The sequence below is a fragment of the Bufo bufo genome, chromosome 1, assembly GCF_905171765.1.
Source record: "Bufo bufo chromosome 1, aBufBuf1.1, whole genome shotgun sequence".
Taxonomy (NCBI): domain Eukaryota; kingdom Metazoa; phylum Chordata; class Amphibia; order Anura; family Bufonidae; genus Bufo; species Bufo bufo.
Window position 1 is genome coordinate 459472359 of NC_053389.1, and position 72089 is coordinate 459544447.

At 45.5% G+C, this 72089-nt stretch overlaps 1 protein-coding gene across 2 annotated transcripts; it reads right to left on the bottom strand.

Annotated features, from left to right (window-relative positions):
- Nucleotides 1–16501: 16501 nt before the first annotated feature.
- Nucleotides 16502–53424, bottom strand: RASSF9 (Ras association domain family member 9). 2 transcript variants are annotated; one of them, XM_040408580.1, is made up of 3 exons: nucleotides 53295–53424; nucleotides 20661–20800; nucleotides 16502–19573 (listed from the first exon to the last, which is right to left on the bottom strand). In XM_040408580.1, exon 3 carries the CDS (start codon nucleotides 19381–19383, stop codon nucleotides 18412–18414), a length of 972 nt encoding a protein of 323 aa, XP_040264514.1. In that variant the 5' UTR covers nucleotides 19384–19573; nucleotides 20661–20800; nucleotides 53295–53424; the 3' UTR covers nucleotides 16502–18411. The 2 variants fall into 2 exon arrangements, with proteins under 2 accessions (XP_040264514.1, XP_040264504.1); XM_040408570.1 differs by lacking the exon at nucleotides 20661–20800.
- Between the last annotated feature and the right edge of the window lie 18665 nt (nucleotides 53425–72089).

Below are 72089 nucleotides of genomic sequence, written 5' to 3' on the forward strand. Positions count from 1 at the left end.
CTGTTGTGTTACATAATAGTGTTGGGCGCGAATATTCAAATAGCGAATATTAATCGCAAATATTGGCACTTCGAGAATTCGAAAATATTTAGAATATAGTGATATATATTCGTAATTTTGAATATTCTAGATTTTTTTTCATCAGTAACCTCCCTTCTTGCTTGTGGGCCAATGAGAAGTCTGCAATGTCTTTGTCTGATCTTAGCAACATCCCTAGCAACCAATAGGAAAGTTGCCCACCCCTTACTATATAAGAACCTCCCTAGCAGCCCTTGTATGCAGTATTTTGCAGATCTGAGAGAAACAGCAGTGTTATTGCTGTGCTCTCGGCTTTCCTGTGTCATTACATTAGATAGTTTGTTGGTTAGTTAGTTAGTTAGCTTATATATATAATACAGATAGTTAGTGAGAGATAGTCAGTGTAGGTTAGATAGTGTAGCTGATATGTTCTGCTGTCTTCTGTTCTTCTGTGATGTCACAAGTTCACAACAATACTTAGTGCACCAATCACTAATAAGTAATCAGACCTGTTAAAATGTGAAGTTGCATGTATTGCGCCCAAAAATTTGCATCATTAGTGCCGATTTCGCAATCGCAAATATATCTGCATATAAAGCTATTGTAATGTTCTGCCGTGCCAACCATTTTCTCCAGTCTCAGGAAACTTCTAGCAGCTTGAAAAATCTAGCCATTGTGACCCACACCTGTATTTCGTGCGCATTATGCAAATATTACATTGCCGATTTTTCGAAATCAAGAAAATAATCTCTAATTTGTGAATATATGACGAATATTCTACCAAATATTCGCGAAATATTGCAAATTCTAATATTGCCCCGCCGCTCATCACTATTACATAAGACTGCAGGTGACATCTACTACATTATCTGTACTGAGAGAGTTATCACTGTGTTATGTGTGATGTTGCATAGAACTGCAAGTGACATCAACTACATTATCTGTACTGAGAGAGTTATCACTGTGTTATCTGTGGTGTTACATAGGACTGCAGGTAACATCTACTACATTATCTGTACTCAGAGAGTTATCACTGTGTTATATGAGGTGTTACATAGGACTGCAGGTGACATCTACTACATTATCTGTGCACGGAGAGTTATCACTGTTATCTGTGGTGTTACATAGGACTGCAGGTGACATCTTCTACATTATCTGTACTCAGAGAGTTATCACAGTGTTATCTGTGTTGTTACATAGGACTGCAGGTGACATCTACTACATTATCTGTACTCAAAGAGTTATCACTGTGTTATCTGTGGTGTTACATAGGACTGCAGGTAACATCTACTACATTATCTGTACTCAGAGAGTTATCACAGTGTTATCTGTGATGTTACATAGGACTGCAGGTAACATCTACTACATTATTTGTACTGAGAGAGTTATCACAGTGTTATCTGTGGTGTTACATATGACTGCAGATGACATCTACTTTATTATCTGTACTGAGAGAGTTATCACTGTGTTATCTGTAATGTTACATAGGACTACAGGTGACATCTACTACATTATCTGTACTTAGTGAGTTATCACTGTGTTATCTGTGATGTTACATAGGACTACAGGTGACATCTACTACATTATCTGTAAAAAAGGGGGCATGTCCACACGTTGGGTGGGGTCGCAATACATAGCTTGCCCTGGGTGCTGGCAACCCACGCTACACCACTGTAGGTGGGGTACCATTTTCCACATAATAATTGGATTGATTATGACACAGAATAAATCCATTACTATATTATAGGTTAGAATATAGCCCTAGAATGGGTAATAGGACAAAACAAAATGATGAGGGAAAATCATAAAATATCTATTATGTTATAAATAAATAATGGTAAATCACAAACATGTACTCTTATGATCATAGGAGCATCATGATTAACCCTGATATTAAATAAATTCATCAAAGTGGTTATCGTATCATAGTTTAACCCTGTAATGGGTAAAATGATATAACTAAACAATCAAGGAAAGTTACAAAGTATCTAGACATGCGCAGATTCAACAAGCTACTAGTATGACGACTAAGTCCCTGGGCATGCTCAATAAACAGGAACGGAGCGATAATGCTATAAGTCCTCAGGCATGAGATGGGCATAGTCTAAGTCCAAAGACATGCGCATAGCAAAACTACAGATGGGAGGTACAGAGGGGTAATTATGTCATCAGAGAGGGGAGGAGTATTGGGGAAGCGCTCCAATAGATGATTCTGTAGCAAACCATGTACTAATTAGCAGTAGATATGCCCAACAAGATAGGGCGCGTACCATATGATGTAAGTATCAGAGGCATTAAAAGATCCCTCCTGCCCATCTCAAACAATCACTGCCTGTTCCCCTAAGGATGCCAGTGTAACTGGCAAAACATGTTGGGGGGCAGAGTTTAAGAGATTTTAAGGGCAGAGGTGCCATGTTCTAAAGACTATAAGCAGTGTTCTAAACTCAATAGTAGCTAGGGACAGAGATAGAAAAAAAGGAGGGCCGGAAGCAGCGTTCAGTGACCAGCCTGCCACGGCCCATTGCTACAACAATAGCGCTGTGAAAACAACAGTGCTATTATACTTAACTAATAAGGGAAAAAGAATGTGACACAGCTGAGAGTTTTAAATCGTTTTTTTATTTGATCTAAAAATAAATTTTAGATATTATCTATTAAAAGTTACGTCTTAGTAATGACAAGCAAGAGGCATACGTAAAAATAAGGCAATTATTAGTCTAAATTACTATATTGTAAATAATGATACCATGGAGAAAGTCTCATCCCAAAAGAGATTCAATTGATCACAACTCCACCAGATATGTGATAAAGTACCCCTCTACATCAAACGGAACAAACACATTTCTGGAACTGAGAGATAGAACAAGTGCAATTTAGTAGGGGTTCTGTCCGAAAGTACATAGCTTGACAGACAGCTAATCCTTTCCCAGCAATGAATTGACAATGGAGTAACGTACAACTTCGTCTTTATTGCAAGGTATACGGTAAAACTGAGAAACAGAAAAATAATGCACTTACTAATGTAGTCTGACATATGACAATACACATGCAAACCACGTGAAACATACCAGAAATGCTACTGTAAGCTTAGATATAGAGGATGGATCAGGACACTACCAGACCGTGCGGATACCTCTGTAATGGTGGCAGTGCATGAGGGAAATGGCTGCTATGTGCAGGGCTGATGATGTCACTAGAGTTCATAGGCTACAAGTTATGGAAGCTGAAGTGGGTCAAACTTCTAGTGTGAAGAGCTGCAGTGTATGTAAACGGCCACTAGATGGTGCAGTTACACAATGAACAGAGAATTAAACATTATAAAGCATACTAACTGTGCATAAATTAACAATAGCAAACTGCTGAAGGCATGACACTATCCGCCTGGTATCTTAAGGATACAGCAATTAAGTCACCTCTGGAGAGAGCAACAAAATCAGTTCAGTAACGGGTCTGAGGAAGACTTTAGGCTTATGTTGCCTGCAGACTTTAACTTGCACCTTTCTGACATTCCCATCTTCACTTGGGATCACTTTAGTTATCAGTCCCAAAGGCCAGTCATTTCTTCTTGACTGAGAGTCTTTGACAAGAACAACATTACCAACCTCTAAGTTAGGTTTGCTGGTTTGCCATTTATTCCCGACATGTGGTGTAGAGATGTATTGTTTCCTCCATTTATTTCAGAAGGCATCTGCTAAGGTTTGCACAAGTAGAGATGCAATATGATTGTTTGGGAGTATTATGGGATTACATTCATTACTCTTAAGTTTTGCATTCAAAATATGTCCCCCAACTCTCAACAGTCCATTAGCATCTATAAAGGGGTCAAGTCTCTTGAATGAACTGTCTTTAGGAACACTCTTTTGAGCATATGCTCTTGAGCAATTCTTGAGCATAAACCTCTTGTTGGATACAACGGATGATAACGTCTCTGGCCTGTGTGAGCTCGCCCACTGTATGGGCCTTATGACAGTAATGCCAACCTTTGCAGTGTTCTGACCCTGTAGGTATGGCTGTTAGAAACTCTTGTGGTAAGTACAGAAACGCGAGGACAAATCTCTGCATCAATATTTGGTTCTAGCAGCTCAAATGTGTCTTTCTCAAGAGTGTCAAGTACAGGTTTGTAGAGCAATGGTGGCCCTGTGAGCCACGTAGTATCTTTAAGGTGGGCTGCTGGAACAGCTCTTGTAGCATGGTCTTCTGGGTTGAGGTCAGTTGGTGCATATTGCCACTGGGTAGGCCGTGCCGACCTCCTGATTCTTTGAACTCTATTATGAACATAGACATACAATCTCCTAGTCTCATTGTAAATGTAGCCCAATACTACTTTGCTGTCTGTATGAAATACTGTACTATCAAGTTTTTTTATCTATTTCTGACACGATAAAGTCTGCTAGTTCTACTGCCAGAACAGCAGCACAAAGTTCCAGTCTTGGTATGGTAAGCTCAGGACTTGGTGCCAGCTTTGCCTTGGCCATTGCAAAGCCAATTTGGACTGCGACTGCAGCGATTGCTTTTACTGAAGCATCACAAAAAATGCACAGCTGTCTGGACTGAACCTCTGCACTAGAGAAGTGGGCATATGGCCTATATATATGTAAGTTAGATAATGCCGTTAGAGAGTCTCTCCATGTTATCCATAGTGCCTCTTTCTCTGAGGGAAGTGGTGAATCCCAATCACATTAATCTGTGGTTAACTTTCTGAGTAGAGTCTTACCCTGGATGATCACGGGGGCTGCAAATCCAAGTGGATCATACAGACTGTTAATAGTTGATAAGACTCCTCGTCGTGTGAAAGGTTTTTGTTCTTGGTCGACCTGAAAGGTAAAAGTGTCAGACTTGAGGTCCCAGCTGAGCCTTAGGCTGCGCTGCATGGGTATTGGGTCTGTCGCCAAGTCTAGATCTTTCAAATCACTGGCATGATCTTGAGTAGGAAAGGCCTCCATAACAACCTTGCTGTTTGAATCTTATGCAGTTTGAGGTTTGAAAAGGAAAGCATACTTTGAGTCCTTTTGAGTAGACTGATTGCAGCCTCTGGGGAGGGAAGCAACTTTAAAGGGACTCTGTCACCACTTTCTAACCCCCCCTTTTAAAAGTATTGTTATCTCCATGGCGCCCCTGTGATTACAAAGGTGTTGTTAGAAGATAAATTCGCCGTCTCCTTTTGATAAAAAGAGCTTTTATCTAACCTGTCAATCTTCTTGATAAGGTGCCCAGGGCGTTTCTGTTGGTCTCAAGCTGCCGCCCGCCGCCGCTGTTGGTGCCCAGCTCCTCCCCTGATGCTTTCAGCGCCGCCTGAATGTAATGAAATACGCCTCCGGCTCTCGCTCAGTGCCCCCTCCTCCTTTTCAAAGATCCCGCGCGTGCGCACAGGCCTGTGCCTGATGCGCCCGTGCGGACATTTACAATCAGCCTCATTGAGCGAAGTGCGCGCATGCGCACTTCGCTCAATGAGGCTGATTGTAAATGTCCGCACGGGCGCATCAGGCACAGGCCTGTGCGCACGCGCGGGATCTTTGAAAAGGAGGAGGGGGCACTGAGCGAGAGCCGGAGGCGTATTTCATTACATTCAGGCGGCGCTGAAAGCATCAGGGGAGGAGCTGGGCACCAACAGCGGCAGCGGCGGGCGGCAGCTTGAGACCAACAGAAACGCCCTGGGCACCTTATCAAGAAGATTGACAGGTTAGATAAAAGCTCTTTTTATCAAAAGGAGACGGCGAATTTATCTTCTAACAACACCTTTGTAATCACAGGGGCGCCATGGAGATAACAATACTTTTAAAAGGGGGGGTTAGAAAGTGGTGACAGAGTCCCTTTAAGCCATCATCTACATAAAAGTCTCTTTCAACAAACTTCTTAACGTCCTCCCCATAGTCTTTTTCACCTTCTTGGGCAGAAAGTCTGAGTCCATAAATAGCGACTGCAGGAGATGGGCTGTTGCCGAAAACATGCACCTTCATGCGATATTCTATAATGTCTTGGGTAGGGTCATTGTCCTTGAACCAAAAGAATCTTAAAGGGAACCTGTCACCAGGATTTTGTGTATAGAGCTGATGACATGGGTTGCTAGATGGCCGCTAGCCCATCCGCAATATCCAGTCCCCATAGCTCTTTGTGTTTTTATTGTGTAAAAAAAACGATTTGATACATATGCAAATTAACCTGAGATGAGTCCTGTGCCTGACTCATCTCAGGGACAGGACTCATCTCAGGTTAATTTGCATATGTATCAAATCGTTTTTTTTACACAATAAAAGCACAGAGAGCTATGGGGACTGGGTATTGCGGATGTGCTAGCGGCCATCTAGCATCCCATGTCCTCCGCTCTATACACAAAATCCCGGTGACAGGTTCAATTTAAGAAGTTCCTGTGCTCTTCTTTAACTAGGAAACAATAGAACATTTGTTGTATGTCGGCAACTACAGCAATGGATTCTTTACGGAATCTGAGAAGTGTGTTGTTGAGGTCTGGTCCTGTCAAAAGAACATCATTGAGAGAGACTCCCCCATATTATGAACTGGAGTCAAATACTACTCGGATTTGTTCTGGCTTCTTAGGGTGGTAAACGCCAAATATTGGTAGGTACCAGCATTCTTCCTTTTCCTTTAGGGGTGGAGCTACTTCTGCATGACTGTTCTCCAATATCTTGTTCATGAATAAGAAAAAATGAGTGAACAGAAGCATTTAAAGGCCTGATCCCTGTTGTTGGGAAGTTGGCGTCTCTGTGTTTCGAAAGGCAGTGGTGCCACCCAGGTGTTAATTTTATCCTTGAGGAATCCTTGCTCCATTATGTTTAAGAAGGCCTCATCTTCAATAGAGGGATCTATCTTGTGGTCTTCCTCTGTCCTCTGGAACACTGTGCACCCCAAGTGGTCTTGGTCTCCACCACAAGAATGATTCTCGATTTCTGTAAAGTCAGGCTATAGCACACTTGCCGGCTTCTCTCATACAAGGAATCTGTTAGGACAATGCTGAAAGAGGGATGGATGTCCATTCTCTAAGGTATTCGTGTAAAGACAATTCACTGTGGTTGGCGGTGAACATTTCCTAGGCAAACATCACCTATAATGACCCACCCCAGGTCAAGCTTCTGAGCATTTGGAGAACTGTGAGGACCTTCCCGCGACAGGTGGCAGGAGATCGGTGAGACTGGCAACACGTGGTTGATCTGACAGGTTTATCCTGTGGATCAATAGGCGTCTGTGTTGTTTCTGGTATGGCCACACCCCTTGCTTAAGGTGTTGCTAATGTGGTCATTTAACCTTCCTTATTTATAGCTGATTCTCCTACAATACTGTGCGGTTTATAGCTTCAGTTTTAGTTTTGGATTGTTGGTGTGTGGATCTCGGCGGAGTTCCTGGTGCTTCCATTGCTCCTTTGAAGTTAAGTCTTTCCTTTCCCTTTTATATTTTGTTTGGGTTCTGTGTGTTGCATTTCACTATTGTTTGTATAAGGCCTGAAGGAGACTCCTGTTTGTCCTTCCTTTTAGAGGAACAGGTATTTTCATCCCTGCCATTAGTACCAGGGTCCTATAGGGCTAGATAGGACTCTAGGTATTCTTGTGTATGAACACACGGACATCTGGGGTCTGTTCATACTGGTAGTCAGTCAGGATTTTGGCTAGGGTTTTACTAGGAGGTGTCCATCTTCCTTCCCTAGTTCTCAGGCCTAATTACCTGTTCCCCCCTTCCCTCTTGCTCGGTGTGGTGTTTCCCTCCGACACTGAAGCGTGACATTATAAACCAAAACCGTCATTTTTTGCTATTGTGCAGCCATGGATCCTATTGCTGCACTGGCAGGTCAGCTGCAAGGGCTGTCTTTGGAGGTAATTGACCTTCGCACAACCGTCTTGCAGATGCATAGACCAGAGGCTGCTGGTCCTAGTGGTGGTGGTGGTTATCTAAAGTTGCCCTCCCAGACAGATTCTCTGTATTTTAGGCTATGTCCACACTCATCTGGGGATGAGAAACAGCTAGTCGGTGTAGTTATTTCCTTGCTTAAGGGGGATGCGCAGTCATGGGCTTTTTCTCTGCCAACCGGATCTCAGTCTCTCCGGTCAGTAGATTAATTTTTCAAAGCTTTGGGTCTTATCTATGATGATCCGGATCGGACCTCTCTAGCCGAAACCAAGCTGAACGGCCTTAGTTAGAATAATCGTTCAACTGAGATTTATTGCTCTAAGTTTAGGAGGTGGGCTATGGATACAGAGTGGAACGATCCTGCCCTTCGTAGTCAGCTTTGTCAGGGGTTATCGGAGCGGCTGAAGGACGCCTTGGCATTTTATGAAACCCCAGTGTCTCTGCAGGCTGCTATGTCTCTGGCTATATGCATGGATATAGACACCTGAGAAAGAGATCTAGGGGCCCCCACTCTCAGGACGCACTATTATATGATGTATCGTCCTCCTCTAATACTTTGGGTGAAGCTAAGCCTGGGTTTATGTCTGGGGACGAACCCATGAAATTAGGGGGAGCTACTCATGGATCCGCTTTTAAGCATGCTAGTAATAGGAAGGGAGTGTGCTTTTTCTGCCGACAAAAGGGACATTTTTTCAGCGTATGTCCATGTATTCAACGGCAAAAACAAAAAAGAGGGACATTTAATTCCCATCTAACTCTTGGAGGGGTGAGAGGAGAGTCAGAAAATGCGCCTTTGTCTTTTACTGGTAGTACCCGATTTCTCTTGGCTGCTGAGGTGACGATAGAGTCAAAAACTGTGGGGATTGAGGTGTTTATCGACAGCGGGGCCGTGTTGAATCTGATTGATGCTCAGTTTATACGTATGCACGGGTTGTCACCAAGTGCATTAGAAAAAAACATTTCTGTTTTTGCTATTCTGCATTAGTGTTGATCGAGCACCAAAGTGCTTGGGTGCTCGAGTAGAACACTTTGGGGCGAGGGCCTGCTGCTGATCTGACCATATAAAACATTATGGGTCGAGGGCCTGCCTGCTGGTGACCCTTTAAAACATTATGGGTGAGGGTCTGCTGCTGAGCTGACCCTCTAAAACATTAGGAGCGAGGGCAGTCTAATAAGCATGTTGATATGAGGGAGGAGAAGGACGAGAAAAGGAAGATTGAACCATATACCCTTTTTTGAGGTGGAAGGGGTGCATGGGAATACAGTATATCCAATACACCTTAAAAGCCACATTTAAAGTGCTTTTATGCTCAGCTGTTTTCCTCTAGTGGAGTAGAGAAGGCAGGGGCAATCCAGGCCTTGCTCATTTTGATAAGAGTCAACCTGTTGGCATTTTCAGTTGACAAGCGGATGCGCTTATCAGTTATTATGCCCCCAGCAGCACTAAATACCCGCTCTGACAAAACACTGGCATCAGGGCAGGCCAGCACCTCTGAGGCATAGAGCACCAGTTCATGCCACGTGTCCAGTTTGGACACCCAATAGTTGTAAGGCACATAGGGATCACTGAGGACGCTGACACGGTGTGCTATGTACTCCTTCACCATCTTCAAAAACTTTTTTCTCCTTGTGACACTAGGCCATACATCAAGTTGAGGGTGCTGGCAGGGTGTCATAAAACTGTCCCAGGCCTTGGAGAGGGTTGCCCTGCCTTTGTTGGAACTGCTGTGTGTTCCCCTCGTCTCCCCTCCTCGGTTGCCCAAAGAACTACGTACTCTGCTGCCAGCGTTGTCAGCTGGAAATTTTTGGAGCAATTTTTCCACAAGGACCTCCTGGTATCGCACCATTTTGCTAGTCCTCTCCACCACAGGAATGAGAGATGAGAAGTTCTCTTTGTATCAGGGGTCGAGAAGGGTGAACAACCAGTAATCAGTGTTGGCCAAAATGTGTATAATGCGAGTGTCACGGAAAAGGCGCATAACATAAAGTCAGCCATGTGTGCCAGTGTCCCAACAGACAAGACTTTGCTGTTTTCATCAGAAGGATGACTCTCAATCTCCTCATCCTCTTCCTCCTCTTCGGTCCACGCTGAACAGATGGAATAAACCTGCTATGGGTACTACCTTCTGTAGCAGAGGAAATCATATCCTGCTCCTCCTCATCTTCATCCAATGAGTGCTGAGAAGACGAACTGAGGGTGGTCTGGCTATCACCCTGTGTACTGTCCTCCCCCATTTCCACCTCTTCCACATTCAAAGCGTCCTCCTTCATTGTGAGCAGCGAGCGTTTCAGTAGACACAGAAGTGGGATGGTTACGCTGATAATAGCGGCATCGCCGCTCACCATCTGTGTCGATTACTCAAAATTGCATAAAACCTCACAGAAGTCAGACATCCATGCACACTTGTCGCTTGTGAAGAGTGGAAGTTGAGTGGAAAGACGACGAGCATGTTGCAGCTGGTATTCCACTACTGCCCTCTGCTGCTCACAAAGCTTGGCCAACATGTGGTCAGTGAGCTAGCAATTGCAAGCGCTGCTGCAGCTGTAGATGACTTTTGGAAATGGGCACACACGTGGCGCACCTTCACCAGTAGCTCAGGCAAATTGGGCTAGGTTTTGAGAAACCGCTGAACCACTAGCTTGTACATGTGGGCTAGGCATGCTATGTGTGCGAGCTTGCCGAGCTCCAAATCCGCCACCAAGTTAAAGCAATTATCAGACACAACCATGCCTGGTTGTAGGTTCAGTGGTGAGAGCCACAGCTCAGTCTGGTCCCTTATACCCTGCTACAGCTCTGCGGCGGTGTGCTGTTTGTCACCTAAGCAAATTAGTTTCAGAACGGCCTGTTGCCGCTTCCCCACCGCAGTGCTACACTGTTTCCAGCTAAAGACTGATGTCTCACAAGATGAGAATTCAGATGTGGAAGTGGAGGAGGAGAAGGGGAGTTGCAGCCACTAATGAAGGTGGTGGCGGAAACCCTGATACAAGTAGGACCCGCAATCCTTGGCATCGGTAGCACCTGTGCCATCCCAGTGTATGACTCGCTCCTGGCCTCCACAACATTTACACAGTGTGCCATCAGGGAAATGTAGCATCCCTGGCCAAAAGCACTTGTCCATGTGTCAGTCGTTAAGTGGACCTTCCCAATAACTGCATTGGTCAGGGCACGGGTGATGTTACGGGACTCATGCTGGTGTAAGGCAGGGATGGCACACAAAAAAAAATAGTGGCGGCTGGTGACTAAGTAACGAGGGGCCGCAGCTGCCATCAGGCTGCGAAAAGCCTCAGTGTCTGCAAACCTAAATGGCAACATTTCCAGGGCCAGCAATTTGGAAAGGTGCTCATTTAGTGCTCTGGATCGGTGGCTGGGTATTTGCGCTTTCGTTCAAAGGCCTGGGGAATGGAAATCTGTACGCTGAGCTGGAACACAGAAGTGGATGTGCAGGCGAAGGTACAGGTGCAGGGCGGGAGGCATACGTGCCGACGTCTTGGACAGGGGATTGGCCAGCACGTAACCCCCAGGTGAAGAGGAGGCAATGGTGTGACCCGCAGACACTTATTGTGGACCCAGGTGTTTGGTTCACCTATTAGGGTGCTTTGATGCCATGTGGCAGATCATGCTGGTGGTGGTGAGGTTGCTAGTGTTCATGCCCCTGCTCATTTTAGTACGGCACAGGGTGCAAAAGATAATTCTTTTATCGTCTGCACTTTCCTCAAAAAAGCGCTAGACTGCGGAACACCTACCCCTTGGAAACTGAGATTTCCGCAAGGGGGTCCTCCAGGGAACAGTTGCGGGCCTGTTTGGTGTGGCCCGCCTTCGCCATTTTGAAACCCCACTGCCTCTTCCAGCCTGTTGCGGTGCTGCAGATCCCTCTATTTCTGTACTGCTGTCCTCGCTCAGCTTTACACCTTCCCAGGTTGGGTCAGTGATTTCATCGTCCACCACCTCCTCTTCCACTTCCTCCCTCTGGTCATCCTCCTGACTTGTTGACCTAACAAGAACCTCACTTATTGACAACTGTGTCTCATCCTCATCATCAACCTCTTGAGATACTAATTGCAGTTGACTTATTGGCAACTGTGTCTCATCATCATCATCCACCTCGTGAAACACTAATTGCCATTCCCCACCGTCATCTATTGACTGTGGATGCTCCAGAGTTTGGGAATCAGTGAACAAGATCTCCTCATGTCCCTCTTCAAGCATGCTTGGCGAGAGGGCCAAATCAAGGAATGGCAATGAAAAGAGCTTCTCAGAATATCCAAGTGTGGGATCACTTGTTTGCCAAGACTCTTCATGGTGGGAGGAAGGAGGATCAGGGTGAGGATTCTGTTGACTAGACTCATGATTACTGAGACTGGACTTTGTGGAAGACAGGGTGGTGCTTAACCGACTGGAAGCATTATATGCTGCAATCCAAACGACCACCTGGTCGCATTGGTGTGACTTCGAGAGTGGTGTCCTGCGCCACCCTGCAAACTGGGACATGAAGCTAGGTATCGTGGATGAGTGTGTTTCTTGTGCTCTGGCAGCAGGCTCAGTTTCACTGCGCCGGGCCACGGCCTCTGCGTGCACCATCTGGAGCATGGCCACTTCCCCGTCCCTTACTGCTCACCTTGAGCATATTAAATGGTATATATGCTTGCAAGTATGTCACTCGTACAGTAGCACAGGTTTTGTAAGTGTATGCGCAAATAAATTAAACAGAATTTGACTGGGCAAACGTTATACAGGAGATGAAGCGCAGGTAATGTCGCTGCCACCAGTAGCGAAAAAATACACTGAATGTCACTAATATTTAGGATGTGATAATGTTATACAGGAGATGTAGCGCAGGTAAAAGTCGCTGTCACCAGCGGCGAAAAAAATTACACTGAATGTCACTGATATTTCAGATGCGCTTACGTTATACTGGAGATGTAGCGCAGGTAATGTCGCTGTCACCAGCGGCGGAAAAATTTAACTGAATGTCACTGCTATTTAGGATGTGCAAACGTTATAAAGGAGATGTAGCGCTGGTAATGTCGCTGTCACCAGCGGCAATTTTTTTTTACTGAATGTCACAGATATTTAAGATGGGCAAACGTTATACAGGAGATGTAGCGCAGGTAATGTCGCTGTCACCAGCGGCGAAAAAATTAGACTGAATGTCACTGACATTTAGGATGTGCAAACGTTATACAGGAGATGTAGCACTGGTAATGTCGCTGTCACCAGCGGCGACATTTTTTTACTGAATGTCACTGATATTTAGGATGGGCAAGCATTATACAGGAGATGTAGCGCAGGTAATGTCGCTGTCACCAGCGGCGAAAAAATTTGACTGAATGTCAATGACATTTAGGATGGGCAAACGTTACACAGGAGATGTAGCGCAGGAAATGTCGCTGCCACCAGCAGCAAAAAAATTACACTGAATGTCACTGATATTTAGGATGCACTAAAGCTATACAAGAGATGTAGCGCAGGTAATGTCTCTGTCACCAGTGGCCAAACAATTGCATGAAATTTAGCGCAGGTTGCACTAATGATGGCAGCCAAATAAAACAATAGTCCTTAAAAGGACTTTTGGGTGTCTAATAGGGTTGAGCGAACCCAAACTGTAAAGTTCAGGTTTTTGGACCCTGGACCCGAACCCAAACTTTTCAGGAAAAGTTCGGGTTCGGTGTTCGGCGAGTTAATGGCACTTTTTGAAAGGCTGCAGAGCAGCCAATCAACAAGCGTTTAACTCGTGTGCCCTTATAAGCCATCAAAGCCATGCCTACTAATGGCATGGCTGTGAGTGGCCAGTGCAGCATGTGACCCAGCCTCTATATAAGCTGGAGTCACGTAGCGCTGCATGTCACTCTGCTCTGATTAGTGTAGGGATAGGATGCTGCTGCTGTGAGGGAGAGAATAGGAAAGAATCTTTAATCAGAAGTGCTTGTTAACTCAGCGATCTACATAGATTTTGTTTTTTGGGTGCAGTGCACAATCTTTTTACCCTGCCCTAAGCCCAGTGACAAAGAAAAATAACTTTTATCCATCTGTTAGTTAGGTGGGCGTCTGCGGCTATTTTATGCAAGTTCACTGCACCAGCACAGCATATGTGCTGCTGGATCCCCATTACAAGGACAACGTACTGTCCTTAATTCCATCAGTGGAGTGTGATCATAACATGCGCGAGTACAAGCGCACGCTAGTAGACGTGCTGCTGGTGGCATTCTGACCTGACAACGGGGGAACAGTAGAATCACAAGGCAAAGGCGGAGGAGGACGTCACCAACGCAGCTGGGGCACCACCTGCACCTCAGAAGGCAGGGTTAGCATGGTCGAAATGTGGAAAAGCTTTATCAGCACACCACAACAACCAGCACCACCAGCTGATATGGAACGTCTTAGCAGGAGGCAGCATTTCACCAACATGGTGGAGCAGTATGTGTGCACACGCCTACACGTACTGAATGAAGGGTCTGCCCCATTCAACTTCTGGGTCTGCAAATTGGGCACATGTCCTGAGCTTGCCCTTTATGCCTTGGAGGTTCTGGCCTGCCTTGCAGCCAGTGTATTGTCTGAACATGTGTTTAGCAGGTAAAGGGGCGTTATCACAGACAAGCGCAGCCGCCTGTCCACAGCCAATGTGGACAAGCTCACATTCATTAAGATGAACCAGGTATGGATCCCACAGCACTTGTCCGTACCTTGTGCAGAATAGACATGTATACCGGCCTTACCCAGCCATTGCTCATTGTTGTATTTTTTATATTTCCCAATCTTTTGGGGTGTAATAAAAAAAATATAATAAAAAGATTTAAACCAAAAATCTGTGTTGGCTACCTCATCCTCCTCCACCGCCGCTTCCACCTACACCACCTCCTCAACCTCCTGCTCCATATGAACCTCCACCTCATAAATCAAGATTATTTTTTTTATTTATACGTATTTTATTTTATGTTATTTCACTAATTTGTCTGTTACATTTTCAGGTGAAATTCACCAATTTTTGGCTGTAATATAACCCTGCTCTACATAGTGGACAAGGAAATACATTTGACTAATTCGTCTGTTACATTCTTGGGTGACATTTTACAATTTTTGCTGTGAATAAACCTCTGCTCTGCATAGCTGACAGGGACCGAAATTTTTAAAAATCCTCTTTTCCATTGGTGGGTGACATTAACCCATTTTTGGCAATGAAAAACCCCTGCTCTGCATAGGTGACAGGGAATTAAATTTAAAATAATTGTCTTTAATTGACGCACGCCCCCTTCTTTCATTTGATGCTTCAACTTTAACAACTTGTCCCACATTTCCGTTCGATCACATTGGAGCCATTGACCTCCTTTGCATGTGGTATCTCTTTCTCAGGCTCCCTCTCCGGCGTGGAACCCTGATTCGCCGTTAACCGTGATCAACATGGTAGGCGCAGAAAAGAACATTGAAAGTTGATAGAGAAGATATCCAAATGGATCGTGGAAGTCACGGGGATGTGCGATCAGGCAGAAGTTATCTAGAGTCAACAAAGCAGCAGCAGGGCCTCTCCTGTCTAACGTTTAAAAATCCAAAATACCCCAGTGACATTCCCTATAATTTTTTATTAATCATTCCAATAACAGGTCATCTTAAGAGTCCTGTATTGTTTTTTATCATCACTACCTCCCTGGGAGTGGGTAATTGCCTTTACTTTAAAGTTTCGGCTTCAATAATTTGTCCCACATTTCCGCTCGATCACATTTAATTTCATACATTGACATCCCTTGAATGTGGTCTCCCTTTCTCACACTCCCTCTCCGGTGTGGAACCCTGATTCGCCGCTAACTTTGATCAACATCGAAAGTTGATAGAGCAGATATCTAATTGGATCGTGGACATCACGGGGACGTGCGACATGGTGGAGCAGTATGTGTGCACTCACCTACACGTACTGACTGATGGGTCTGCCCCCTTCAACTTCTGGGTCTCCAAATTGGGCACATGGCCTGAACTTGCCCTTTACGCCTTGGAGGTGCTGACCTGCCCTGCAGCCAGTGTATTGTCTGAACGTTTGGTTATCACAGCTGAAGGGGGTTATCACAGGTTATATTTCCCAATGTTTTGGGGTGTACCCTAATTTAAACAAACAAAAAAAAAAAAGCAGTGTAGGCTACCTCCTCCTCCTCCACCGCCGCTTCTACCTACACCGCCACATCCACCGTCTCCTCAATCTCCTACTTCATATGGACCTCGTCCTCCAAGTTCAAGATTATTTATTTTTATTTTTACGTATTTTATGTTATTTTAAGTCATTTCCATATCCACATTTGTTTTTAGAGCACTTGCCATGCTCTTAACCACATTTTGCTGCCTTTTGCAGCCCTCTAGCCCTTTCCATGACTTTTTTAGAGCCATTTTAGTGCTCCAAAGTTCGGGTCCCCATTTACTTCAATGGGGTTCGGGGTCAAGTTCAGGTCCCGAACTTGAACTTTTTTGTGAAGTTCGGCTGAACCTGTAAAACCCGAACATCCAGGTGTCCGCTTAACTCTAGACACTATATGTAAATCATCTGGAGTATAGCAGCATAAAAACAGGCATGAAATATTTATCAAATGCAGAAATAAAAGTTTACTTTTGTATACAGTGAGACACATATATTGAACAGAGGAGGTGTAAATGGAATTCATGCTTTAATAAATTTGTCTTAAAAAGAATGTGTCAACAGAAAATGGCTAATTTTTTAAATCACATTTTTATGTTAAACATATATAGGGGGTCATTTATCAAACTGGTGTAAAGTAGAACTGGCTTTTTTGCCCATGGCAAGCAATCAGATTCTACCTTTCATTTTGGACAATAAAAGGAGGAATCTTATTGGTTGCAATGGGCAACTAAGAAAGTTCTACTTTACACCAGTTTGATAAATGATTCCCATATTTTTTTTAGAACTTTTGTCCTGTCTATTGTTTCTATGGCCTATGTAGTTGCTCTCAAAAGACAGGAAGTCTTAAAGGGAATCATTCACATTGTTTTCACTTGTAAAACTACCAGCAATGGCCATCAGAATGTTGTACAAGCATACTAAACATACCTTTATATCATTTGTCTGTTTAGCGAATGTCTAAGAATTGCACTTTTAAACAGTTCCTAAGTGCCCAACTGGCCAAAGCCAGTTGCCCTTCCTTCCTCCTCCCAAGACTTCCTTCCCTTCTCCTCTGTAGCTGCATCTCCTTGATGTCAGGGAAGAGGAGGAGGAACACTTGGGAGGAGAACAAAGGAAGGAAGGGCGGTGGGCTTCGGCACTCTGAAATCCAAGCCCAATTGGTGAGCACTTGACAACTGTTTTGCTAAACATACAAATTACATAAGGGTATGTTTAACATGCTTGTCCAATGTGCTAGCCATTGCTGGCAGTTATGCTAGTGAAAACTATGTGACAGACTTCCTTTAACATATTTTAGGCCTAGTGACCAGTGTGAAAATTTCAGTATTTTGCACATTTCACGAACTTGCATGTAGGGTACATGAAACGATAATGTTAAGATCTTTTCATCTTGACCTATATTTGATTCCATCCTATTTTGTTGAACCAAAATGTTGAGAGGGACAGTTGAGACTGTGTCTAAAGTGTCATAAACTGTTAAAGGGGTTTTCTGCTTTCTCTATATCGTTCTTGGGATAGAGTTGAGAATGATGGACCACCAGGCGCAAAGGACCACATTAACTGTCGTGTGATCAATTGATTATTTTTATTGAGAAAAACAATGCTTTTCTGAGATATAATTCTCCTTCTTCAGGGATAGGTCATCAATATCAGATCGATCGGATCCAACTCTTGGCAGCCCTGCTGATCAGCTGTACAAAGAACAAATAATGCTCATAGTTGGACCCCAACGATCTGATATTATAACAGAGGTCCAATTTTCAGATACATTTTACAACGTTTATTTAGATATAATAAATATATGTAAAAGGTTTTGCAACCTTGTACGTAAATGCATTGCATTACTTATTTGTATGGCTCCTGAGTTGCAGATTGTAGTATTGCTCAATATTATAGTCCAGTCTGCTTCTGCTGGTTGTCTGTGTCCAAAAACAACTGAATTGTGAAGCTGACTGGACTATAATGATGCAGTGAGACGGTATGTTTAGACATGGCAGAAGATTCTGGCCACAAGTATGGTCACAAATCTATATACTGTATGTGGATTTGCAGATTTCATGCTGTACATCAATTATCTAAAAACTATACAAACCTAATGCTTCTCAAAGCTGTGAGTTTGCAACAATTGTATCCAGTCTAATATATATATATATATATATATATATATATATATATATATATATATACTATTTGTTAGACTCCTCACGGTAGCAAATCTCTTTTTAGAAATGACACCCATTATTATTAAAATGTAAAAATGCCTTCCAATGGCATTCAGCTTTGGAAATATAATGCTGCAATTTCTTAGTTACTATTATGCTGGTAGGTATTGTAGTATTTTAGAGTGAAGGCTGTAACCATAGTTCATTCCAATTTATTGTTCAACTGAAAAAGCAGGAACAGCAAATGTCTGAAAATCTCATTGAACAGACTCTGAATCTTGGCTATGTGTGGAGCTAATGCCTGTATCTGAATCTGTTTCATTTTGTATATCCATGCTAGACAACACATGAGTGATTTCACACAATTCTTTACCACCGTCTGCCTCTAAAGACATGTATTGCTGAGGTGCGTAGCATAAAAAGCTGCTTGAGTTGCTACCACATCCAGATTTTAGCTCATCCTTTAGGATTTCATATTCTTTTTTCTGTTGAAGCAGTATTGAATCGTGATACTGGATTTCTTTCTGAATATAGTTGTACAGACTGTTTAATTGTAATCCCACTTGAAGGCTCTCATCTATCTCTTGTTTAACGCATTTCTCCATGTCAGTGTACCCTTCTTCGACAAAGTTTTCATCTTCCTGGCACAAAGAAGACATCTCCATTTTAATTTCATCTGACAGCTTCCTAATAAGCATATGTTGATAATTCAACTTCTCCTGGATGTCCATTCCATTTTCCAGATTATGCATTTCTGGAAACCTGTCAGCTGAATCTGCTATTATACAGCTCACATTTTCTCCATGACACCCCATTTGACAAGAATCATGCTCCTCTAGTTGGCTATCCACTTGTTTCATTCTGTCCATCTGCTGTTTAATAATGTTTTTTTGACACATTACTACATGGATCATTTGCTCTATATTGTTTTCTTTGGGGCAGGTCATATCTTTTTTTACTTTTTGTAATTTTCTGAATGCTTTTCTTACAATTTTCTTTCTCACACCTAGCGGCAATTCCTGCACATGAAATGCTGCATTGTGCTGATTTCTGCACTTGTCGAGGTCTACGATTTTTTTCGAAGTCCACCATGTTGAGAATGGATATAATGTACATGTTTTAAACAGAAAAAAGCTCACATTAATGTGTTCTGCCCCCCATGAATTTAAAAGTTTTAATATTTTTAATGAAGGAGGCAAAATACGATTGAAGCTCTTCCAGCGTTCCATAATGCTATACTCTTTGTGACTACCAAATACCACATTATGGTTTTGAGCTGAAACTTGGTATTCTTCAAGAAGTGCCTCCACCACATCTTCACTGGTTGTGTGCTTTGTTAATCCACAGACAATTTTTTCTTCTTGGGCGACCCAAACAACAATCTGCCTCTCTTCATCATTGATTTCTTCTCTTGATGCACTAAAAAAAAAGAAGTTAAAGCTAAATTTTAAAATACAACAAAGGGTAACTTAGCACATAATAATTATTCTACAATGAATTATATTTGAGAACAGTGTTATAAGGTTGCTATAAATAAGACTAGTAGACAGGGGTGTAGCTATAGGGGGTGCAGATGTAGCAGTCTCTACAGGGCTCAGGGGGCCTAAAGACCCTTGTGCCACATAAGAAGACACTGAGTTATAGAAAGTGCATGCTAGGAGGGCACGGTTTTAGATTTTGCACTTCAGAATGTTGAAGTTAGTCCTCTGGCTGGAGGGAAGGGATTGAGTCAAGAATTCGGTATGGGGGAGTGTTGTTTCAATTTCTTTCTCAGGCTGCAGGAAGGCTATGAGCTTCCCTTCCCCTGGGCACAAAGCTCTGAGGGAAGGGGGGCCCACGCTCAACTCTTGCACCAGGGCCCATGAACCTTTATCTAGCAGAATTATTACTTAATAATAAGAAATATTGTCACAGTAAAGCAAAGTACTGATCTGACCATAGTTTAAATAGTGAATATCATCTTGGATCTCAGATTTCTCTTAATTGGGTTGTGCAGCTCTAGTATATTGATGACATCCTCAGGATTAGTTAATCAATACCATATTGGCAGGGGTCTGACTCCCACCACCCCTGTTAATCAGCACTTTAAAGAGGATGTGGTACTTGTGTGAGGGCTGCATCCTCTTCACTGTTTAATTGCATGCTGTTTAATTGTATTGGCAATGTAGTGTACAAACATGCATCCTATTCAAGTGAATGAGACGAGCAGTTGTAATTACACAGTATTTCATCTGCAAGTCAGGTGGCGTGCTGTAAAATAGTCAAGAGGCCGTGGTACCTTGCACAAGGGCCGCAGCCTCTTCAAACAGACTCAGAGACCTGCCAATCTGATATTGATAACTTATCTTGAGGTTAGACCAGAAAAACCCATTAGAAGTATATAAAAATATTATAACATGGAGGTACCTCTGAAAAATATATTGTTTTCCCTACCTCGAAGAAGCTAGGTAAAGCATTGGGTAAAGCATGTATCATTCAATAGTCTGAGATTTGTTTCCTGCATTACCTGTCCAAGTATTAGTCATCTTAAAGAGGCCCTGTCAGCTCTCTTGATATGTTTGGCTTGGTACATAACTGTACTCCACGTGAAATAACAATTCTCCTTCTTTTAGAACTCTGTATTGTGTTGCTCCTTTGCTATTCCTCCTGGAAATGTATTAATAAATTAACAAATTAGTGTAACCAGTTGATAGTACATTCCTGACTTTGTGTAGGGATACACTCCTTTTACAAGAGAATGGTTATAGGTGTCAATTTATTAAAAACTTTATAGGAGGAATAACAGAAGAACGACTCAATACATAATTATAACAACACTGCCGATGCACAGAGAAGTGGTTGGCTTAGATAATGAACTGAACGGGGTGCCAACCACAGTCATGATATCCCTGACACAGAGAGGAGGAAGAAGCTGACTGTGTTTAAACGCTAGAAGCACAGAACTTCTAGGACCATGAAATGACGATGCAGATAGTTTTGAAAAGAATATGTGTATAAGTTTGTTTATTTGAAATTTCAAAAACAATAAATCATTTTTTCTACTGTCAAACTCTTTATAAATATTTTACAGAAAATGGTTTTGCAAGGGGAATTAGATTATATTCAGCAGACTAATCTTCCTCAATTACTTACCCGTCGGTGTAATATATCAACTAAACAAACTCTTTTTCAGGTCCATACGCAATAGGATAGGAGGTGCTATTTATCTTAAAATGAATACCATCCATTGTTTCGTTTGCATAGGTCCCGATGAAGTCATGCAGTACATTTCCTTTAATAACATGTAACACCCTGCTGCTTTTAATTGGATGAAGGGTGTTAAACATATCTAGCATACATAAATTTAATTGTGCTGAAATTAATGAGAAATCATTTTGCTAAGAATAGTAAAAAGCATACGTTCTTTATGTTACTGTGAATCTGTTTAAGGAGCAGCACAACATTTCTAAAGCCAAAAGTTGTAATTTATAATTATCTATTTTCGAGACATTGCAATTATCCTTAAATAAAGGTTAGAATATAACCTGCACATTAAATGCTGTTACAGTACATACTCATGAGCTTAGCAGTATTTTCTTGCACAGGTTACTGGGCAACATAGCCAAACATAGTACAATAGGATTCTTCTTGGTTGTATATAAAACACATTACCTACTCATGTCAATCTAGCAAAGTAAAGACATGCTGTATGATAGCCTATAGCTCCCTGGTCTCACATAAATATGCACACTTGGCTTGGTATGCCATTTTAACACTTATTAAAGGGCTTCTGTCACCCCACTAAACAGTTTTTTTTTTTTTGCGTACTTATAATCCCTATAGAATGTGTCGGCAGATAAGAACCATTTGGCCCATCTAGTCTGCCCAATATACTGAATACTATGGATAGCCCCCGGCCCTATCTTATATGAAGGATGGCCTTGTGCCTATCCCATGCATGCTTAAACTCCCTCACTGTATTTGCAGCTACCACTTCTGCAGGAAGGCTATTCCATGCATCCACTACTCTCTCAGTAAAGTAATACTTCCTTATATTACTTTTAAACCTTTGCCCCTCTAATTTAAAACTGTGTCCTCTTGTGGTAGTTTTTCTTCTTTTAAATATGCTCTCTTCCTTTACCGAGTTGATTCCCTTTATGTATTTAAAAGTTTCTATCATATCCCCTCTGTCTCTTCTTTCTTCCAAGCTATACATATTAAGGTCCTTTAACCTTTCCTGGTAAGTTTTACTGCGATATTGCTATACCTTATGTTATTAATAATTTTCGTTCAGTAGATCTTGCAAAAAACTTACTTCTATGATATGCTAATTACCTTTCTACCAGCAAGTAGGGCGTCTACTTGCTGGTAGCAGCAGCAGAAAACCGCCCCCTCCTTCTGTTGATTGACAGGGCCAGCCATGATCTCCTCTGGCCAGCCCTGTCAGCATTTCAAAAATCGCGCGCCTGTGTTGATTCACCGAAAGAGAAGACGTCATCGGTGCAGGCGCACTGAAGGAGTGCTGAGGAGCCGAGCCTCCTTATCTCAGAGCGCCTGCGCCGAATCAAAACAGGCGCGCAATTTTTTAAATGCTGACAGGGCCACCGGAGGAGGAGATCGCGGCTGGCCCTGTCAATCAACAGAAGGAGGGGGCGGTTTTCTGCGGCTGCTACCAGCAAGTAGACGCCCTACTTGCTGGTAGAAAGGTAATTAGCATATCATAAAAGTACTTTTTTGCAAAATCTACTGAACGAAAATTATTAATAACATAAGGTATAGCAATATCGCAGGATAGGGATTATAAGTACACACAACAAAAAAAAAAAAAACTGTTTAGTGGGGTGACAGAAGCCCTTTAAGGATTGTGCAGTCTTGCCTATGACTTCCCGTCCCAGGTTTGTGCCATGCGGCCTGTGCACTGCAGGCCCCTTACCACCTTTTCATTTTGATATGCAGACTATGCCCTGCATGCCCCTATCCTGTAGGATTTTGCCATTTAGCATATGACCTGCAATCATCAATCTCTGATTTGGCCATGCGGCCAGTACTCTGCAACACCCCCTCCCCTCCAGGATTACCCTAATCAGTCACAGTGTAAAATCTTTGTCCTACAACAAACTGTCCCCCTAACCGCAGTCACCTCCATCTCCTTGCAGCCTGTCACTTAAATATCATTGTAACCATTCAAGTGGCCAGAGTACATTAGATGGAACAAAACTTGCACAGTAGAGTAGTAGGATGTTAGACTATGGTTGTGGTTTGTGTGGGTAAGTAGGCCTCAAGGCTCCCTCGGTGATGGTATCACCTGCAATGGCGGTGCTAAATAGTATAGCACCAAAAGAGAGTGGGAGGTATTGCTTCTCCCTCATTCTCTATGACATACAGCTGGGCATTAACCCCTCCTCTCTTACCCCCAGTAAAGACAGCAATTTCAGTCTAGCAGGAACTATTGCTTTCTCTGCCAAGGGTTGCCCAAGACACTGGACCTCTAGTGCCTAGTGGCAAATATGATAGTGAGTCAAGTGAGAAAATCAGATGTCAGACATACTGTATTTGACACTGAAAATTTCTTGGGGATCAGAATTTCTGACAATTCCAAATTCAACCTTCCTTTATTATTGATTCTTATGATGTGAGGTGTCATGGATATGCAATTTTTCTTGACAGATGCTGTTAATATCACTCTAGAGATATCTAATTGACCAATGAATAAGATTTGCCATAAATGTGTAATTGGATGTTTTTTTTTTCTTAAAAAAAGAAACTCCATCATTACAAAAAAAAAGGACTGTGGTACTTAATTCTGTGCTACTTTGACTATCCTCAACTCTCCTAGGTAGACACCAGCTCAGGCCATTATAGTCTATGAGCTGACCTAGTTTTCCTTATAAAGCTGAATGCAGCTGACAGGAGCCAAATGAGCACAGAAGAATGTTACAGTCTCTCTGTTACTATGCTGTTCATCGGCCATAAATATTAGTAATTGAAAAAACCCTTAACTTCTGTTTGGTGAAATGTACGTTATCTATTATCATTTGATAAGACAGGCATTGTATGCAAAAGTATATTTTTATTCCAGGAGTACTGACTTGATACCTGCCGTGTGCATTCTGTATTTTTCTCACTGCCATCAATAGAAAGGGCTATTTTTGTCCTCAATATGAGCATGTTCTATATTTTTCGTAATAGAAAAAACGATCCGCAAAATACACTGATGTGTGCATGGCCCAATAGAAATGAGTTTGCTATCTACAAAAAATGCAGATAGCACATGGATGAAAAATGTTATTCAATTTATTGTCATTACACCAATACAGAACTGTACATTTTTAACAAAACACTATCAGGCTATTTCTGCAGTAAAAAAGTACAGCTTAAGTTCAGTTCAAGTACAAGCTTATAAAAACAAAATTCAAGTATGGAAGTGAACAGCTAAATATACAGAGTGTCAGTTAAGTGCAATGTGCATACAGTCGTGTGCATGAAAGCCTAAGATAAATACTGTATATAGTGAATAGTGTTAAATACAGTATATAAAGTCAGTCCAGGTGTCTCATTCTTCTACAAGATCCTCTGCTCATAGAAATCTATTATTCATGACCGAGAAAAAACTTGAAAAAAAAAAAGAGAAAGTAATGTACACAGGTTAAGCAGACAATTACAGACATGTTGAGGGTGTGATAGGTTCTGACTCAACTTTAATAGTGTACAAGCTGAATAACCTATAAATTATGGTGCTTTACTTAGTTTTATAGTAACTATTACAACATATTAAAAAGGTGCATTTGTAGTGTTGCTTTTAATGTGTCAAACCTATTAACCATGAACATGTCAACTATGCACTAGCACTTATGGTCATGGCACACAAAAGAAAAAGGTATGTCTGAAAGTTTAACCCTGATGGTGTTCTTGTCTCAATAGTGAGAACCCAGAGCACTTCTCTTGTGGGTAAGGTTTTTCACCTCCTGAGGTAACTCTTTCAGTGCCTATAACTTTTTTTATGATTTAGCGTTTTCAATATTCTCAAAAAGTGTCTGAAAACATGTGATTGCACTACTAGGGCTATGTGTGCCAGAGTCCCAACAGACAAGACTTCGCTGTCCTCATAAGGAGGATGACTCTCAACCTCCTCATCGTCTTCCTCCTCTTCTACCCATCCATGCTGGACAGACAGAATAAAACTTCCATGGGTACTACCGACTGTAGCGGAGGCAACCGTCTCCTGCTCCTTCTCCTCCTCATCATCCAATTCGTGCTTAGAAGATGAACTGAGGGTGGTCTGGCTATCACCCTGTGTACTTTCTTTCCCCATCTCCACCTCTTCCACATGCAAAGCGTCCGCCTTAATTGTGAGCAGCGAGCGTTTCAGTAGACACAGAAGTGGGATGGTTAAGCTGATAATAGCATTATCGCCGCTCACCATTTGTGTTGATTCCTCAAAGTTGCGTAAAACCTCACAGATGTCAGACAGCAATGCCCACTCATTGCTTGTGAGGAGCGGAAGCTGACTGTAAAGGCGATGACCATGTTGCAGCTGGTATTCCACTACTGCCCTCTGCTGCTCACAAAGCCTGGCCAACATTTGGAATGCGGAGTTCCAGCACGTGCTCATGTCACACAGTCCGTGAGCAGGCAATTGCAAGCGCTGTCGATGACTTACGGAAATGGGCACACACGCGGCGCACCTTCACCAGTAGCTCAGGCAAATTGGGGTAGGTTTTCAGAAACCGCTGAACCACTAGGTTGTACATGTGGGCTAGGCATGGGATGTGTCTGAGCTTGCTGAGCTCCAAAGCCGCCACCAAGTTACGGCTATTATCAGACACAACCATGCCTGGTTCTAGGTTGAGTGGCGAGAGCCACAGCTCAGTCTGGTCCCTTATACCCTGCCACAGCTCTGTGGTGGTGTGCTGTTTGTCACCTAAGCAGATCAGTTTAAACACTGACTGTTGCTGCTTCCCCACTGCAGTGCTACACTGGTTCCAGCTACTGACTGATGTCTGAATGGTGCTGCAAGATGATATATCAGCGGTGGAAGTGGAGGTGGAGGAGGAGAAGGGAGGGTTGCAACCACTAACGTAGGTGGTGGCGGAAACCCTGATGGAAGTAGGGCCCGCAATCCTTGGCGTCGGTAGCAGCTGTGCCATCCCAGTGTATGACTCGCTCCTGGTCTCCACAGCGTTCACCCAGTGTGCCGTCAGGGAAATGTAGTGTCCCTGGCCAAAAGCATTTGTCCATGTGTCAGTCGTTAAGTGGACCTTCCCAATAACTGCGTTGGTCAGGGCACGGGTGATGTTATGGGACACATGCTGGTGTAAGGCTGGGACTGCACACCGTGAAAAATATTGGCGGCTGAGGACAGGGTACCGTGGGACAGCCACCGCCATCAGGCTGCGGAAAGCCTTAGTGTCCACAAGCCTAAATGGCAACATTTCCAGGGATAGCAATTTGGAAAGGTGTGCATTTAGTGCTATGGTCTGTGGGTGGGTGGCTGGGTAGTTGTGTTTTCGTTCAAAGGCCTGGGGTATAGACATCTGTACGCTGCGCTGGGACACAGAAGTGGATGTGCTAGCTGATGGTGCTTGCGAAGGTCCAGGTGCATGGCGGGAGGCATCCGGGCTTGCGTCTTGGACAGGAGATTGGCCAGCACGTAACACAGGGGAAGAGGAGGCAGTGGTGTGACCCACAGACACTGGTTGTGGACCCAGGCGTTCGGTCCACCTATTAGGGTGCTTTGATGCCATGTGGCGGATCATGCTGATGGTGGTGAGGTTGCTAGTGTTCATGCCCCTGCTCATTTTGGTATGACACAAGTTGCAAAAGACAATTCTTTTATCGTCCGCACTTTCCTCCAAAAAGTGCCAGACTGCAGAACACCTACCCCTTGGCAAGGGAGATTGCTGCAAGGGGGTGCTCCAGGGAACTGTTGCGGGCCTGTTTGGTGTGGCCCGCTTTCTCCTTTTTGCCACCCCACTGCCTCTTCCAGCCTGTTGCTGTGCTGCGTATCCCTCCCCCTCTGTACTGCTGTCCTCGCTCGGCTTGCCCCCTTCCCAGGTTGGGTCAGTGACTTCATCGTCCAGCACCTCCTCTTCCACTTCCTCACTCTGGTCATCCTCCTGACTTGTTGACCTAACAAAAACCTCAGTTATTGACAACTGTGTCTCATCCTCATCACGAACCTCTTGAGACACTAATTGCAGTTGACTTTTTGGCAACTGTGTCTCATCATCATCATCCACCTCGTGAAACACTAATTGTTGTTCCCCACCATCATCTTCTTCTGACTTTGGATGCTCCAGAGTTTGGGAATCAGGGCCCAAGATCTCCTCATGTACCTCTTCAAACGGGCTTGGCGAGAGGCCTAAATTAAGAAATGACGATGAAAACAGCTCCTTGGAATACCCAAGTGTGGGATCACTTGTTTGCCAAGACTCTCCATGGTGGGTGGAAAGAGTATCAGGGTGAGGATTCTGTTGACCAGACTTTTGGCTACTGAGACTGGACTTTGTGGAAGACAGGGTGGTGCTTAACTGACTGGAAGCATTATCTGCTGCAATCCAACCAACCACCTGGTAGCACTGGTCTGACTGTCCTGCACCACCCTTCAAACTGGGACATGAAGCTAGGTATCGTGGATGAGTGTGTTTCTTGTGCTCTGGCAGCAGGCACAGATTCACCACGCCTAGACTCACGGCCTCTGCGTGCACCATCAGCAGCACGGCCACTTCCCCGTCCCTTACTGCTCGTCTTGCGCATATTAAATGGTATATATGCTTGCAAGTATGTCACACATACAGTAGCGCAGGTTTTGTAAGTGTATGCGCAAATAAAGTACACAGAATGTCACTGATATTTAGGTTGCACAAACGTTATACAGGAGGTATAGCGCAAGTAATGTCACTGTCACCACCGCCTAATAAAAAATTACACTGAATGAATGTCACTGACATTTAGGATGCGCACACGTTAAACAGGAGGTATAGCGCAAGTATTGTCGCTGTCACAACCGCCTAATAAAAAATTACACTGAATGAATGTCACTGATATTTCGGATACGCAAATATTATACAGGAGATGTAGCACAGGTATGTAACTGTCCGCAGAGGACACCGTCTACAGAAAAAGTACACTGGATGTCACAGATATTTTTAGGCTGCACACACGTTACACAGGAGATGTAGCGCAGATAATGTCGCTGTCACCAGCAGCGAAAAAAATAGCACTGAATGTCACTGATATTTCGCACGCGCCAACGTTATACTAGAGATGTAGTGCAGGTAATGTCGCTGCCACCAGCAGCAAAAAAAATTTGACTGAATGTCACAGATATTTCGGATAAGCAAACATTATACAGGAGATGTAGCGCAGGTAATGTAACTGTCCGCAGTGGACACCGTCTACGGAAAAAGTACACTGGATGTTACAGATATTTTAAGGCTGCGCACACATTACACAGGAGATGTAGCGCAGATAATGTCGCTGTCACCAGCGGCGAAAAAAATTACATTGAATGTCACTGATATTTCGGATGCGCTAACGTTATACTGGAGATGTAGTGCATGTAATGTCACTGCCACCAGCAGCAAAAAAATTTGACCGAATGTCACTGATATTTCGGATACGCAAACGTTATTCAGGAGATGTAGCCCAGATAATGTAACTGTACGCAGCGGACACTGTCTACGGAAAAAGTACACTGGATGTCACGAATATTTTTAGGCTGCGCACACGTTAGACGGGAGATGTAGCGCAGATAATGTCGCTGTCTGCAGCGGCCAAACAATTGCAAGCTATTTAGTGCAGGTTGCGCTAAAAAAAAATATATCTGCTGCCAGATACAACTATAGTCCTTAAAAGGACTTTTTGGTCTCTAAGGCTGGGTTCACACGAGCGGATGCCGTGCGTGACATCCGCTCCGTGAAAGAGTGCCAAGACCCGATGCAGACTGCAGAGGCACGGAGCATTAACATGACTGATAATGCTCCGTGCCTCTCTGTGATCTCTTTACTACGAAATTACAGTTGTCACTGTAATTTCGTAGTAAAGAGATCACAGAGAGACACGGAGCATTATCAGTCATGTTAATGCTCCGTGCCTCTGCAGTCTGCATCGGGTCTTGGCACTCTTTCACGGAGCGGATGTCACGCACGGCATCCGCTCGTGTGAACCCAGCTTAACAAGTTTTAGCAATTTTGTACAGGTTGCACTAAAAATATATATTGTTGTCACACACAATAGTCCTTAAAAGGACTTTTGGGTTTCTAACAAGTTTTAGCAATTTTATAAGTAGGGTTGAGCGACCCCGAACTGTAAAGTTCGGGTTCGTACCGAACTTTAGGATTTTTGAGCCCCGGACCCGAACCCAAACTTTTTCGTATAAGTTCGGTTTCTGTGATCGGCGTTTTCTTGGCGCTTTTTGAAAGGCTGCACAGCAGCCAATCAACAAGCTGTTAACTGTCTGACCTTAGAAGCCATCACAGCCATGCCTACTAATGGCATGGCTGTGATTGGCCAGAGCAGCAGGTGATCCAGGCTCTATATAAGCTTGAGTCACGTAGCGCTGCACGTCACTCTGCTGTTACAAGTGTAAGGAGAGGATGCTGCTGGACTTGTGATTTCAGGGAGAGAATAGGAGAGAATCTAACTCAGCGATCTACAGATAAATAGTTGTGTGGGTGCAGGACACAATCGTTTTACCCTGCCCTGAGGCCATTGACCAAAAAAAAAAAAAACTTTTATAATTCTGTTAGTTAGGTGGGTGGTGGCGGCGGTGGCCATTTTATGCAAGCTCAGGGCCTGCATAAAAACAGTATTTTCGAGATCTTCAAGTGTTAAATTCAAGTTTAATATATAGAGCTTTCATATTCTGTTAGCAAAAAAAGACTTTTTTGGCAATCTACAACATCTGGATTAGTCAGTGTGCAATTTAAGCTAGAAATACACCCATCATTTTCTGGGGTTTGAAAAACACACTTTTTTGACAAAAAAACACTATTTTCAGGCCTTGCAGCATCAGCACGTGTGAAATTACAGGCTTATATATTGCTGTCAAATTCAGTTGTTAAACAAACACTCGTTTGGGCACAAAAAATTTAGTTGGCAGCCTTTGATGCAGATATCATTGTGAGATACACCCTTAATACATTTGGGTTACATTCAGAAATTTTAAATACCGCCATTTGGTGCACCAATATTGAATTCAGGCCTACACTGGTTCAGGCCCTGTGAGATACACCCTCTACATACAGGGGTTTAATTCAGGGATTTGAAATACAGCCATTTAAAATACAGCCATTTTCGGCAAAGAAATATTTGCTTCAGGCCTACACTGGTACAGGCCCTGTGAGATACACCCTCTACATACAGGGGTTTGATTCAGGGATTTGAAATACAGCCATTTTAAATACAGCCATTTTGTGCAAAGAAATATTTACTTCATGCCTACACTGGTTCAGACCGTGTGAGATAGCCTCTCTACATACAGGGGTTTGAATCAGGCATTTGAAATACAGCCATTTGAAATACAGCCATTTTGTGCAAAGAAATATGTACTTCAGGCCTACACTGGTTCAGACCGTGTGAGATACCCCCTCTACATACAGGGGTTTGAATCAGGCATTTGAAATACAGCCATTTTATGCAAAGAAATATTTACTTCAGGCCTACACTGATTCAGGCCCTGTAAGATACACCCTCTACATACAGGAGTTTTATTTAGGGATTTGAAATATAGCCATTTGAAATACAGCCATTTTGGGCAAAGAAATATTTAGTTCAGGCCTACACTGGATCAGACCGTGTGAGATACCCCCTCTACATACAGGGGTTTGAATCAGGCATTTAAAATACAGCCATTTGAAATACAGCCATTTAGGGCAAAGAAATATTTAGTTCAGGCATATACTGGTTCAGGCCCTGTGAGATACTCCCTCTACATAAAGGGGATTGATTCAGGGATTTGTAATACAGCCATTTGAAATACAGCAATTTTGGGAAAATAAATATTTAGTTCAGGCCTACACTAGTTCAGGCCCTGTGAGATACTCCCTCTACATAAAGGGGTTTGATTCAGGGATTTGAAATACAGCCATTTGAAATACAGCCATTTTGGGAAAAGAAATATTTAGTTCAGGCCTACACTAGTTCAGGCCCTGTGAGATACTTCCTCTACATACAGGAGTTTTATTCAGGGATTTGAAATACAGCCATTTGAAATACAGCCATTTTGTGCAAAGAAATATTTACTTCAGGCCTACACTGGTTCAGACCGTGTAAGATATCCCCTCTACATACAGGGGTTTGAATCAGGAATTTGAAATACAGCCATTTGAAATACAGCCATTTAGGGCAAAGAAATATTTAGTTCAAGCCTACACTGGTTCAGGCCCTTTGAGATACCCCCTCTACATACAGGGGTTTGAATCAGGCATTTGAAACACAGCCATTTAAAATACAGCCATTTTGGGCAAAGAAATATTTAGTTTAGGCCTACACTGGTTCAGGCCCTGTGAGATACTCCCTCTACATACAGGGGTTTGATTTAGGGATTTGAAATACAGCAATTTTGGGCAAAGAAATCTTTAATTGAGGCCTAGTGTGGTTCAGGCAGTGTGAGAAACACCCTTTACATACTGTTGTTCTATTCTACTATTAATTAAACACGCATTTAGGGCAAGATCCTAAATTCGAAAAATATGAGTAAAGCGTCAAATAAGGGACGTGGCCCAAGTCGTGGTGCTGCTGGTGGAGCTCCGGTTGCAGGGAGAGGATGTGGCCCATCTGTGCCAGCTACATGCACAAGTAAAAACCCTTCCTTAGGTGCGAGTAGGCGACAAAACCTGCAGCGGTATTTGGTCGGGCCTAATGCTGCTCTACGAATGGTGAGGCCTGAACAAGTACAGGCGATAGTAGATTGGGTTGCTGACAGTGGATCCAGTTCCTTCACATTGTCTCCCACCCAGTCTCCTGCTGAAATACCACAGTTGGCACCTGCAGTCGATGTCCATCAGTCTTTCACCTCACCCCCTCGCAAATCAGCCAAGCAGTCTGAGCCCCAAGTCATGCAGCAGTCTCGTCTGCTTTTTGATGACTCTGTTAGCAGGGTTTCCCAGGGCCATCCACCTAGCCCTGCCCCAGAAGTGGAAGAGATTGAGTGCACCAATGCCCAACCACTTATCTTTCAAGATGAGAACATGGGAGGACCATCGCAGCACATCTCGGATGATAACGAAACGCAGGTGCCAACTGCTGGGGCTCTCGAAAGTGTGCAGACCGACAAGGAAGACAGGGGTGAACACTGGGTGGAAGATTATGTAAAGGACGATGAGGTCCTCAACCCCTCATGGAATCAAGGTCATGCGAGTGACCTATCTAGTTCAGAGGAAGAGGCGGAGGTTGCACAGAGCTACCAGCACAGCAGAAGAGGGAGCAGGGTGCAAAAGTACGCCTCCTACTGCCCACTAGAGATGTCGCAAACATAACATTTTCCGTTCGCGGACGGTGAACGCAAATTTCCGCAAATGTTCGCAAACGGGCGAACCGGGGCGAACCGCCATAGACTTCAATAGGCAGGCGAATTTTAAAACCCACAGGGACTCTTTCTGGCCACAATAGTGATGGAAAAGTTGTTTCAAGGGGAGTAACACCTGGACTGTGGCATGCCGGAGGGGGATCCATGGCAAAACTCCCATGGAAAATTACGTAGTTGACGCAGAGTCGGGTTTTAATCCATAAAGGGCATAAATCACCTAACATTCCTAAATTGTTTGGAATAACGTGCTTTAAAACATCAGGTATGATGTTGTATAGATCAGATAGTGTAAGGTTTACGCCCGCTTCACAGTGACAGACCAAACTCCCCGTTTAACGCACCGCAAACAACTGCAAACAGTCCATTTGCACAACCGCAAACTCCCCATTTGCACAAGGTTGGATACCAAGCTAGCCATGTCCCGCTCCTTGTCTTCACTGACGTCATTGAAGGTCTCTTCCTCCACCCAGCCACGTACAACACCAAGGGTCCCGAAAGGTGACAACAAGCCCCCTGGGACGCCTGCTGTGGTTGGTCTTCCACCTCCTCAAAGCCATCTTCCTCCTCTGACTCCTCTTCTTCAGACTCTTCTCTCTGCGTTGCCGCAGGTCCAGCAATCGACGACGACAAGGCTGCTTCTGGTGGTGATGGTGACCACAACTCTTCATCCTCATCTACGGCCTGATCCAGCACTCTTCGCAGGGCACGCTCCAGAAAAAACGCATATGGGATGAGGTCGATGATGTTGCCTTAGGTTTGACTGACCAGGTTTGTCACCTCCGCAAAAGGACGCATGAGCCTACAGCCATTGTGCATGAGCGTTCAGTAATGCGGCCAAAAAATACCCAGCTCCGCAGAGGCTGTCCTCTTTTTTTAAATTAAAAAAATCTGTTCTTACCAGTTTAATCCCTGTTTTGTCCCCTATCAGAGGCTGGTGTATGGAATAGATTTTAGGAACCGGGAGATGGAAAAATATGGTTGGTCGGTCCTCTTCCTTCCAATTCCGGGCACTGTGCGTGCGCCGTGCAATTTACTGTGCCACCCTATATGAGTGGTGTGTTAAGTAGTACTATTCCTATCAGTTTAATCCCTGTTACGTCCCCTATCAGGGGATTTGTATCAAATAGATTTTAGGAAACGGGAGATGGAAAAAGATGATTGGTCGGTCCTCTTACTTCCAATTTGGGGCACGGCGCGTGCACCGTGCAATGTACTGTGCCACCCTATATGAGTGGTGTCTTAAGTAGTACTATTCTTATCAGTTTAATCCCTGTTACGTCCCCTATCAGGGGACGTGTATCGAATAGATTTTAGACAACCGCAAAGAGTTGTCAATAGTTGACACACTCATGACAGAAATTGTATTCCTCTATGCGTCAATCTTGGTGTAGTGATGACTGTGCTCGTGCGCACGTTTGGGAGATTGCAGGCAATGGCGGTTTTTCAAAGCCTATGGTCGTGCTGAGGTAGTTCAGTGACAGGTAAGTGACCCAGAAAACAATGATTCTGCAGTGTGGGCCCATTGTTGGCCTAGTAGGCTTTAATGATCACCTTAGATGATCACAAAGAAAATGAATGTTTTTTCTATGAAAAATTACCCAGCCGATCGCTTTTGGTCTGTTCACAATGAAGCAACGACCTTATCATCTGGGGTGTGCCAACATTGCCAACACACTCATAGAGGTGATCGCTTCATTGTGATATGCAAGCCCCGTCACCACAACAAGGTAACGATCACGAAGGGGAATTGACACATGTATGTGCATTTTTCTTTGTTTTGTTTTTGCAGCCACAGTGCAGCACCAGACATGCAGTACACATGCCTGAAAAATTTGGTATTGTTGCAGCCACAAAAATTGATGTTTTCCAGGCAGAAAGTGTACTAAAAAATTGTGGCTTGAACCCTAGTTGGTGGCGGAGAAGTCACGCAAGTCATCCGGCATGCAGAGATTAAATACAGCAGCGTGAAGACCATTTTTAGTCCAAGGCATCTCATAAGGCTTTTTTTAGTCAAATGCATCCCCCACTGTCAGTCTTTTCGGAATCCACGCCTCATTCATCTTAATAAAGTTGAGGTAATCTAGACTTTTTTGACCTAGGCGACTTTTCTTGTCAGCGACAATACCTCCAGCTGCGCTGAAGGTCCTTTCTGACAGGACACTTGAAGCGAGGCAGGCCAGAAGTTCTATCGCAAATTGGGATAGCTCAGGCCACAGGTCAAGCCTGCACACCTAGTAGTCAAAGGGTTCATCGCTCCTCAGAGTGTCGATATCTGCAGTTAACACGAGGTAGTCTGCTACCTGTCGGTCGAGTCGTTCTCTGAGGGTGTAACCCGAAGGGCTGTGGCGATGCGTAGGACTTAAAAAGCTCTGCATGTTCTCCATCAACAACACGTCTGTAAAGCGTCCTGTCCTTGCCGGCATGGTCGTGGTAGGAGGAGGATTACTTTCACCTCTTCCCCTGTTAGATTCCTGTTGTGCTGTGACATCACCCTTATACGCTGTATAAAGCATATTTTTTAACTTGTTTTGGAACTGCTGCATCCTTTCCGACTTCCAGTAACTCGGTAACATTTCAGCCACTCTCTGCTTATACCGGGGAACTAGTAGCGTGGCCACCCAGTACAGGTTGTTCTCCTTCAGCCTTTTTATACGAGGGTCCCTCAACAGGCATGACAGCATGAAAGACCACATTTGCACAAGGTTGGATGCCGAGCTACTCATGTCCCGTTCCTCGTTCTCACTGATTTCAGTCTGTTCTTCCCCCCAGCCACGTACAACACCACGGGTCACAGATAGGTGACAATGAGCACCCTGGAATGCCTGCTGTGGTTGGTCTTCCTCCTCCTCAAAGCCACATTCCTCCTCTGACTTCTCTTCCTCAGACTCCTCTTCCAGCGTTGCCGCAGGTCCAGAAAGCGATGATGATAAGGCTGTTTCTGGTGGTGATTGTGACCACAACTCTTCCTCTTCCTCTTCACGCTCATCTACGGCCTGATCCAGCACTCTTCGCAGGGAACGCTCCAGGAAGAAAACAAATGGGATGAGGTCGCTGATGGTGCCTTCGGTGCGACTGACTAGGTTTGTCACCTCCTCAAAAGGACGCATGAGCCTACAGGCATTGCGCATGAGCGTCCAGTAACATGGCAAAAAAATTCCCAGCTCAGCAGAGGCTGTCCTAGCACCCCGGTCATACAAATACTCGTTGACGGCTTTTTCTTGTTGGAGCAGGCGGTCAAACATTATGAGTGTTGAATTCCAATGTGTCGGGCTGTCGCAAATCAAACGCCTCACTGGCATGTTTCGCCGCTGAATATCGGAAAAGTGCGCCATGGCCGTGTAGGAACGCCTGAAATGGCCACACACCTTCCTGGCCTGCTTGAGAACGTCCTGTAAGCCTGGGTACTTATACACAAAGCGTTGTACGATCAGATTCAACATGTGTGCCATGCACGGCACATGTGTCAACTTGCCCAAATTCAATGCCGCCAACAGATTGCTTCCGTTGTCACACACCACTTTGCCGATCTCCAGTTGGTGCGGGGTCAGCCACTGATCCACCTGTGCGTTCAGGGCAGACAGGAGTGCTGGTCCGGTGTGACTCTCTGCTTTCAGGCAAGTCAACCCCAAGACGGAGTGACACTGTCGTATCCGGGATGTGGAATAGCCCCTGGGGAGCTGGGGGGGGTGCAGTTGATGTGGAGCAAGACGCAGCAGCAGAAGAGGCCTCAGCCGAGGAGGTTAGCAAAGAGGATGGAGTAGGAGGAGTAGATGAGGTGGTAGCAGGCCTGCCTGCAAGTCGTGGCGGTGTTACCAACTCCGCTGCAGAGCCACGCATTCCATGCTTGGCAGCCGTCAGCAGGTTTACCCAATGCGCAGTGTACGTGATATAACTGCCCTGACCGTGCTTTGCAGACCAGGTATCAGTGGTCAGATGGACCCTTGCCCCAACACTGTGTGCCAGACATGCCATGACTTCCTTTTTCACAATAGAGTACAGGTTGGGGATTGCCTTTTGTGAAAAAAAATTTGGGCCGGGTACCTTTCACTGCGGTGTCCCAATAGCTACAAATTTTTTGAAGGCCTCAGACTCCACCAGCTTGTATGGTAAAAGCTGGCGGGCTAAGAGTTTCGACAAGCCAGCTGTCAGATGCCGAGCAAGGGGGTGACTCTGTGACATTGGCTTCTTACGCTCAAACATTTCCCTGACAGACACCTGACTGTGGGCAGATGAGCAGGAACTGCTGGAGGTGAGAGGCGGAGTGGCGGGTGGTTGAGAGGGGGCAAGGAGGACAGCAGTGGTTGACGTGGCTGAAGATGCTGGACCAGGAGGAGGATGTTGGCTTTGAGTTTTTGTGCTGCTTGTACTCATGTGTTGATCCCATAGGCGTTTGTGATGTAAGATCATGTGCCTTCGCAAAGCAGTTGTACCTAGGTGGATGTTGGACTTCCCACGACTCAGTTTCTTTTGGCACAGGTTGCAAATGGCATCGCTGTTATCAGAGGCAGACACACAAAAAAAATGCCACACTGCTGAGCTTTGCAATGACGGCATTCTGGTGGTGGCAACAGCATGCGTTGATTGGTGTGCTGTCTGGCTGACCCCGGGTGCCGATACATGCTGTCTGACTGTGCCACTAGCTCCTTGCGACGACCTCCCCCTGCTTCCAACTCGTCTCCTCCTTCTCTCTGTCTCCCCATGTGAACTTTCCCCCCGTTCTTCTTCTCTTCTAGCGGGCGCCCACGTGACATCCACGGACACATCGTCATCATCAACCGCTTCACTTGTATCTGACAACTCAGCAAAGGAAGCAGCAGCGGGTACAACATCATCATCATCACACCGTACGTCCATGTGTGTAATGCTGCCTGACTGAGACATATCCCTGTTATCTACATCCTCTGGCAATAATGGTTGCGCATCACTCATTTCTTCCAACTGATGTATAAATAACTCCTCTGACAGATCAAGTGAAGCGGCTGTGGTGCTAGTGTTGGTGGTGGCGGCGGGCGAGTAGTGACTTCAGAGGTGCCCGAAGCAGAGCTGGAGGAGGATGGTGCATCAAGGTTCCGAGCGGAAGCTGTAGAAGATTGGGTGTCCTGTGTAAGCCAGTCAACTATGTCCTCAGAATTTTTTGAGTTCAGGGTACGCGGCCTCTGAACCGGGGCATTATTCTAGGGCCAAAGAAAATCACAGCACCACGACCACGACGGCCCCTGCGGGGTGGCCTGCCTCTGCCTGTCATTTTTTTTTAGATTAGTGGTACTATGCGTGCAAGGTACTGTGCCACCCTATATGAGTGGTGGGCAGTGGTCACAGTACAGTCTGTGGCCCTGCCACACACTGGCAGGCAACTGCAATTATATTACAGAGAAAAAATGTAATGACTTTTTTATCTGCAAGGTGCTGTGCCACAATATATGAGTGGTGGGCAGTGGGCACAGTACAGTCTATGGGCCTGACACTCACTGGCAGGCAACTGCAATAATATTACAGAGGAAAAATTTAATGAATTTTATATCTGCAAGGTGCTGTGCCACCCTATATGAGTGGTGGGCAGTGGGGACAGTACAGTCTGTGGGCCTGACACTCACTGGCAGGCAACTGCAATTATATTACAGAGAAAAAATGAAATGACTTTTTTATCTGCAAGGTACTGTGCCACCCTATATGAGTGGTGGGCAGTGGGCACAGTGCAGTCTGTGGGCCTGACACTCATTGGCAGGCAACTGCAATTATATTACAGAGGAAAAATTAAATGACTTTTTTATCTGCAAGGTGCTGTGCCACCCTATATGAGTGGTGGGCAGTGGGCACAGTACAGTCTGTGGGCCTGACACTCACTGGCAGGCAACTGCAATTATATTACAGAGGACAAATTTTATGACTTTTTTATATGCAAGGTGCTGTGCCACCCTATATGAGTGGTGGGCAGTGGGCACAGTAAAGTCTATGGGCCTGACACTCACTGGCAGGCAACTGCAATTATATTATAGAGGAAAAATTAAATGACTTTTTTATCTGCAGGGTACTGTGCCACCCGATATGAGTGGTGGGCACTGGCAGTGGGCACAGTACAGTCAGTGGGCCTGACACACACTGGCAGGCAACTGCAATTATATTAAAGGGTAAAAATTAAATGACTTTTTTTTTATCTGCAAGGTACTGTGCCACCCGATATGAGTGGTGGGCACTGGCAGTGGGCACAGTACAGTCTGTGGGCCTGACATACACTGGCAGGCAACTGCAATTATATTAAAGAATAAATATGAAATGACTTTTTTATCTGCAAGCTACTGTGCCACCCGATATGAGTGGTGTGCACACAGTACAGTCTGGGGGCCTGTGGCCTTTCACACGGGCAGGCAACTGCAATATATATATATAAAAAATAAAATAAAGCAGACTGATGTACCAGCCCTAAAAAGGGCTTTTTGGGGTGCTGTCAGGACGCTGTCCTTACAGCAGATGAGTCTTTGAGGACTGGAGTGGACACAGAACACTGGCCTAGCTAACGATTTCCCTATTCATTCAGCAGCAGCAGCAGCACTCTCCCTGCTCTAACTAACACTGCAGGTTCAGAATGAATCTAAGATGAATGCTGTCCTTGCCTTTTGATAGGAGGTGGGAGGGTCTGGGAGGGAGGGTATGCTGATTGGCTGGAATGTGTCTGCTGACTGTGAGGTACAGGGTCAAAGTTTGCTCAATGATGACGTATAGGGGGCGTTCGCGGTGAACGCGAACAAGCGATGTTCGCCAGGAACTGTTCGCCGGCAAATAGTTCAGGATATCTCTAGTTAGGACACCAGAAAACTGGTGACAGATTCCTTTTAATAAATTTGGTACATCTCACGGCATTCCGTGAACCAGAAATTCAAATCTATGCTAGTTATGAGCTGGCAAGGATTTGAAACATAATTTATGCCAGTTTCTTGTGTAACTGATAAAAAAAAACTGTTAGGCCGTTGGAGGCCACCCCCCCCCCCCACACACTAAGGGTCCATTTAGATGTCCGTAGAATGGGTCCGGATACGTTAGTTTTCAATGGGGCCGGAAAAGATGAGGACAGCACACATTGTGCTGTCAGCATCCGCATTTTTGGTCCGCGGCTCCAGAAAAAAATAAAGCATGTCCTATTCTTGTCCGCAGCTGAGGACAAGAATAGGAACCCTCTATTAAGTGCCGGCGATGTGCGGCATCAGTGTTTTGCGGTCCGTAATATGCAGACCGCAAAACACTTCGGACATCTGAATGGACCCTTCGGGTGGGTTCACATCAGCGTTATGAACTCTGTTATTTCTTTCAGTTATAACATTGTTAGAATGGAAAATAAGATTATTCGTAAGATGGAATTCAAAAAGGAAACCTTTAGGCCTCTTTCACACGGGCGCCATATGTGAGGGCCGGATAGGAAGCGGGTGCGTCACGGGAAAATTTGAGTGCAAAGCGTTTTAATGCGTTTTGCACGCGCGTGACAAAAAGTCGGTATGCTTGGTACCCAAACCCGAACCCGGACTTCTTCACAGAAGTTCGGGTTTGGGTTAGGTGTTGTGTAGATTTTATTATTTTCCCTTATAACATGGTTATAAGGGAAAATAATAGCATTCTTAATACAGAATGCTTAGTAAAATAGGGCTGGAGGGGAAAAAAATTTAATAAAAAATTATTTAACTCACCTCATCCACTTGTTTGCGCAGCCCGGCTTCTCTTCTGTCTTCTTCTTTAATGCCCAGGAGGAAAATGACCTGTGGTGATGTCACTGCGCTCATCACATGGTCCATCACATGACCCATCATCACGGTTACGGACCATGTGATGAGCACAGTGATGTCACCACAGGTCATTTTCCATGCGTGAAAATCTATGCGGACTGCGTTGCGTGAAAAACTCTGAATATAGAGCATGCAGCGATTTTCACGCAACGCACAAGTGTTGTGTGAAAATCACCGCTCATGTGCACAGCCATCGCATTGCACCCGCGTGGAAATCTCGCTTGTGTGAAAAAGGCTTTAGAGGCATTCAGTTTTGATTCGTCATAATAGAGGTTTATGGGTAAGCATAACAGGTCTGTCTGGTTTCCGTTATGCAGGACGGAAAAGAAAGACCTGTCCTCTGGGATCACCTTGCAGGATAACAGGCTGAACTGGATAGACACTCTTTTTTCAGCCTTACAAACTATGTTACTATGAACCATATTGGTAGACCAGGGTTTCAGATAAATGTAGTATCCAAAGCTTATTATTGCATGTAGCCCATAATACACAATGCAGTGACTCACTGGTCATAGTCAAGCAAAGTCACATAAAAATACAGTGAAACATCATAGAGGCATACTGTTCATACGACATGCACCCATATAGACCAAGATAGTCCATGCCCCCCTGGTGTGACCTTCATACCGACCAAGATAGTCCTATGCTTTTGCTATGTTATTTCTTTATGTAACAAGCCTTTGGTTTTCACTGTGTGATATTTGCTGCCTTATGTTGTGTATGGTTTTATCCCATTTGTTTCTCAATAAAACTTTGGGCATGTGGTGTACATTTATCACGAATGGTGCAAAAGAAAATTGGCCTATATGCCCATAGCAACCAATCAGATTGATCCTTTTATTTTCCAAAGAAGCTCTGAAAAATGAAAGGGGCAATCTGATTGGTTGCTATGGGAAATTAAGCCAGTTTTCCTTTGCACCAGTCTTGTAAATCTCCACCGTGAAATATAAATTCTATCTATAGGTGAAAAACATCTAGAAATATTCAACATCTTACAACCTAAACAACCCTAATTCCTTCTAAACCTGTACTTAGGTTATTTTTTTCTTATAGTTGACCTAACAGCGACAGAATTACCAAAAGATATTCATTCACATAGAGCATTTATATACCATTCAACAGTTTTCATTAATCAATTTACTTGCCAGGAAAATATACCATGCGATCTGTGGTAGAATGGAACTGAATAAATTTGCTTAAGGCTTAAGTAAATTCTTCAAACTGCATTACTATTTCTCTTATAATGGAAACTATGAATAAATAATTTTCATTTTATGTATTTTAAGTTTGGAGAAAAGTAGAAAAGTCTGCAATGGAATTCCAGTTTGTTGACTTTCTTCATTTCCGACTGTACTTCCTCATACTTTTATACTGCCTAGCCCTTTGTTGCCACACTCACTAGGCCTGCTGAGCTCTGCATGAAAGGCCTATCATTTTCACACCACTTAGCATTATATTTTTTAATCTGTTGATGTTTTTTTCCCTCTGACAATATGATCCGGAAAATCAGTAAATCCGAGTTTTCTCAAAAGTCATTTATTTATTGAATTACCTTGTCTGAAAACTAAAGCTCAGAGGCTGACTGTAACATTAGCCAAATAATTGATTAGAAAAGTGTGATGCAGTTTTTTTAGGCATACAGTCAAGATAAGGACATTTTCTGTTGCACTAAATGTGAATTAAAATGTCTAAACTATTGCAGTACCCCAGAATAGGATATGTGCAAAGTTTTTCTTGTTTAATGTTTTGATATATTGCAACAGGCATAGATTTGTTAGGATTAACAATATTGATTCTGCCCTCACAGGAGGCTAGGACTTGGGCCTAGGTCCGCCCCTAGTTTTAGTTGATGAGTCTGGTGGGCGTCTGCCCGCACTGCTCCCGCACTGCTCCCTCTAATAGTGGGGCTAATAAAGTGATAACTAGTGTACATGGATAGTAATATAGTATAGGGGCTTCCCTCTGCCTCCCACACTGCTCAGTAAGCAGGAACTTATGTAAATGTATTTATATATTCATATATATGTACACTATTTATGCCTTTTTTACCCCCCTATATTAGCCCCCCTATATGAGGAAGTAGCCTAGGTTTACCCTAAATAAAGTATACTGTATTAGAAAAATGTTCCCTATCCCTGTTCCTACTCCTTAGCAAAAAATAAAAAATATTACAGTTACATACAGGATGGCAAATATTTTACTGCAGTGCTAATACATCCTTCCACACTTTGACATGGTCCTGTCTAGCCATATCCTAAAGGTTTTTTTCACTTCAGAAAATAGCATTTAATATGTAGAGAAAGTTAATACAAGACACTTACTAAAGTATTGTGATTGTTCTTTGCTGGCTGGATTCATTTTTCCATCACATTATACACTGCTTGTTTTCATGGTTACGACCACCCTGCAATTCCTCAGTGGGGGCCGTGCTTGCATACTATAGAAAAAAGCACCAGGCTAGGTGAGCTCCCATGGTCCCAGCCACCAGACAGGGCAGCACTTTTTCCTATAGTGTGCAAACACGGCCACCGCTGATGGATTGCAGGGTGGTCATCACCAGTGGAGGATTGCAATAGGGACGTTCGGGTCGGCAGCCCCGGGCCCAGCACCGCTGGGGGTCCCAACACCGACCCGAACGCCCACATACTGCGGCGGGGCACGGGAGCGCATAGCTCCATGTCCGGTCGCCGATCACTGCCATAGGCTTCAGGCCGCACATAGGCCTGAGGCCTATGCGGTAGTGAAATCCTGGTGCAGGCGTGCGTTATGACATCATCGCGCACCTGTGCCGGGACGCAGCACTGCCTCATCCCGCCTTCCTCTGCGAGCCTGGTCCTGGACATAGCCTAGGTGTGTATTTAGCTTTTCATATTTTTTTCATTTTTTATTTTTTTATTTCATGTGCCTATTTTGGGGGACATGTGGGGGGTGGGGGACAAACAGTAGGACATATTAAGAGACATCGAGTACATGGGGAGGGGGAGAATATGGAGGCTGTGGGGCCAAATTATTATGGGAGGGACTACTATGTGGGGGCAAATTACTATATGGGGCAGTGTGGGGGCAAATTATTATGGGAGGGACTACTTTGTGGGGGAAAATTACTATATGGGGCAGTGTGGGGGCAAATTACTATATGGGGCAGTGTGGGGGCTAATTACTATATGGGGCAGTGTGGGGGCAAATTACTATGTGGGGGCAGTGTGGGGGAAACTATTGTGTGGGGGCAGTGTGGGGGAAATTGCTATGTGGGGACAGTGTGGGGGAAATTGCTATGTGGGGACAGTGTGGGTAATTGCTATGTGGGGACAGTGTGGGGAAATTTCTATGTGGGGAAAGTGTGGGGTAATTTCTATGTGGGGACAGTGTGGGGTAATTTCTATGTGGGGACAGTGTGGGGTAATTGCTATGTGGGGACAGTGTGGGGTAATTTCTATGTGGGGACAGTGTGGGGTAATTGCTATGTGGGGACAGTGTGGTGTAATTGCTATGTGGAGACAGTGTGGGGTAATTGCTATGTGGGGACAAATTACTATGTGGGGCAAATTTGTATGTGGGGGAAACTATTGTGTGGGGGCAGTGTGGGGAAAACTATTGTGTGGGACAGTGTGGGGAAATTGCTATGTGGGGCAAATTACTATGTGGGGGCAGTGTGGGGGAAATTACTATGTGGGGGCAGTGTGGTGGAAATTACTATGTGGGGGCAGTGTGGTGGAAATTACTATGTGGGTGCAGTGTGGTGGAAATTACTATGTAGGGGCAGTGTGGGGGAAATTACTATGTAGGGGAAATTACTGTGTGGGGGCAAACTACTATATGGGGCAGTTTGGGGGAAATTACTGTGTGGGGGCAAATTACTATGGGGGGATTACTATATGGGGCAGTGTGGTGGAAATTACTATATGGGGGTGTTGCTATTGGGGAGGCACTGTAGGCGCAATTCTATTATTTTTGGGGACACTATACAGGAATTATTGCCTGGAGCACAATAGAGGGTGGTATTATTACTGGGGGCACTCTATGGGACATTATAGCTGCTGTGGACACTATAGGAACATTTGGGGTAATTTATCAAACTGGTGTAAAGCAGAACTGGCTTAGTTGCCCATAGCAGCCAATCAGATCACATCCAGTGACATCTCCTGTCATGTAGACCTTCTCTTTCCTCTTCTCCTCCATTTGACCCAGACCACCATGGCAAATTCTTTCAGCCGCATCTCATCTCTACAGTTTGTAACACAGACACGTTAGATTTCTCAATTTTTCCATCAACCTCCTCATCCTGGTGTCCCCACAGTGTCATCCTGCTGCCACCCCCAATACTGTGCCCGTTTTGCTCCCCAATGTCCAAGGTACTAAGAGGTATGTGGTGCTGTATTCTCCTCCATGTCTTTTTTATTATAATTATATGTATTTTAAATTTTTCAGTTTAGGACCCAATTTGGGGTATTTTTTTTAGTCTGAAGATGTCATATGGCCTAGGAAGAGACTGTGGCGCTCATGAAGCACCGCAGCCTCTTCATACAAAAAAAAAAACTAAACTAAAATACACTCACCTAAAGAATTATTAGGAACACCTGTTCTAGTTCTCATTAATGCAATTATCTAGTCAACCAATCACATGGCAGTTGCTTCAATGCATTTAGGGGTGTGGTCCTGGTCAAGACAATCTCCTGAACTCCAAACTGAATGTCAGAATGGGAAAGAAAGGTGATTTAAGCAATTTTGAGTGTGGCATGGTTGTTGGTGCCAGACAGGCCGGCCTGAGTATTTCACAATCTGCTCAGTTACTGGGATTTTCACACACAACCATTTCTAGGGTTTACAAAGAATGGTGTGAAAAGGGAAAAACATCCAGTATGCAGCAGTCCTGTGGGCAAAAATGCCTTGTGGATGCTAGAGGTCAGAGGAGAATGGGCCGACTGATTCAAGCTGATAGAAGAGCAACGTTGACTGAAATAACCACTCGTTACAACCAAGGTATGCAGCAAAGCATTTGTGAAGCCACAACACGCACAACCTTGAGGTGGATGGGCTACAACAGCAGAAGACCCCACCGGGTATCACTCATCTCCACTACAAATAGGAAAAAGAGGCTACAATTTGCACAAGCTCACCAAAATTGGACTGTTGAAGACTGGAAAAATGTTGCCTGGTCTGATGAGTCTTGATTTCTGTTGAGACATTCAAATGGTAGAGTCCGAATTTGGCGTAAACAGAATGAGAACATGTATCCATCCTCTGATGGCTACTTCCAGCAGGATAATGCACCATGTCACAAAGCTCGAATCATTTCAAATTGGTTTCTTGAACATGACAATGAGTTCACTGTACTAAAATGGCCCCCACAGTCACCAGATCTCAACCCAATAGAGCATCTTTGGGATGTGGTGGAACGGGAGCTTCGTGCCCTGGATGTGCATCCCTCAAATCTCCATCAACTGCAAGATGCTAATCCTATCAATATGGGCCAACATTTCTAAAGAATGCTATCAGCACCTTGTTGAATCAATGCCACGTAGAATTAAGGCAGTTCTGAAGGCAAAAGGGGGTCCAACACCGTATTAGTATGGTGTTCCTAATAATTCTTTAGGTGAGTGTAGATGGATGGGCCCAAGTTGGGTAGACAGCCCCGGGCCTATCATGCACTTAATCCGCCCCTGGTCATCACCATGAAATGAGCAGTGTATAATTTGATGGAAAAATGAATCCAGCCAGCAAAAGAAGCAATATGGACAATGACAATACATTAGTAAGTGCCTTGTATTAACTTTCTCTTCATAATAAATGCCACTTGCTGAAGTGACACAACCCCTTTAATTCTTTACCTTTGAATTCAGGAATCACATGTTGCCAGAGCCTTATTGCCAGCCTTAGATTCTGCATATAGATATAAAGATAGTGGGAAGGAGTACTACAACCTCCATCTTTGCCAATATCCATACATTGCTATTAAGGAATATTTTCACTGTGCTTGTGATTGGTAATGTGTTTATACCATTGGATCTACAGTACTACAACCACTATTCTGCAATTTAGTAAAGAGAGGCTTGTCTATTTTTTGGTTACTGACTCCAACACCATTCGCTGGCCATAGCAACTACATTCTCTGCCTTGCACACATGCCTCACACACATAACACCAATGGCACCCCAACTACTATCAAGCAAGAGAGCCAACATCAGGGTTTGCTGCAATGGAAGAATTTCTGTCAATGCCCTGGGCATAGGGAGTATCAATGTAAGGACTGCAACTGTGGTCCAGAGCTAATACCACTCCCATCTTTCTCTCCTCTCCTCCCAGGCTGCGGCACTATCTGTTATCAAAACCCCAGACTTCACACTTTGCAATGCAGTGGGTGAAATGTGCGGCAAATCATTGCGCAGGCACTGCAGCATGTAGTCTCTCATGTGTGCCAGGCTGCCCAGAGGCAACGACAAGCTGTCCTCTGTGGGAGGTGTATCGTCTGTGTCTTCTGTATCCCCCCAGCCACGCTCCAGTGATGCCCATGAGCTGTTTTGGGTGCCATCCTGCTGTGAACACGGTTCCTCCTCCTCATCCTCTTCCACATCCTCCAGAACGGTGCCCTGGCTGGACAGTTGTGTACCTGGCCTCTGTTGATGCAGGAACCCACCCTCCGAGCCACTTGTGAATGACTGGCCTGATAACCATGGAAATTATCCCTCTTCCTCTTCCTCCTGTGCCACATCCTCTTCCATCAAAGTGTTTTTTAAAGGAGACATAGAAGTGGGATAGTAATGCTGAGGATGGCGTCATCGGCACTGGCCATGTTGGTGGAGTACTCAAAACAGCACAACACGGCACACACGTTCCGCATGGATGTCCACTAGTTGGTGGTGAAGTGGTGCTGTTCCGCAGAGTGACTCACCCGTGCGTGCTGCAGCTGAAACTCCACTATCGCCTGCTGCTGGCACAGTCTCTCCAGCATGTGCAAGGTGGAGTTCTACCTTGTGGGTACGTCGCATATGAGGCGGTGTCCTGGAAGGCCAAAGTTACACTGCAGCGCAGACAGGCGAGTAGTGGCAGGCTGAGAACGCCAAAAGCGCTCATAGACAGCCCACACTTTCTGCAGCAGCTCTGACATATCGGGGTAATTTTTCAGTAGCCTATGCACCACCAAATTCAGCACATGCGCCAGGCAAGGGATGTGCGTCAAACTGGCTAGGCCCAGAGCTGCTATGAGATTTCACCAGTTATCGAACACCACCAGGCCGGGCTTGAGGCTCAGTGGCACCAACCACTCATCGGTCTGTTGTTCCATGCCCGTCCACAGCTCCTGCTCGGTATGGGGTTTTCCCCCAAACAGATGAGTTTAAAAACTGCCTGCTGTCATTTCCCCCTGGCTGTGCTGAAGTTGGTGGTGAAGGTGTTACGCTGACCGGATGAGGAGGTGGTAGAGGAGGAAGTAGAGGAGGAGGAGGAGGCAACAGGAGGCAAAGAGAAACATCCTGCAATCCTCGGTGGCGGAAGGACATAGGCCAAACTTCTATCCTCCTAGTAGCGGCTGGGAACCATGTACTGTGGTACAGCCACCGCCATAAGGTTTTTAAATGTCTCCGTCTCCACCAGATGGAATGACAGGATTTCAAAAGCCAGGAATTTTAAAATGCTGGCAGTCAGGGCCAGGGATCGAGGGTGGGTAAGGGGGTACTTCCTCATTCTCTCCAGTGTTTGTGAGATGGACAGCTGAACGCTTCCATGGGACATTGTGGAGATGCTTGGTGATGGAGGTGGTGGCGTTGCTGCCACATCCTCAGTTTGCTGGGTAGCAGGTGGCACTGTCACTACAAAGGGGGAGGAAGAGGCCGAGACTGCAGCAGAAGAGGGAGCAGGAGGAGCCTGAGATCTTTCGTGGTTTTTGAGGTGTTTACTCCACTGCAGCTCGTGCTTTGCATTTAGATGCCTGGTCATGCAGGTTGTGCTCAGGTTTAGAACATTTATGCCTCGCTTCAGGCTCTGATTGCACAGTGTGCAAACCACTCGCGTCTTGTCGTCAGCACATTGCCTGAAGAACTGCCATGCCAGGGAATTCCTTGGAGCTGGTTTTGGTGTGCTCAGTCCCTGGGTGTGGTGGGCAGTAAAAGGTGTACTGGCTGGAGGATGGCCACTCTTCTTTTGCAACCTGCTCCCTCTTTTGCTGTGCGGCTGGCGCTGTGTGACCACCACCTCTTCCTCCGAACTGCACACGTCACTCGCATGACCTTGATTCCATGTGGGGTCTAGGACCTCATCATTCTCCACATCATCTTCCACCCACTCTTCACCCCTGCCCCCCTTGCCGATCTGCACACGGGAGAAAGCTGCAGCAGTTGGCACCTGTGTTTCGTCATTATCAGAGACTTGCTGCGGTGGTCCTCCCATGTCCACATCCTGAAACATAAGTGGTTGGGCATCGGTGCATTCAATCTCTTCCACCTCTGGGGCAGGGCTAGGTGGACGGCCCACGAAAACCCCGCCAGCAGAGTCATCAAAAAGCATAAGAGACTGCTGCATGACTTGGGGCTCAGACTTCATGGCTGATTTGAAAGGGGGTGAGGTGAAAGACAGATGCCCATGGGCTGCAGGTACCAACCAAACTAACAGACTACCAGAACTTGCAAACACTACCTATGAGTCAAAATCCAACTTTTTAACAAGCTCTTGTACATGACAAGCAAAAATAGCCAAGCCAAATATCCATTCACATAGCTGTTTTGGGTTCTTCTCCCTTGTCAGTATGGTCAGATTCTGGCTAATGTGTGCAATGCCTTCGATGCAGTTTAGGCAGTGTGCTAGGTCTCCTTAAAAAAGCAGCTGTGTATGGAGACTTATAGGCAATGTTCCATGGAAGAATAATATGCAAACAGGTATCTCCCAAAGGATGTGATGGGCAACCATGCCACTTTGCCTTAGCACCAGTTTTGATAAATCTCCCCCTATGGGTTAATAAGCCAGGTACAGTACCTGAGTGTTCATCACATCAGGGCAGGTTGTCTTTCTCATGGTAGTTTGTCTTCGACTCACCAGGTAATTATGTGGAATGAACCATTCTTTCCTGATCGCTGTGTGCTGTCCGCATCTTTTGAGGTCCCATTGAAATGAATGGATCCACATCCGTTCCGCAAAATTGTGGAATGGATGCAGGCAGAAATATTTGGTCGTGTGAATGTACCTTAAGGCTGAGTTCACATCTCATTTTTGTCTTACGTTTAAGGCTACTTTCACACTAGCGTTTTCAATTCCGCTATTGAGATCCGTCATAGCAAGAAATCGCTTCAGTTTTGTCCCCATTCATTGTCAATAGGGACAAAACTCAACTGAACGAAACGGAATGCACCAAAATGCATTCTGTTCCATTTGGTTGTGTCCCCATCGTGGACAGAATAATGCTGCAAGTAGCGTTTTTCTGTCCACGATGTGGTGCGGAGCAAGACGGATCCTTCCTGACACACAATGTAAGTCAATAGGGACGGATCCATTTTCTCTGACACAATAGAAAAAAGATCCTTCCCCTATTGACTTTCAATTCAGTTTATGACGGATCTGTCTTGGCTATATAAGACATAATGCAACCGGTTCCGTTCATAACGGGTGCAGACTATTGTATTATTGTAACTGAAGCGTTTTTGCAGATCGATGACGGATCCGCAAAAAACGCTAGTGTGAAAGTAGCCTTATGTATACAAAGAACGTATACATTTAATGAATACCTCAGACGGAGGCCATACAGAGGCATCGGTCACCATAGAGTTCCATTGTGAAAAACGTATAGGTTTTTTTGCCAGATTCTTCAGGATGAAAAAACTGAGCGTACTGAACTTTTGCAACCTCTTTTCCCCCAGTATATGCATTCCACGTAGGACAAAAACATTGTGTAAGCTCAGCCTTACAGATGTCTTAAACCAGTATCGATGTCTTATTGATCTGAGCGGGAGGTTTACACACAAAGGGAGAGATTTATCAAAACTGGTGTAAAGCCTGTATTACACCGACCGATTTTTTTCGGCAGATAATTAATCGCTAATGAGCATTCACATGAACACTTGTTAGCAATCATTTGGCAGTGTAATACTGCTGATGATTGCCTGAAGAATGAGCAATCCAAATCTTTTTGTTAAATGTTAAAAAATTATCGTTTGCAGGCGGCAGTTCGTAGCGTCTACTAACGGTCTGCCGTCGGCGAACCATTATACAGCATGGGGACAAGCAATGGTATAGAGATCGCTCCTTCCCATGCTGCTGAAGAGATCACTGCATGTAATGGCAGTGGTCTCCTCTGCTAGTGAGTAGACTATTGCCGGGAGGGAACGCTTCCCTCCCGACAATTGTCTGCCACATCGTCCAGTGTAGTACAACATTAAACGAAAATGGCTTAGTTGTCCATAGCATCCTTTGGAAAATAAAAGTTGGAATCTGATTGCTTTTCTGCCCAAAAAGACACAAAACAAATGTAAAACTGAAATATTTTGTCACATAAATTTTGATTGATATTGATGAGAGACAAAGCTGGACGGTAAACCTAACCTGGTTTATATAGCGCAGTGTTTATACAGGCTGCAGGATTTTAGTGCATTTTTGCCAAAACCAGTATAGGATACTAAACAGATACAATGATGAAATGCATTTATTTATACTTCTATTTTTTTAAATCTAAAATAAAAGAGGACACAATATTCTACCATTTTGTGCTTACAACTCTTATGCAGACCTATGTGTTTCCATGGTTACAAACAATGTTCAAAAAAGCATGCATGTTTATTTCAGTGCAGAGGGAAATGTAATATGTCCAATCTTTCTTTCTCCCAGTATTGGTTGTTGGGGGATAGTCAGAAAAATCCCATACATAATATTGTTGGCTGATCCTGCCAAAACTGGCCAGCAGTTATCTAATGTGGAAGGCTAGTTTAATGCATAACTGAATAAAATTACCTGTGACTTAAATCTGACAGCAGATATGCAGTATGTCCAAGGCCTCTTGCACACGACCATTGTTTTGGTCCGCATCCGAGCCGCAGTTTTTGCAGCTTGGATGCGGACCCATTCACTTCACTGGGGACGCAAAAGATGTGGACAGCACTCCGGATCACAAGACACACAACGGTCATGTGCATGTAGCCTAAAGGACACACGGTTGACGTATCTCTGCCTCATAAGAGTCCATGGGTACTATACAGATTGAGTAATTGCCTTACTTGAATAGAGCCTTACTTGTGCACATACTGTGTAATGGGAGTCTGTCAGCAGTTTTATTGATGCAGAACTGCTGACGGATATGGGTAGGGACAGAGGACAGGAGATAATGCATACGTCTGTCCCTGCTTTTAATCACTGAAGTGCTTTGAATTCAATCGGTGCCACTTCTGCAAGAGCGCCAGAAGTACAGTGTACTGGGGTGGGCCCGCAGGCTGCAGTGCTCCGGCCTCGTGTATAAGCCACTGCATAGCCCCTCCACTCTGCTGTGACTGACAGCTATGGCAGACTCCTGATTAGAGCTGCTCTTAGGCTGAGCCTGGAGAACTGGAGTCTGTTTGTCTGAGTAAGGCAGTCGGACATCTTGCATAACAAAACTGCTGACAGACTCCCTTTAAGCATTCTAATATTCCTTTCTTTAGAAATATATATTTTTTTAATTCTTAATGACTAACAGAAGGAATAATATTATTGGTGACTATAAACTGGCATAGTGACTGGCTATAAAGAGTGCTAAGGATATAGTAGTGTTGAGGTTCTGACCCTTTATGGCCCCTTTCATGTATATCAGTGTCTAGACAACTAATTCAGGCTGGGAGCTGGAAACAACGGATACATATGTGTAGTGTACAGTTCTGGTGTCTGTACACTGCTTTGTTTTTCTGTCCTCTGCTGTTATCACTGATGTTCCTGCTGAATATGAACAATCTCACAGAATACTATGGGATCAGTTTTAGCTTCCATTTACCGGAGCCAGAGTGCTTGGTATATGTGAAGCTGGCCTATGCCACACATGGACTGAAGTTTATGTATTGCTTATATAGCACCAAAATATTCTGCGGCGTTTTATAAACATGATAGTAATCCTCTGTCCATGGTAGAGCTCACAGTCTAAATTCGGTATGTCTTTGGAAACCTGAGTAACTGGAGGAAACCCATGCAAACAGAGGGAGAACATACAAACTCCACGCAGATGTTGTCCTTGGTCAGATTTGAACCACAATGCTAACCAATGAGCCACCATGCTGCCCATGATGGCATGGCATATCCTGATATATATATATATATATATATATATATGAGAGAGAGAGAAAGAGTGTGAGAGAGAGAGAGAGAGATGTGCAGCCATTCCTTGCATTGGAATGCTGGAGCTAAGGAAGGCACATCTATCTCTGAAATCTTGCCAATGATGTCTCAGAGATCCTTCCAGTATAAAGTACAAGATGAACTACTCTTATCTTCCATAAGTGGACAGACTTTTCTCTATGTTTTAATTTAATTAAATTTTTGTATGACCCGATTCCTACTAGCATAGCAAAAAGAATCTCAGATTTGTCCATCCTAAGCTACTATTTTTCCATTTAGAAAAGTTACTGCAAAATATGTGTAAAATCAAAAGCTTAAATGTACATATTTGCTACAGATATTTGTGTTGTTAATGAAATTCACAGTGCACTTTTCTAAAGGAATATCTAAAGCTACATTTGGAGTAGCTATTCTATCATGTCTTGTAAAATACCATTACGAGACAGAAGTCAGTTTTTCTACAGTTCGGCATAATAGAGGTTGTCGTTCTGTGGAGTAGAAAATGAAACCCTGCTTAGTTCTGCACTCTTACAAAACACAGAAAATCTATTAGCACTTTGCAGTCATTACAATTTAAGGTTACCTAGTTTTATGACTTGTCTTCAACAGTTTTTTCTTCACATGATCCATAATGACGGCTGCAGAAGTGGAGCCGAGTGCAATGACTTGCTTGGTGAAGATTAGCTGGTCGCTGCCCTTGCTACACAGTTAACTAAGCAGAGAAGAAGGAAGTTGAGCAACTTCAGCTGCCTTTGAACTAGTGCTTCTGTTACACCTTTGGAGAACTGCCCATTTTCTGAGTGAGGGAGTCATTAGCCTGCAAACCAAGTGCTGAACAGATCATTTCTCTGTCTCCTAAATGTATACGCAAAAGGAGTCAATTTCAGTGTTGTAATGGTATTACAGTACTTGCAATACAGCAGGGGGAAAGGATTTGTTGCTGAGAAAGTCAGTCTATCTATCTATCTATCTATCTATCTATCTATCTACAGTATCTCTCTATCTCTCTATCTATCTACAGTATCTCTCTATCTATCTATCTATCTATCTATCTATCTATCTATCTATCTATCTATCTACAGTATCTATTTATCTATAGTATTTATCTATCTATCTATCACAGTATCTATCTATCTATCTATCTATTGTGGGGTTTCGCTGTGATAGATAGGGTAAGCGGGCAGAGTACAGAGGCAAAATACAAGTTCTTAACTCAAAACTTCAGTGTTTATTCACACTTGAGGCAATTGCACAAAACAGCACATAACCTGGCCGATCCAGTGCCGGAGAGGGGGTGGCAGAGCCCTCCAGAACATATCAGCCAATAGTTTATCCAGAAAAGCTGTGGGACTCAGCACATCAGGCTGTTGCCACTTTTGCAAGAGGTGGAGTAAGTCATAATACTGGGTCCTCGCAGGCTCAGCCGGCTTAAACCCCCCCTGATGTACCCGCTGGGCCCTGATCAACACATTCACCCCCAGTCTTGCCAAAATCTCACCCTTTACTTTTTGGTAGTCGGCCGCTTGATCATCCGGCAAGTCGAAATACACCCACTGGGAATCGGATGCCAGGAATGGAGCGACGACCTCAGCCCACGGGGTCACGGGGTAGCTTTTCCCTGATGGCCACTTTCTTGTACATCGCCAGGTAGTTTCGATGTTGTCTGCGGGGGTCATCTTAGGAATCGCGGTACGGACTGCTTTCCCGGCATCGTGGACGCTCGGGGTTGCTCCTGCTGTCTGCAAAGCCATCACGTGTTGTAGCAGCAACTGGTTAGTCTCTTGCTGCTGCTTATTAGACTCCCGTTGCTGCAGGTTTGTCTCTCGCTGCTGCAGATTAGCCTCCATGAGGGCCTTCACAACAGCCTTCATTTTGTCATGGGGCACTGGTTGTAATACAGCTGGTTTAATGTACAACATACAACCGTGCCTGAAAAATGCAGAAACCAAAAATATCAGCGTTCACGCCAGCTTCACGCTCCTGGCCGCATCCTCCACTAATTGTGGGTTTTCGCTCTGGTATATAGGGTAAGCGCGCGGAGTACAGAGGCAAGATACAAGTTCTTAACTCAAAACGTCACTGTTTATTCACACTTGAGGCAATTGCACAAAACCGCACGTAACTTTGCAGTCTTGGGGTTAATTCCCACACAATGGAAAGTTCATATAACACAAGTCACCTTGCTGGCAGTTCTGCTCCAGTAGTCCACATCAGGCTTTAGGGGGTCTGTTTCCCCAGCATGTGGCTCTCAGCCCTCCAGCACAGCACAAAGCCTCAGATTACAAAAACAGAGACCTCTCTGCTGAGCCCAGCTGTCTATCTATGGAAAAAGAGGCATCATTCCAAAATCTAGCAAAAAAAATGTGGGTGTCTTTACTCACCCTTACTTCTGCAACGTTTCAGCTAAAATCACTGAGCCTTTGTCAAGCACTGTATCATGTGCCAAACAGCATAAATATATACACGTGATAATCATCATAAAGTGCATAATACAAAAATAAACAAACTTGTAATCATGATTCAAAAATATACAAAAACTGCACATTCCTGTGTCCCACTCCATGATCCAGTGAAATTAATTCCTTGTAATCCAGTGATGAATCAATATTATACATGCTTGGTGCTAATGAATAAAAAAGTGCCTTTGTGCAAATTGAGAAAAACAATCTATGTTATGTACTAGGTTCACCTGCCCTGGACTCCATGTGGACAGATAATAATATTGGCATCATGTATCCTCAACTGCACATGCACCGCCAAGGTGTGGGATCACAATATTGCAAGATGCATGTCAAAAGGAGGAGAACCACATCAAAGATGATGTCAATACAGTCAGCGCACGCACTTAACTCAATAAAGACATGTAGCTGAAGCTCCTGGGTTACAACAAACTAAACCAGCGTGCCTGCACTTAAACTCATTCAGCTCTGGTCTGTGTAAACAGGCATCAATATAGCAAGCCTATTAATGGCCAAAGCACTGTTCTCCCAAGGGGGAAAGGGGGGGGGGGGGACCAGACTAGCCAGATATTTCCACCCCTTAAGGAGTGGGGAAAAAAGATGTGGGGCACTGTCAAGTGTCACAAATCTCACCCATCTTGAAGAAGAGCAAAGATGCATATGCCACTCCTCAGTGGCACCCATACAGAACATAGAAGTGTAAAGGCAGATGTGCATCCCTCGGGAGAGGTGGCCCCCTGGACATAATCAGGGGAACCCACCTTCCCAATTAGGGGAAGAGGAATCCGGCACACAGATCACGTGTCCCAGATCCTCACCCTACTTCATAGGATACCATCAATCCACTACAAAGCACTTGGTGATAAACCCTAAAAGGGAAAGAAGAGAACAGGATAGGGACACATGATCCCTCTCACCTATGTCCACCAAACAGGGAGGGAAGGAAGAGGAAGCAAAATGACTCAACCAGCAATCTCCTTACTATGCATATGAAATAAAAAATGCTACATATAGCCTAGTAATGAGGTTCAGCAAAAAAAAATAAAAAAATCAAGAAATAGGACAGGGGGCCATCGATAAATGAAAAATATGTTACTTAACTATCCAGGAGTCAAGAAGTTGATGAACCATTACATCCAACAAGTCGTATAAATCATATTCTCCATAAAAGAGAGAAAAAGAATAAGGTAAGTATCGACAGGAACATGTATCCCCAATATCCTACAGGATATGGATCAATAATTAGTGTTTATCGAGCACCAAAGTGCTCGGGTGCTCTGGCCGAACACATCGGGATGCTCAGGTGCTCTACCGACCTGAGTATAATGGAAGTCAATGGGAGAACCCGAGCATTAAACCAGGCACCCACTACTCTGAAGAGGTGAGTGTGCCTGGTTCATAGGAAAAGTTTAGAAATTGATGGAAACACCACCGAAATGGTTCGGGAACAGCATGGGGGGGATGTCTGGATGCATCTTGGACTCCTAGGTCGCTGCTGGGAACAATGTGGTTCAAGTAGTACACCACCTTTAAAGACTGACAATAGAACGCGCCAAACCGAAGATAAAATCGATTTTAGAGGAAAAATTGTTAGGAAACATTCTGAGTCCCACTTAAAAGACTACCCCACCGTGCTGGAGTCTCTAACCACGGTGGCCAGTAGATGGACCCACTAGGTGGCTGTCGCCACAAATCTGCGTTATGAACTCATAATAGGGAGAGACTTCCCGACACTGTGGCCTGCTACGGGAATTAACGATACCCATGAGACAGGGGTAACCCCAGCAGAGTGGCCTTGCTCAGGGGTGAGACCACAACCCTGGGAACCTGAGACCAAGGGCCAGCGGTAGGCGTGACCGCCGCTTCGGTGGAAGAGGGGGAGGCGGTGCCACTGCGACATACATCGGCCAAACTCATAGCTAAGGAGTTAATGGAGATGTTTTCCCGAGTAGGACTACCTAAAGAGGTTTGACCTATCAGGGGACTCCTTTTATGTCCAAGGTGATGAGGGAACTCTGTAAGTTGCTGCACATAAAACAGCTACGGACGTCCGTTTACCATCCGCAAACGGATGGTCTGGTAGAAAGGTTTAACCAAACATTAAAAAATATGTTGAAAAGGGTGGTGGCTAAAGATGGGAAGGACTGGGAACTTCTTCTGCCCTATCTCATGTTTGCAGTGCGAGAGGTATCCCAGGCCTCTACTGGGTTCTCGCCCTTCAAACTGCTATATGGCACCCTTGCGATCTCTTGGATGTAGCCAAAGAGGCATAGGAACAACAACCCACTCCGTAAGTGTTATTGAGTACGTTACCCAGATGCAAGAACGGATAGAGACAGTGTTGCCTCTTGTTAGGTAGCATATGGAGGCAGTTCAGCGAGCCCAGAGTCAGGTCTATAACCGAGCCTGCCGGATCTTTAACTCGGGTGATCGGGTTTTGGCTCTGGTACCAACCGTGGACAGTAAGTTTCTGGATAGGTGGCAGGGGCCCTACGAGGTACTCGAGAAAGTTGGAGATGTGAACTACAAGGTACAGCAGCTAGGGCGGCGAAAGCCAGAACAGATCTACCATGTTAATTTGCTTAAGCCATGGAACGATAGGGAAACATCTCTACGGAAGACAGCCTGCGTCCAGGTTTTCTAGCGGAAGAGGTTCTGGTCCCTTTGTCTGATGCAAGGGAAGTGGTTGCCGCCGTAAAAGTTGCTGACAGCCTCTACTGTAAACAGACTCAGGAGGACAGGGAGTACATTAGTTGGAACACGGATGTGTTCTCTGACCTCACCGGATGCACTTCCACAATCCAGCATGACATTGTCATGGAACCTCAGGCCAAAGTCCGCTTAAAACCATACCGGGTACCCGAGGCTCGGCGACAATCCATCTCGGAGGAAGTGCAGTTAATGTTGCAAGTAGATGTCATTGAGGAGTCTAAAAGTGAGTGGGCCAGTCCTATAGGCTTAATACCCAAGCCAGATGGGACGTTACGGTTCTGTAATGATTTTCGTAAACTGAACGTGATTTCCACATTTGATGCGTATCCCAACCCCAGAATGGATGAGCTTATCGACAGGTTAGGACAAGCCCGGTATTTTTCTGTTTTGGACCTCACAAAGGGGTACTGGCAGGTGCCCTTAATTGAGGCTGCCAAAGAGAAAACTGCCTTCATCACACCTGAGGGGCTGTATCAGTACAATGTGCTACTCTTTGATCTGCATGGTGCCCCCGCCACTTTTCAACGGCTTATGGACATTGTGCTGTGTCCACATTGTCAGTATGCTTCAGCTTACCTGGACAATATTGTCATCCACAGTACTGACTGGGAAAGTCACCTACCCAAAGTGCAGGCTGTAGTGGACTCCCTTCGGAAGGCGGGACTAACTGCTAACCCCAAAAAAATGTGTGATAGGGTTAGAGGAGACTAAGTACCTGGGGTATGTCATTGGGAGTGGAGTCATCAAACCCCAAGTGAACAAAATAGAGGCAATACCAGGGCCGATCCTACACGGGGTGCAGTGGGTGCCCCGCACCCCAGCGCTGTCACCCGAAAGGCGCCGAGCGCAGGGCCGGACTGGCCTGCCGGGATAGCGGGAAATTTCCCGGTGGGCCGGCAAGCCTGAGTGCCGCAAGGCCGCGGCCCTGGTGACAAGTGGGGGCGGCCGCGGCCGGCGGCAGGGCAGAGCAGGAGATGAGCGCCTCCATTGCGGAAGCGCTCATCTCCATAGTCATCTGTATTGCCATCAATACAGATGCCTGTGCTGCGGCAGAGGAGGGAGAGGTGTGTCCCCTCCTGTTCCTCTGATAGGCTGCCGGCTTAGTCATCGCGTCGCCTGAGCCGTATAGCGAGGGACACAGACGGAAGAGGCGGCCTGCATCGCATCGCATTGCTGGAGGTAAGTATAAGTGTATTATTATTATTTTTTTTTTTATATAGGTACAATACTGGGCTGGCACATGATAAGGGGGGCTACTGGGCTGGCACATAAGGGGGGCTACTGGGCTGGCACATAAGGGGGGACTACTGGGCTGGGCTGGCACATGATAAGGGGGGCTACTGGGCTGGCACATGATAAGGGGGGACTACTGGGCTGGCACATGATAAGGGGGGACTACTGGGCTGGCACATGATAAGGGGGGACTACTGGGCTTGCACATGATAAGGGGGGACTACTGGGCTGGCACATGATAAGGGGGGCTACTGGCACATGATATGGGGGGCTACTGGCACATGATATGGGGGCACTCTGGCTACTGGCACATGATATGGGGGCACTCTGGCTACTGGCACATGATAATGGGGGGGATCTGGCTACTGGCACATGATATGGGGGGGGGGCTCTGGCTACTGGCACATGATAAGGGGGGGGGCTCTGGCTACTGGCACATGATAAGGGGGGCTACTGGCACATGATAAGGGGGCTACTGGCACATAGGGGGGCTACTGGCACATAAGGGGGGCTACTGGCACATGATATGGGGGGGCTCTGGCTACTGGCATATGATATGGGGGGCTCTGGCTACTGGCACATGATGGTGGGGGGGCTCTTATTTCTGGCACATGATTGGGGGCACTCTGGCTACTGGCACATGATATGGGGGGCTCTGGCTACTGACACATGATATGGGGGGGCTCTGGCTACTGACATGATATGGGGGGGCTCTGGCTACTGGCACATGATGGTGGGGGGGCTCTTATTACTGGCACATGATTGGGGGCATCTATGGGGGCACATCTTACTGCAGATTATTGGGGGGCACTATAGGGGCATCTACTGAGGCTAAAAAAGAAGATATTTTATATGGGGGCTCTGTATAGGGGCATTTTATACTGGGACACATTATGGTGGGTACTATGGGGAAGGGGGGGCACTATGGGGGTCATCTACGGGGGCACTGAGAAGGGGTATTTTATATTGGCACATTATGGGAACATTAGCTCAACTGGGGGCATTACAAATGTTTTGCATATTATAAGGAGAATTATTACTACTGGGGGGGCATTATGGTGGGCTTTATTACTCCCCCATGGTATGACCCCCTAGTAGCAGCACCAGCCTCTCCCTGCTCTGCTATCCCTCTGCCCTTTCTCCAAATCCTTATTATGAAATCTTTCTCATTAGGTTAAAGCACAACATCAGCTCCGCCGAGCCCCCGGCCAAAGTGTTGAAGTGGCGTCCGAGATCCCCAAGGGCCAAGTCAAGTAACTGTAAGTTTTTATGGGGGTTCTACAAAAGAGCTATCGTGGGGCAAAGTTCATATTCGTGTTTACACACGTGTTTTAAAATGAATGCTTTCTCCTATTATAAACAAGTAAATAATGACGCAATGCTGTGGGGCTGGTGTGCAACTTTTTCCAGGGCTGGTTTTTATCCCCAGTCCGGCCCTGGCCGAGCGAGCCGCCGGGACTTTTTTTTTTTTGACTTTTTTTTTTTTTTAAGCCGAGCAGCCGAGCCGCCAATTCGTGGGGCTGAAGTTGGGGGCTGAAGTTGTTGCCATAGAAACATTGTAAAGGGGAGGAGTTAGTAAGATAACCACGCCCATGTGGGGGCGCCAGAAATATTTCTGCACCCAGGCGCCTGTGACCCTAGGATCGGCCCTGGGCAATACAAAATTGGCCCCGACCTGTCACTACTAGGCAAGTAAAGTCATTCCTGGGAATGGTGGGCTATTACATGAGGTTTGTCCCCCACTTTGCTACAGTGGCCGTGCCATTGACAGGGCTCTTGAAAGTCAATGATGGTTCACTGGGATGATCGGGCGGAAGAGTCTTTCTCTGTTTTGAAGTCGGTCCTATGCGGGTCCCCGGTTTTGGTGACGCCCGACTTCAAAAGGGAGTTTATAGTACATACTGATGCCTCTGAAATAAGCCTCAGTGCTGTACTGTCTCAGGAAGTCAACGGCGAGGAGCATTCCGTTGTCTTCCTCAGCCATAAGCTCACCCCAGCCGAGACCCAGTATAGTATAGTGGAGAGAGAGTGCCTGGCTATCAAGTGGGCACTCGAGTCTCTCCGCTTTTATTTATTGGGGAGAAAATTCCGCCTGGTGACTGACCACTCTCCTCCCAAGTGGATGAGCCAGGCCAAGGACAGAAATGCCCGGGTCACCCGATGGTTTCTCTCCCTACAAAACTTTTAGTTTTCGGTGGCACACAGGGCAGGCCTGTTACAGGGAAATGCAGATGCCCTGTCCCTTTGGCGTGTGTTCACCCCCTCAGGGTTGAACAAAGGGGGGGGGTATGTAACACAGTGAGAGGTTTGGTGTAGGAAAACAGGTATTTTCCTCCCAGCATGTGCTGCTGGTCTGTTTTACAGCCAGGTGAGGTCAAATACCGGACCGGATTTTAAGTGCCGCTCTGGGTTTTGGCAGCACCTGGCTGTCCTTAAATAGTCAGCTGGGCTCAGAAGCCATGACTGTGTGCTGGGATCTGAGGCCTGTGCTGAGCTGGAGAGCTGAGACCTCCTGAAGCCTGTATTTGGACTTTCAGAGGCAGAACTACCACCAAGGTGACTTTTTGTTATATTAACTTGCCATTGGGTGTGAAGTAACACCAACACTGCAAAAGTGACATTTTGTTTTTGGCACCATGTGTGAATAAACACTGAAGTTTGAATTATGAACTTGTTTTTATTGCCTCTGTACTGCACCCGCTTATCCTAACTACCAGAGTGAATCCCCACAGTATCTATCTGTCTATCTATCAATCTGCAGTGACCGGGACCGCAGGAACAGTGTGTGAGTGTAGTGGCCTGATATGTGTAGTAGTTGGTACCTACCGTTTCTGCAGCGGCATGCAGTGACAGGAAGGATCCTTCAGGGTACTCTCTGGTATTGAGGGATCTCCTTCAAGATATTGGTTGAGGTGCCCCTGGTGGTATGGAGTTTAAGGTGCAGAGAAGGCAGGTTCCCTGAGGTTCATGACGCTAGCAGCCTTGGGTGCAAAGGAGGTGTAGAGGAGTAGTGATGAGCACATTTTTAAAAAATTCGATTTGCTGGTTCACCGCGGCAAATTTTGTTAAAAAACAGCTATTTCCTGGCAGCAGAGAGCCTTTATAGTGGTGTAGAACACTGTACCTTGCAGTAACACGCATAAGTAGTCTGCTTTGGTAGTGAAATTGTACTGTGAGTCAGTATGACATGCAGATGTCAGGTGTCGCTCTTAGAATCACTGCACACTTCATTTATTTGGGCAATCACGGGGCCAAAACTGTTCAAATAACTCAATTATGAACTCAACCTTACAGGTCGATGGTAGCGCCAAGAATAAGCACACTCCTTTTGCACCGTCGGCAGCTGATTCCACATAGATGTCTACAGACCCTGTTCTATTAAACGCTTATACAAGTAGATCCCCCTGAGGGGGAGAGGGTGTCAGCAGTAAGTTTGTGTTGATGTCACTGATTATTTTGCCCTTCCTCTGATCCGTCAGAACAATAACCCCCAAAGAACGGATCCTGTCTGTGGAGCAAACGAGGTGCAGAAGGGAAGGACAGACAGCTCTCTTCGGCTGAGGTGGTGGAGCCTTGACTGCCGAAAATTGGCTGCATGCCACTGGGTGATGCAGCGGTTGCTGCGACAGGCTGGACCACCACATATGAGCCACGGTTCTCCCAGGCCACTTTATGGTGACACATTGCGTATGTTGACGCAGGACCATGGTGCCAACATTGGCACCTTGGCCATGCTTCACCTTCTGCCCATAGATTCTACATATGACCATGTTCACCTCCTCGGGTGACTTAACAAAAAACTGCCACACCGCTGAGTAGGTGATTTTAACCCCAACACTATGCACTGACTGACTGCTCCCGCCGCTGCCTCCATAAACCCATGCACAGCTACTTCCCAGGCAGGTAGGCTTCTGCGAAGCGGGTGGTCTTCCCCGGACATGTTTGGCTACCGACCTCCCACTGCTGCCACCCTGCTGAATCCTGGCCACGCTAGCGACTTGCTAGCTCTGCCGCCACCTTACGGGCAAGCTGCCACCCTCTTCTCCCGATGATGAAGCCCCTTCATAAGAGGGGGTGAAGACGTGATGATGTAGGTTTGCTGCGTCGCTCCTCCCTCCGACCGTTCTATCCCGCTGCACTATGCAAGACACGAGCCTCTTTATCTGAAATGCGGGACGCCCCCACCTCTGGGCCCTTTGCATTCTGCTGGACCGAACTCTCGGTGGATTTCCTGCATTTGTCCACTTGTCTACGTGTCTGCTTGCTACCTCGCTTGCAGATGGGGAGGCTGCCCGCCGCTGCTTCCTGCTGCCCCCCTCCTTGGATCTTCGGTATCAGCTGGATCCTCATTACAGGTTTGAAGTTTGAAGTATCGAATATATGTTGCTTTGTGTACTCCTCTGTCTTCATGTTTGACCCCTCTTCCCCCATGCCCTGTGTAATCGTTTTCTTGATCTCCTCGCTTCGTCTATTCATTTATAGGGAATATGGAACAGAAGGTAAAAATTTCTCAACTTTATAAAGTGTTGCTTAAAACACGATTTAATAATACATGTTCTCTGCGACAAAAGGCTTGGCAAATTGATTGTCCGGGAATTTCCCTCGAAGATTGGGATAATATATTGGCAAATTTAAGTTTAGTTTCTTATAATTTTAATCAAGTTTTGGTTCAATTTTATATTTTTAATTTAATTTAACAGATTGAAGAATGGGGACAATTCGATCTGATAATTGGCGGCAGTCCTTGTAATGGCTTATCTGTGGTTAAACCGCACCGGAAAGGCCTTTATGGGGGCAGTGGACAACAAATTTTTGACTTTCCACAATTACTCAATAAAGTGTTGCCTCTGGTTATTCGAGAACGTGGTTGTGATGGAGAAAGCATTCCTAAAAACAATTTCTCTCCACCTGGAGACGAATCCTGTCAAGATTGATGTAAGTGCGGTATCTGCTGCTCATCGAGCTAGATACTTCTGGGGGAACATGCCTGGCATGAACAGGCCTCTAGTAGCTACAGACAATGAGAAGACAAAGCTTCAAGATTACTTGTAGCCCGGAAGAGTAGCGAAGTTCATCAATATTCAAACCATAACTACCAGCCCCTGGTCTCTTCGTCAGGGAAATAATCACGAGTTCCCAGTCATCATGGATGGGAAGTAGAACATCCTGCGGTGCACAGAGATGGAGAGGGTCTTCGGATTACCCCCGCACTATACGGACATCTCAGAAATGAACCGCTGCTTCCGACAGAAGCTCCTGGGAAGGTCATGGAGCGTCCAAGTCATTCGGCATCTGTTCGTCCCGCTGAAGGATTATTTTGAAAGTGTGCAGAAGCCGCACGGGGCTCCCACGCTGCAGATTTTTCATGGAGACACCGGATTTTATAATATTACATTATTATGTAAAGAAAAAAAAATGAAGCCCCTTCGTCATCGTCACCCGGCTCCCAAGTGCGATCAGCTACATCATCATCATCAAGTACTGTCTGCACGTCACTGATGCCGTCCTCAATAGAGTTGAGCGGACACCTGGATGTTCGGGTTCGGCAGGTTCGGCCGAACTTGAAGAAAAAGTTTGGGTTCGGGACCCGAACTTGACCCGAACTTGACCCCGAACACGAACCCCATTAAAGTCTATAGGGACCAGAACTTTTGGCCACTAAAATGGTTCTAAAATAGTCGTGGAAAGGGCTAGAGGGCTCCAAAAGGCATCAAAATGTGCTTAAGAGCATGGCAACTGTTCTGCAAACAAATGTGGATAGGGAAATGACTTAAAATAACATAAAATACAGAAAATTTTAAAATAACAATCTGGATCTAGGAGTAGGAGGTTGAGGAGGAGGTGGATGGGTGGATGTGGCGGTGTAGGTGGAAGCGGCGGTGAAGGAGGAATAGGTAGCCAACACTGATTTGTGTTATTTTTTATTTTTAAATTGGGGTATCCCCCAAAATATTGGGACATATAACAAAATAAAACTAAGAATAAGTGCACTTGAGTACAAGAATGGATGGTTGAGGCTGGTATAAATGTCTATTCTGCACAAGGTACGGAAAAGTCCTGTAAGATCCATGCCTGGTTCATTTTAATAAACGTAAGCTTGTCCACATTGGCTGTGGCCTGTGATAATGCTCTCTGCAATGCTCAACACACGTTCACTCTATACACTGGCTGCATGGCAGGTCAGCACCTCCAAGGCTGACAAAGCTTTTCCACATTTGGGCCATGATAACCCTGCCTTCTCAGGTGCTGGCGGTGCCCCAGCTAAGTTGGCGACCTCCTCCTCTGCCTTCGCCTTGTGCTTCCACTGTGCCCCCCGCTGCCCCCGCTTCCAATCAGTAACAGATGTTTTCATTAAATTTAGTTCCCTGTCAGCAAAGCAGAGCAGGGGTTCATTCACGGCAAAAGGGGGTACATGTTACTCAGCAATACAACAGAGGATTTGGAGAGATTTAGGCCCCTGTCAGCAATGCAGAGCAGGGGTTCATTCACGGCAAAAGGGGGTACATGTCACCCAGCAATGGAACAGAGGATTTTGAGAGATTTAGGCCCCTGTCACCCAGGCACAGCAGGAGTTCATTCACGGCAAAAGGGGGTACATGTCACCCAGCAATAGAACAGAGGATTTTGAGAGATTTAGGCCCCTGTCAGCAATGCAGAGCAGGGGTTCATTCACGGCAAAAGGGGGTACATGTCACCCAGCAATAGAACAGGTGATTTTGAGAGATTTAGGCCCCTGTCAGCAATGCAGAGCAGGGGTTCATTCACGGCAAAAGGGGGTACATGTCATCCAGCAATACAACTGAGGGTTTTGAGAGATTTAGGCCCCTGTCACCCAGGCACAGCAGGAGTTCATTCACGGCAAAAGGGGTTACATGTCACCCTGCAATAGAACAGAGGATTTTTAGAGATTTAGGCCCCTGTCAGCAATGCAGAGCAGGGGTTCATTCACGGCAAAAGGGGGTACATGTCACCCAGCAATAGAACAGAGGATTTTGAGAGATTTAGGCCCGAGTCACCCAGGCACAGCAGGGGTTCATTCACGGCAAAAGGGGGTTCATGTCACCCAGCAATACAACAGAGGATTTTGAGAGATTTAGGCCCCTGTCAGCAATGCAGAGCAGGGGTTCATTCACGGCAAAAGGGGGTACATGTCACCCAGCAATAGAACAGAGGATTTTGAGAGATTTAGGCCCCTGTCAGCAATGCAGAGCAGGGGTTCATTCACGGCAAAAGGGGGTACATGTCACCCAGCAATAGAACAGAGGATTTTGAGAGATTTAGGCCCCTGTCACCCAGGCACAGCAGGGGTTCATTCACGGCAAAAGAGGGTTCATGTCACCCACCAATACAACTGAGGATTTTGAGAGATTTAGGCTCCTGTCACCCAGGCACAGCAGGGGTTTGTATACGCCAAAAATTGTAAAATGTCACCCGACAATTGAAAATAAGATTTTTTTCAATTTAGGGCACTAAAATATTATTAAAATGGCTCTAAAATAGTCCTTAAAAAGGCTAGAGGGATGTAAAAGGCAGTAAAATGTGCTTAAGAGCATAGCAACTGCTATGCAAACAAATGTGGATAGGGAAATAACTTAAAATGAAATAAAATAACAAAAAAATACAAATTATTAACCTGCAACTCAGAGAAGGAGGTGGATATGGAGTCGGAGGTTGAAGAGGCGGTGAATGTGGTGTTGTAGGTGGAGGCAGCAATGGAGGAGGAACAGGTAGCCAACAATGTTTTTTTTTTATTTTTTATTGGGTAGGTAACCCCCAAAATATTGGGACAAATAAAATAAAAATTAAAAAAAGAATAATTGCACTTGACTTGAGTACAAGAATGTATGTTTGATGGTGGTATAAATGTCTATTCAGCACAAGGTACAGACAAGTCTTGTGGGATCCAAGCCTGGTTCATTTTAATGAACGTGAGCTTGTCCACATTGGCTGTGGACAGGCGGCTGCGTCTGTCTGTAATGACGCCTCCTGCCCTGCTAAATACACTTTCAGAGAGTACACTGGCTGCAGGGCAGGCCAGCACCTCCAAGGCGTAAAGGGCAAGCTCTGGCCATGTGGACAATTTGGAGAGAAGTTGAATTGAGCAGAACCATCAGTCAGTACGTGTAGTCGTGTTCACAGGTACTGTTCCACCATGTTGTTCAAATGCTGCCTCCTGCTAACACGCTCCATATCAGCAGTTGGGGCCAGTTGTTGCGGCGAGGTGGCAAAGCTTTTCCACATATCGGCCATGCTAACCCTGCCTTCTGAGGTGCTGGCGCTGACACAGCTGCGTTGGCGACCTATTCCTCCTCCCCTGCCTTCGCCTTATGCTTCCACTTGTCCCCCAGCGTCAGTCGGGAATGCTCTCAGGAGCGCCTCTACCAGCGTGCGCCTGTAGTCGCGCATCTTCCGATCACGCTCCAGTGAGGGAATTAAGGATGGCACATTGTCTTTGTAATGGGGATCCAGCAGGGTGGCCACCTAGTAGTCAGCACACGTTAAAATGTGGACAACTCTGCAGTCGTTGTGCAGGCACTGCAGCATGTAGTCGCTCATGTGTGCCAGGCTGCCCAGAAGTAAGGACAAGCTGTCCTCTGTGGGAGGCGTATAGTCTGCGTCCTCTGTATCCCCCCAGCCAAGCACCAGTGATGGGCCCGAGCTGCATTGGATGCCACCCCACTGTGAACATGCTTCATCCCCATCCTCCTCCTGCTCATCATCCTCCTCGTCCTCCAGTAGTGGACCCTGGCTGGCCAAATTTGTACCTGGCCTCTGCTGTTGCAAAAATCCTCTTTCTAAGCCACTTCTAAAAGACTGGCCTGAAAGTGTTAGAGATGACCCCTTTTCCTCCTCCTCGTCCTGGTCCACATCCTCTTCCATCATCGCCCTAAGTATTTTCTCAAGGAGACATAGAAGTGGTATTGTAATGCTGATAACGGCGTCATCGCCACTGGCCATGTTGGTGGAGTACTCGAAACAGCGCAACAGGGCACACAGGTCTCGCATGGAGGCCCAGTCATTGGTGGTGAAGTGGTGCTGTTCCGCAGTGCGACTCACCCGTGCGTGCTGCAGCTGAAACTCCACTATGGCCTGCTGCTGCTCGCACAGTCTCTCCAGCATGGCAAGGTGGAGTTCCAACTGGTGGGCACGTCGCATATAAGGCGGTGGGCGGGAAGGCCGAAGTTACCCTGCAGCGCTGACAGGCGAGCAGCAGCAGGGTGAGGACGGCGAAAGCGCACACAGACGGCCCGCACTTTATGCAGCGGCTCAGACATGTCGGGGTAGTTGTGAATTAATTTCTGCACCACCAAATTCAGCACATGTGCCAGGCAAGGGATGTGCATCAAACCGGCTAGTCCCAGAGCTGCAACGAGATTTCGCCCATTATCGCACACCACCAGGCCGGGCTGGCAGCAACCACTCGTCGGTCTGTTGTTCTATACCCCGCCACAACTCCTGTGCAGTGTGGGGCCTGTCCCCCAAACATATGAGTTTCAGAATGGCCTGCTGACGTTTACCCCGTGCTGTGCTGAAGTTGGTGGTGAAGGTGTGTGGCTGACTGGACGAGCAGGTGGAAGAAGAGGAGGAGGAAGCCGAGTAGGAAGAGGAGGCAACAGGAGGCAAAGAATGATGCCCTGCGATCCTTGGCGGCAGAAGGACGTGCGCCAAACAGCTCTCCGCCTGGGGCCCAGCCGCCACTACATTTACCCAGTGTGTAGTTAGGGAGATATAGCGTCCCTGGCCGTGCTTACTGGTCCACGTATCTGTGGTTAGGTGGACCTTGCCACAGATGGTGTTGCGCAGTGCACACTTGATTTTATTCGATACTTGGTTGTGCAGGGAGGGCACGGCTCTCCTGGAAAAGTAGTGGCGGCTGGGAACGACATACTGTGGAACAGCAAGCGACATGAGCTATTTGAAGCTGTTCGTCTCCACCAGCCTGAATGACAGCATTTCAAAGGCCAGCAGTTTAGAAATGCTGGCATTTAGGGCCAGGGATCGAGGGTGGCTAGGTGGGAATTTACGCTTCCTCTCAAAGGTTTGTGAGATGGAGAGCTGAAAGCTTCCGTGTGACATGGTGGAGATGCTTGGTGACGGAGGTTGTGTTGTTGGTGGCACATCCTCTGTTTGCTGGGCGGCAGGTGCCAACGTTCCTCCAGAGGCGGAGGAAGAGGCCGAGGCAGCAGCAGAAGAGGGAGCAGGAGGGGCCTGAGCCCTTTCTTGGTTTTGAAGGTGCTTACTCCACTGCAGCCCGTGTCCTGCATGTAGATGCCTGGTCATGCAGGTTGTGCTAAGGTTCAGAACGTTAATGCCTCGCTTCAGGCTCTGATGGCACAGCGTGCAAACCACTCGGGTCTTGTCGTCAGCACATTATGTGAAGAAGTGCCATGCCAGGGAACTCCTTGAAGCTGCCTTTGGTGTGCTTGGTCCCTGGTGACGGTGGCCAGTAGCAGGCGAACTGTTTTGGCGACAGCTGCTCTGCTTTTGCACCCTGCTCCCGCTTTTGCTCCGCTGTCGGCTCGGTCTCATCACTGCCTCTTCCTCCGAACTCTGAAAGTCAGTGGTACGACCTTCATTCCATGTGGGGTCTAGGACCTCATCGTCCCCTGCATCGTCTTCCACCCAGTCTTCCTCCCTGACCTCCTTTTCGATCTGCACACTGCAGAAAGACGCAGCAGTTGGCATCTGTGTTTCGTCATCATCAGAGACGTGCTGAGGTGGTATTCCCATGTCCTCATCAGGAAACATAAGTGGTTGTGCGTCAGTGCATTCTATGTCTTCCACCTCTGGGGAAGGGCAAGGTGGATGCCCTTGGGAAAACCTGCCAGCAGAGTCTTCAAACAGCATAAGAGACTGCTGCATGACTTGAGGCTCAGACAGGTTCCCCGATATGCACGGGGGTGATGTGACAGACTGATGGGCATGGGTTTCATGCGCGACCTGTGCGCTTTCTGCAGAAGACTGGGTGGGAGATAATGTGAACGTGCTGGATCCACTGTCGGCCACCCAATTGACTAGCGCCTGTACTTGCTCAGGCCTTACCATCCTTAGAACGGCATTAGGCCCGACCAAATATCGCTGTAGATTATGGCGGCTACTGGGACCTGAGGTAGTAGGTTCAGTAGGACGTGTAGCTGTGGCAGAACGGCCACGTCCTCTCCCTGCACCAGAGGCTCCACCAACACCACCACCACGACCATGAACGCGTCCCTTATTAGATGTTTGCCTCATAGTTAGCGTTTACAAAGCAAAGTAAAAAGTGGTTAAGTCTGTTAAAAAAAATTATCCGCCAATAAAAACCCTGATGTAGGGTATTGCACTAAAAAATGTTTTTTGAACTCTATATGACAGCGATATTTGTGGCCTAAATGTGACACTCACTTATGCACGTCTTATCTCAGATGTGCAATATATTAGAGGCTTTTTTCACCCCAGTAACCAAAAAGGCGTATTTCTGGCCTAAATGTGACACTCACTTATGCACGTGTAATCCCACATGTGCAGTATATTAGAGGGTTTTTTCACCCCAGTAACCAAAAAGGCGTATTTCTGCCTTAATGTGACAATCAATTATGCACGTGTAATCAGAGATGTGCAGTATATCAGAGGGTTTTTTCACCCCAGTATGCCAAAGCAGGATTTCTGGCCTTAATGTGAGTGTGACTTATGCACGTGTAATCACAGATGTGCAGTACATCCGAGGGTTTTTTCACCCTAACCAAAAATCTGTATTTCTGTCCTAAATGTGACAGTGACTTATGCACGTGTAATCACAGATGTGCAGTATATCCGAGGGTTTTTTCACCCTAACCAAAAAGCTGTATTTCTGTCCAAAATGGGACAGTGACTTATGCACGTGTAATCACAGATGTGCAGTATATCCGAGGGTTTTTTCACCCTAACCAAAAAGCTGTATTTCTGTCCTAAATGTGACAGTGACTTATGCACGTGTAATCACAGATGTGCAGTATATCAGAGGGTTTTTTCACCCCAGTAAGAAAAAATCTGTATTTCTGTCCTAAATGTGACAGTGACTTATGCACGTGTAATCACAGATGTGCAGTATATCAGAGAGTTTTTTCACCCCAGTAAGAAAAAATCTGTATTTCTGTCCTAAATGTGACAGTGACTTATGCACGTGTAATCACAGATGTGCAGTATGTAACCAAAAAGCTGTATTTCTGTCCTAAATGTGACAGTGACTTATGCACGTGTAATCACAGATGTGCAGTATATTACAGGCTTTTTCCACCCCAGTAACCAAAAAGCTGTATTTCTGTCCTAAATGTGACAGTGATTTATGCAGGTGTAATCACAGATGTGCAGTATATTAGAGGCTTTTTTCACCCTAACTAAAAAGCTGTATTTCTGTCCTAAATGTGACAGTCACTTATGCTTGTCTAATCCAAGATGTGCAGTATATTAGAGGGTTTTTTCACCCCAGTATGCCAAAGCTGTATTTCTGGACTTGCAGATAGCCTATGCTGGTGCACTATCGTTGCATAAAATGGCTGCCGATCAGGTATTGATATTGATGAAATGAAGAAAAAAAGTTCATTTTCAGCAGTAGTTGGCTCAGGGCAGGCTTAAAAAAATTGTGCACTGCACCCACAAAACACTTTTTCCTTAGATCGCTGAGTACATAAACCAGTTCTTGATAAGATCGCTCCCTGATCTCTCCCTCACAGCAGCTGCAGCCTCTCCCTACACTAATCTGAGCAGAGTGACGGGCGGCGCTAAGTGACTCCAGCTTAAATAGAGGCTGGGTCACATGCTGCAGTTGGCCAATCACAGCCATGCCAATAGTAGGCATGGCTGTGATGGCCTTTTGGGGCAAGTAGTATGACGCTTGTTGATTGGCTGCTTTGCAGCCTTTCAAATAGCTCCATAAAAATCGCTGAACATTGAACCCGAACCCGAACTTTTACGTAAATGTTCGGGTTCGGGTCCGGGTGCCGAAAAACCTAAAGTTC

Bases quoted from the DNA above. Each gene is read 5' to 3' on its own strand.
- RASSF9 (XM_040408570.1), bottom strand. From the start codon at position 53,341: ATGGATCATGTGAAGAAAAAACTGTTGAAGACAAGTCATAAAACTAG. The intron at 19,574-53,294 runs GTAACCTTAAAT...CTTTTTTTTTAG, and splicing joins AAGACAAGTCATAAAACTAG to TGCATCAAGAGAAGAAATCA.